Here is a 72,089-nt window from a genome sequence, read left to right as displayed (position 1 = left end):
TTTTAATGATCTGAAAGGCAGTAATGATAATAAGATGTTTACCACTAATATTTCTGTGGTAAGCAAAGTATGTTTAAAGCAGAAAAATATGTCATAAGGCTGAAAGACTTTGCACTCTGGTGTCCCAGAGAAAAATTGCACAAGCTCTTTAGAGCCCGTCTTGTGAATCCAGTAGAACTGCTGTGCCACGACCAATGCCAACACTCTGATGCCTAGGAGAGCGTGTGATAGACAGCAAATTCTGCTGACACAGAACTGGGAGGCATATGTGAAAAGATGGCAAGGGGTACATCAGTCTGACAACCTGAATTAACCAGCAGGATTACACTGACAGGAGCATCAATCACGTGTGTGAGACACAGCTATACTCATTGGAACCAAATGCTGCTCACACAGGAAGGCATCACAAGAACAGACTTTAAACATGTTGTTTTAATGTAAGGAAGACTTTTCCAATAGTGTGTTACGGCCAATGGGGTACCATAAATGAGTTAAAGGGGTGCTGAGATATTGATACTCCTGCCCTCTGAAGCAGCCAGGCAAGTCCCAAGGTGCTCCTGAGACATTACCTCGTGCCATAGCAGGCTTGTTCCTTTATCCTGAAGATCTATAAAATGCTATCATTTTATACATATGTTATGATATAAAATGAAAGATTGGGAAACACTGGATAAGTAGGGTATTGATGTCATTTGAAATGGAGACATTTTTGAGAATGAAAGGGGCTGTATTAACTTTTGCATCAGGACAATGGGCATATAGTGGGACTATTCCAGGAAAATTGGGATGTATGGTATAGTAGGCAGAGTAATGGCCCCCAGACAGGTCCATGCTCCTAATCTCCACAACCTGAAAATACATTACCTTAGATAGCAAGAAGGATTTTGCAGATGTGATTAAATTAAGGATCTTGAGGTAAGGAGATTGTCTTGGGTTGTCAGGATGGATCTAATGTAATCACAATTATTCTTACAGGAAGGTCAGAGAAGAGAGAGCTATTTCATTGGCTTTGGAGATGGAGGAAGGAGCTACATGTCAAAGGAATGTGGAAGGCCTCCAGAAACTGGGAAAACGTGGAAGCAGATTCTTCCTAGAGCCTCCAGAAAGAATACAGCCTTGCTGAGATCTTGATTTTAGGACTTCTGACCTCCAGAACTGTATGAGAACAAATTTGTGTTGTTTTAATCCACCGTGTTTGTGGTAATTTGTTCCAACAGCAAAAGGAAACCAATACAAATATCTATAATTTATAACAAATTTACCTTTATGCTTATATAACTTTAAGTTACACAGGTAAGAAAAACTGAAACGAATATAAATTTTTATCTAATATCATACTGATAAGTTGAAAAATATCATTGAAGTATACTATATAGAGAGATGGAAAACTAAAGAACTGGAATAAACCTGATTTTAAAAAGTTTAGCCCCAGAAAGAGGGACTCTGCATGGAGAGGGTTAGATAAAGAGACTCTAGGTTTCTTTTATTATATATCCTTTGGTTAAAAAATTAATAGTTTAACCCTGGGCATGTATAGTTTACTTTTAGTATTAATTTTTAAAGTAGGATTATGTTGGAGGAAGCCTTCAAGAGCTTATTGGGCTCAGGTTCTCCAAAGCTGTAACCCCCACCCTTACCTGAAACCTGCTTAGATCCCACTCACCCACAGGCCCTCCCCTAACCTTTTATTCAGCCAACAGCTTCCTTGGCACAAGACAGAGCCAACTGGTAGGCCTTCCTGAAACAAGGCAGGAGAAAGCACTGTTGGACGAGGAATACTCCCAGGATTGGACCCAGGAGCTTTAACAGATCTGGAGCAAACCCTCAAGCCCCATGTGTAGGGCTGGCAGACCTTGGGTTTACCTCACAATGCTAACAAAGGGCCTGGGAGAGCTTAGAAGAGAGAAGGGCCTCCTGTTGCCATTGAAAAAGCACGGACGTAGGAACCCAAAGGAAAAAGCTGAGGCCAGCTCTGCCATTGACTAGCAAGTCTCTCTCAGTCTGGGCTTCAGCTTCTGAATTCGTTCTGAAATGAATAGGGGAAGGAAGTTCATCTCCTAACTCTTCCAGCTCTGTGAATCCTTTACCCTGTTTCAGCTGTCTTCCTCCTTCCAAAGATAACTGGGTAGGTGCTAGGTCAGGCACAGAATCATCACATATCACATCTCAGAGTTTCTTTGAGATAGTCTGCTGCAACGCATTCATTTTACACATGGGAAAACAGCCCCAGAGAGACAAAGGTATTTCTTTAAGGTTACACTTGGTAGCAAGTGTGAGAACTTCTAGGTTCTCCAATGATCCCTCACTTAGACCCTGGGGTTCCATGGTTATCATTTGCCATATGAAGGCACAGAATGGTACCTGTTTAATATGCAAACAAATTGTATGAGTTTTTGAAAAATCCAATATAATATGCCATTATGGAAAACAATATTGCAACAACCATATATAAAAAATGAATGGTTATAGTAGTTTTCTATTGCTGTGTAATAAATTACCACAAGCTTAGTGGCTTAAAATAACACACATTTATTGTATCTCAGGGTTTCTGTGAGTCAGGTGTTCATGCAGGAGGCTTAACTGGGTCCTCCGGTTACAAGGATCATAAGGCTGCAGGCAGGTGTTAGCTGGGCTGCATTCTCATCTGGAGGCAGAAGTGGCAAAGAGTCTTCCTCCAAGCTCACTCAGGTTGTTGGCACATTTAATTTACTTGCTATTATAAGACTGAATGCCCCAGCCTCTCACTGGCCATCAGCTTCTTGTTGGCCCTCAGCAACTAGCCATGTGGGCCTTCTAGAATTGCCACTTTCCCAAATGCAGCTAGACTTTAGGCCTCTAGAGAGAGTCCTCTAAGAGAAAATTGGATATGACATAATGTAATCATGGAAGTGACATTCCAATCACCTTGGCCACATTCTGTTGTCAGAAGTAAGCACAGATCTCACCCACAATCAAGAGGAGAGGATATACAAGAGCCCAAAATAGCATATCAAGAGGGGTGGTACCTTAGCATTTATCCACCAGACAGATAAGTGTAAAGAGGACTGAAATTCCAACTTGAGTGAAATTTCTACTTAAATGAATGGTAAAGAGGGTTGAAATTTCTAGTCTTATAAAGACAAGAAGAGAAATAAGTTCAAGCCATTGGATTTTGGCACAGGAGGCATTGTTACCCTTGACAAGAATGGTTTCAGTGAAGTAATAAGGATCAAAGCCTGCCACAGTAGATTCAGGAGAATGGAAAAGGAGAATTGGAGAGAGCAGAGATAACTTTTTCAAGGAGTTTTGCTATGAAAGAGAACAGAGAGATGAGAGAAAAGTTACTTTATTATATGTATATGTTCATTGAAATAATGCAATAGGAAGGGGGATTTTAATGTTCCAAGAGAGAAGGAAGGATCATGGCAAGAGAAAACCTCTTGAGTAAGTAAAGGACAAGGGATGAGATCAGTGTTTGAGGTAAAGTAACTTAAGACAGATGAGGACGGCTCTCCTGGTTTCATGGAAGAAAAAAAAGCCTGGTATATGGATTCAGGCACAGATCAATGGATAGATTTAATGGCCAGAGGATAAAGAAGTTCTCTTCTGATTGAACAAAGAACAATGTCAACAGCTGAGAGTGATGGTGGTTTGAATCAAGAGAAAAGATAGGAAAGAGTCCTCCTGAAGAATGGGAGAGCAACATGAATAAGACAAGTTAGAGATCTGCCCAGCAGTGCTATGACCCACCTGAGGTTTGTGTTCATAAAGTTAAGATGTGACCAGCTGGCAAATCCGTGTATTTTTCTCTCACCACATTCAACTGCTTGAGTGTGGTCTCAAAGTAGAGGCAAAGGTGCTTCTAACTGGTGTTAGATGTATTGTGTTTTTGAAAGTTAGATGCAATACAAGGAGAGGGGACAAGATGGATGTGACTGTGTAGCAGGAGTAACAGCAATGACTGTCCAATCACTGGGTAAAAATGGGAGTGAGGATATGAGGGGACGAGTGCAGATAGGTAGCAGAGTAGCACCGGTAGACTGGAGACCGATGTTAAAGATCTGGTACAGTCTGCAAACTAGTGGATATAAGATGGACCGATAGGAGTTTGTAAGCCATCCAGAGAACAGGACACTTGCAGTAGAGATTTTGAAGGTGGTGCAATCTTTGGTGATGACAAAGTCTAGGGAACGATAGGGGTGTGGGTGTCTACGACAGGATGGAAGGCAAACTATTTGGAAGCAGTGCCCTGCAGAGGAAGTGGTAACTCAGTAGAGCCATATTTTGGTTAGAACAAAGAGGTGAAAAGAACATTGCTGTGCAGGGACTTCCCTCTTGCTTAGGAAAACCTTTGTTGACCCCTTTCAAGAATATCTGCTTTTATTACACTTAAGTCTTCAGAGCACTGACTACAGTTGAAATTTTTTGCTTATTTATGAGAAACACTGATAAATATTCATGATGTCCAATTAAGCTCATGGAAAGCAGGCACCACACTGCCTGGAACCAGGGGTTCTCAGCATCCAGCAAAGTGCCTGACACATGAGTAATCAACCAGTATTGGTGGCAGGAAGGAAGAAGAAAAGGAACAGACTCACAGAGCAATTATGAGGAGTCTCTGCATGAGTGGAGGAGAAGTGCATTTATCCACCCGTTCATGCTTTTGATCTTTTGTTCTTCTTAAGGAGCAAAACCTGCATCATTCCAGGCCAGGGAGATGGAGCTGTATTTAAGTTCCTGAAGTGCTAAGTCTCAAGCAACCAAGAGCAGGGCATTGTGGCTCCTACAAGGCAAAGCTATTTTGCTTCTGCCAAAGTCATGGAGGCTCCTAACCCCACACCCACCCAGTGTTTGGAGCTGAAGAGTGAAGGATTCATCTCCCTAAAGCTGGGGGCACTTCCACTAGCAGCCAGTCCCTGAATGGTGCAGTCCAAGGAATACTCCAGGGGCTTCCAGGCAAGGCTCAGCAACTCTCCCATCAGGGCTCTTGTTATCTGGAGGAAGCGAATGGGATCTTGTAAGTGTCCTTTCCTCCCCAATGGGAGCTCCTGGGTCTAGGATCTTGTACCTTAAGACTTTTGTGGGAATTCTTTCCTTCTTTTCAGTATATCAAAGAGCAAAATCTGGGCTCTTCTCCATTTCTGACAGGCAAAGAGAGATGTAGGGAAGTTATATTGGGGCAAAGATAATGTGCCTTGAAGATAATACTTCTAATTATAAGCATAACTTTCTAGGGATCCTTTCATTCAACATTATTGAGGAGCCAGGCATCATGGGGTTACAACAATGAACACAAGACACCATTATGTCCCTGCCTCCAAGGCTCTCAGAGTTCATGGAGGAAGATATGTACACACATAGCTGAAATCCTAGAGAGAATGACATGAATGAAGTCAGTGTTCTATAAGGGTTCAGAAGAGAATTGTATTCTTTCCAGATAGTGAAAACAGGGAAGGCTTGTATTAGAGGTAGCATCTAAACTATTTCTTGGAGAAATGGTATTGCCAGTGAGGACACTGAAGAAGACAGACCAGACTTTGCCAACAGAATCAAAGAATCCTAGGTTTGACATCAACCTGGGTCATTAGATCATTGTGGAAATAAGCACTGGTTTTGGAGTTAGAGGGAACAGACTCCAAATCGCAGCTCTGCCACTTACTAGCTGTGTAACCTGGTACAAGTTTCTAAACCTATCTTAGCCTCAATTTTCTGATCTGTCAAATGAGGGTAATAATAGTTTCTACTTCAGATGATTATTGTAAAGAACCAATTAAGTTGAGCCATGCAAAGCACTTAACACAATGCCTGACAGGTAGTAATTGCTGAAAATGTTAGCTGATTCTAGCATGAGTCTGACTAGCTGCCCAGACCGTAAACACCCTGAGGACCATGACCAGGCCTCATTTACCTCTGAATCCTCCCAAGCCTATTACTGGGCACACAGAGCCATCGTCTTTATCAATCTCTTAAATTGGAAGCGAGGGAAGATTTTTAGGGGAATAAATGTGGTTGAATCTTAAAAAGAGCTTTAAAGAAGGTTGTGTTAGTGCCAAAGGTTTTTTAAGAAGATAAACTATCATCTGTCCTTTAAGGCACTGGTCTGCCTGAGGTTTGTTTCTAGAAGTATATTGAGCACTGTCCATAGTAGGAACAATTCAATAATTTTATGTGAGGAAGGAGATCGTTGAGCTAGACGACCTCTGAGGTTACCTGTGGTAAGACCACAGAAAAATGCACTCACTCATTCCCATCCTGGCTCTGCCATTCCCAAGATAGCTGTGTGACCTTGGGCAAGCTCTCCCATCTCTGACTCATAGGTGCAATGGCGAGAATAAATCCTATTTCTTTTTGAGGTGTTGAGCAGGTTACATGAGGTATTGGATATTAAGCATCATGTAAGTAGCCCTTGCACCTGGGATTTCTCCCTCAGATCCTGTGTAGGGCAGGTCTGAGTCTGGTGCTGTCATCCCGTGGGTTTTCTGTCACAACTTGACCCATTTTATGAGATCATGAGGAAGGCAGAGGAAATGTTCTTTATCACTTGTCCCCAGAACACCCCAAGTTAAGGTCAGGTCTCCTGTCCTGGAACCCTGAATACAATTAGATCCAGAGTTAGCATCTGTGCCAAGGAAACAAGAATGAACAATGGATCCAGGAGACTCACTGCACATCAAACTCACTTCTGCTTATGCCTGGAGAGTGATGTAGGAGCTAGGTCACCCCATGCTCCCACCAGCATCTCCTCATCTGCCTTAGGAAACCAGAAGCAGTGCAAAGTTGAAGACCAGGCACTGAGTTCCCAACAGGGGGCCTATTCCATTGGCCCACAAGCTACACAAGGTGGGGTGGGTTACAAATCCCAGTCACACCTCCCTGCTTTTTTAAAAAAATAATGGTTAGCATAATTCTATTTGAAGTTATCAGAAGCACAAATATATATATAGCTATCTAGTATCCTATGAGTCTCCAGTGTTCTGATGGAGCCCATGACAGAAGGAGTTAGGGTCCCTTTTTTATCCTATTCGTCCTTTCCTCATGACCATTTAACTGCTCCAGCTCTGGTCTACTCTCTGTAGTGTCTTACTGCATGTCCACATGAGACTGGCTACTTATATACTTGTATCAATAATATCAAACTTCAGAATTCATAATCCCTCTGTATACATTTCTTAAATATTCAGGATTTTTGTTTTGTTTTATTTTGTTTTATTGGCTTTATTTTTTTTAGAGTGGTTTTAAGTTCAGAGCAGTGTTGAGCAGAAAGTACAGAGTTCCCATAGACCCCCTGCCATACCACATTCTCAGTCTCTCCACTATCAGCGTCCCCCACCAGAGTTACCATGGGTTACAATTGATGAATCCACACTGATACATCATTTTCACCCCAAATCCATAGTTTACATTAGGGTTCACTCTTGGTATTGTATATTCTATGGGTTTGAATAGATGTATGACAGGCGTCCACTATTGTGTTATCCTACAGAATAATATCACTGTCTTAGAAATCCTCAGTGCTCTACTTAACCCTCCCTCCCCTCACCTCTGGCAAACACTGATCTTTTTATTGTTTCCATAATTTTGCCTTTTCCAGAATGTCATATAGTTGGAATCATACATTCAGTAACCTTCTCATGTTGGCTTATTTCAATTAGTAATATGCATTTAAGTTTCTCACATGTCTTTTATGGTTTAATAGCTCATTGCTTTTAAAGATTTATTTTTTAATTTTTTAGAGGACGAGTGCATGAGCAGGGGGAGGGGCAGAGGGAGAGAATTCCAAGCAGACTCCCCACAAAGTGGGGAGCCCGACTCAGTCTCAATCGATTCCAGGATCCTGAGATCATGACCTAAGCCGAAACTAGCCAGATGTTCAACCGACTAAGCCATCCAGGTGCCCTGATAGCTTATTTCTTAACAGTGCAGAATAATGTTCCACTGTCTGGCTGTACCACAGTTTATCTATTCACCTACTAGAGGACATCATCATTGCTTCCAAATTTTGGCAATTATGAATAAAAGCTGCTATAAGGATGCATGTTTAGATCTTTGTGTCGACATAAGTTTACATGCAACTCATTTGAATAAATACCAAGAAACAATTGTTGAATCATATTTCTTTTTTGCTGAATCATATATTAAGAATATGGTTAGTTTTGTGAGGAACTGCCAAATTTTATTCCAAGGTAGTTGCATTCCCACCACCAATGAGTGAGAGTTCCTATTGCTCCACATCCTTGCTGACACTTGATGTCAGTGTTCTGGCTTTTGACGATTCTAACAGGTGTGTAGTGGTATCTCCATGTTGTTTTAATTTGCAATTCCCTAATGATATAGGATGTGGAGCATCTTTCATATGCTTATTTGGCCGCTGTATATCTTCCTTGTTGAGATGTCTATTCTGGTCTTTTGCCCACTTTTTAGTTGGGTTGTTCTTTTTTTCATTGTTGAGGTGTTTTTTTTTTTAAGATTTTATTTATTCATGAGAGACTCAGAGAGAGGCAGAGACATAGGCAGAGGGAGAAGCAGGCCTCATGCAGGGAGCCTGATGCAGGACTCAATGCCGGAACTCCAGGATCACGCCCTGAGCCGAAGGTAGATGCTCAACTGCTGAGCCACCCAGGCATCCCTATTGTTGAGTTTTAATGAAGGCAACAGTCCTTTTCCTGTTATGTCTTTTGCAAATATTTTCTCCAAATGGCTTGTATTCCCATTCTGTTGACAAATCCATTTTTGGCTCAGTCAAGGGTTCACCTCTTGACTTTGACTCAGGTTATGATCTCAGGATCATGAGATCAAGCCCCACAGCAGGCTCCAAGCCCTGCTTAGGGATTGTTTCTTTCCTTCTCCCTCTGCTTCTCCCCACTCACTCATACTAAATAAATATAAATAAATAAATAATCCATTTTTGTCCTGTGTTTTCATCCTATCATACCTACTCAACTTTCTTCCTTCTGTCCACATCCTCATTTCCAGCTAGGTCCTCTCAGTCAGCTAGTGATAGGCCTTGTGGCCATGCACTGCATGGGTGTCTTGGTAACTGAGCCCACCACTTCTGTCACAGGTGAGAGCCTTCAAACCTCCTCATAAACAAGACTTCTTTTGCTTTAGTTCCACTGCCATGTTTTGCTCAGTGTCCTGCCACCTTTCTTTATATGCATCCCAGAACAAGGCCACTCAGTCATGCCCCACTAGCCAAGAACTTACTCAGTTTCTCCTCTCTGCAGTTTCCATCACAAAAGTAGTTCCACTTTTCACTTTCCACTCACAATTTTAAAAATAATATTAAGTATGCTTTTCTAAACTCACTTTAAAATACCTATTTATACATATATTTATAAATTATTATATATAATATTTACAAATACATAGAAAAGGTATGGATTTGAGAACACCACACACTTTTAAAAGTGGCTATTTTTGAGGAAAGGTGTAAGGAGGAAAATTAAATTGGGATGAGGCAGGGAAGGCTATGAATAGGGATGTTCCTTTTTTCTTTATATACTTCAGTGCCATTTAACCTTTTTATAATTGGCACTCATCACTGCTGTATTTTTTAATTAAATGGAAAAGAAGTCACATTCCTTGTTATATTTCCTTGAAATTCTGATGAGCCCACAGGAGTATGAGCCTCTGTACTCCTGGTAAAAATCGTTGTACCAAGAGGTAGCATGCATGATGATATTCACCACTAGCACAAAGACCAGCAATTTGTGTGCTCTCAAGGAAGCAGGTATAAAAGGAAAATCACTGTGGTGAGAGCCAGGACACCTGAAGTCAGGTCTAGATGTTGTCCCAGCTCGCTGTGTGACTTTGGACAAGTGCCCTGCCCCCTCTGGGCCTGAATGTCCCCATGCGTTCAGTGAGTACATGTGACCATTAATTCACTTGGCCAACAGCTCCAGGAGGATGGGCCCTGTGTCTCTTATTCAGTAACATGTACCCTACTGCCTTGCACAGCTGCAAACACTCAGGTAGCCACTCATTAAATGTTTAGTGAGTTGTAAATGATTTTTGGAACCCTTCAGGGAAAATGAGAGGGCAGAGTGAGCATGAGTGGGTGTTGGTGCCCATCATTTCTGCCATACATCTACCATTTATCTTTCCATTCAGCCTTGTGCTAAAGAAAGGCCCGCCTTGCTTTCTTCCTATTATATACTTCTGAACCCAGCAGAGACCCATTTCCTGCACTCTCTCCCTTAGACTTAATGAGCACTTTATGAACTATCAGCATATGTTGATGCAGCACTAGCAGCCAGCCCCTGTACCTGGCTCTGGGACCATGCCCTCTAGGGGAGGTACCTTGTTCTTTTCTTGCCTGTAATGGGGCAGGATGGTGAATTCCAGTAAGGTTTCAGAGAGCTTCTGGCCCAATGTTGATATCTGTCCTTCTGGAATCAGATCTAATTAATATCAACAATTTTGGTTGTCCTAAAGCAGTTCTCAATGTTGGTCCCCAATCCAGCTGCTGCATCAGTGTCACTTGGGAACTTGTTAGAAATGCACATTTTTTGGTCCCACCCCAGACCTACTGAATCAGAAACTCTGGGGATAGGACCCAGCAATCTATTTTTAACAAGACCTCCAGATAGTTCTGATGCACATGAAAGTTTGAGAAACACTGCCCTAAAGAAATGACTGTGCAATGTTGACTATCAAAGAAGCTTCTAGGAGCAAATTAATATATAAAAAAATGGACATTTCCTGTGCTTAACTGGAGAATTTTCTTTAATCCTAAAAGGAAGACAGCAATGGAAAAATAACCAAAACTCAAGACTTGCACATGAGTCCAGATGGATTCTTACAGGGTCAGAGCCAGGAGCTTCTAGAACCCACCCCTCTAAAAGTACAAATGGAGAAAATGAACTTTCAATACAGGGAACAACTTGCCCAAAGGTACACAGTGAATCATAACAGGCTGAAGACGACGACTCTGGGCAAACATGTTATATAAATGCAGTCAGTTTCTAGTTCCCCCAGGAAAAAGAATAACTGCTAGTTACTCTGAGTGTAGATTAACTGATTTTTGGTGGTTAGAGTTTGGAGTCATTTCTCCTGGTAGTCAGAGGATAGCAGAGCTATATTGTTTTTGCCAGCTCTTCTTCCTCCCCTCACCCCATCGCCCACTATTCTGTAGTCATTGGAATTCAAAAGATTAAATGATGAAGCTACTGAATACTGCTTTCACAGTGTGAAATAAATCACTCTCAATTCATGGATGTTATGCTGTGGTAAAATCTTTACTGGCAATCATTTATTTATTTTTAAAAATTTTTTAAATTTTATTTATTAATGAGATATATCTATATATCTATATCTCTATATATTATCTCTCTCTTATATATATATATATATATAGAGAGAGAGAGAGAGGCAGAGTCACAAGCAGAGGGAGAAGCAGGCTCCATGCAGGGAGCCCGACATGGGACTCAATCCCAGGTCTCCAGGATCAGGCTCTGGGCTGAAGGTGGTGCTAAACCGCTGAGCCACCAGGGCTGCCCCTGGCAATCATATATAAGAAACACATTTTGATATCACACTTTGATGTGATTGTGATTTGGGGTACTCTGTGAACATCTTTATTCAACACTATTGGTTCTGTTAATCATGGACTTGGATAAACAGAAAAAGCATAGTTGCAAGGCAAGCTGGGACCAGGGTGTAGGACATGGGTGGTAGAGACCCTCCAGCTTCAGTGGCTGTGGTATCCAGGACCCAGAAACTAGAAGGTACATGTAAGCAGAAAGGGGTCAGACTAAGGAAGCCCTAGGCGAGTCTGAGATGGTTCATGACCCTGAACACCAGGGGATGCTAGGCAGCATGCAGTGACTCAAAGTCTGCTTTCTAGAAGATGAGTCCATTTACCGAGAAACCAGGGTCTCAATCACTCATTCATTTGTTCACTCACTCACTGAACAAGTGTCAGCTCAGTACCTACTCTGGACCAGGCACCAATGCTAGGTGCTAAGGAGACAAGTCGAATAACACAGGCATGGCTTCCCAGGGGAATTCTATCAAACGTTTAAAGAAGAAATCATACCTATTCTACTAAAGCTGTTTGGAAAGATAGAAAGAGATGGAGTACTTCCAAATTCGTTCTATGAGGCCAGCATCACCTTAATTCCAAAACCAGACAAACACCCCACCAAAAAGGAGAATTACAGACCAATATCCCTGATGAACATGGATGCAAAAATTCTCAACAAGATACTAGCCAATAGGATCCAACAGCACATTAAGAAAATTATTCACCATGACCAAGTAGGATTTATCCCCGGGACACAAGGCTGGTTCAACACTCGTAAAACAATCAGTGTGATTCATCATATCAGCAAGAGAAAAACCAAGAACCATAGGATCCTCTCATTAGATGCAGAGAAAGCATTTGACAAAATACAGCATCCATTCCTGATCAAAACTCTTCAGAGTGTAGGGATAGAAGGAACATTCCTCAGCATCTTAAAAGCCATCTACGAAAAGCCCACAGCAAATATCATTCTCAATGGGGAAGCACTGGAGCCTTTCCCCTAAGATCAGGAACAAGACAGGGATGTCCACTCTCACCACTGCTATTCAACACAGTATTGGAAGTCCTAGCCTCAGCAATCAGACAACAAAAAGACATTAAAGGCATTCAAATTGGCAAAGAAGAAGTCAAACTCTCCCTCTTCGCAAATGACATGATACTCTACATAGAAAACCCAAAAGCCTCCACCCTAAGATTGCTAGAACTCATACAGCAATTTGGTAGCGTGGCAGGATACAAAATCAATGCCCAGAAGTCAGTGGCATTTCTATACACTAACAATGAGACTGAAGAAAGAGAAATTAAGGAGTCAATCCCATTTACAATTGCACCCAAGGGCATAAGATACCTAGGAATAAACCTAACCAAAGAGGTAAAGGATCTATACCCTAAAAACTACAGAATACTTCTGAAAGAAATTGAGGAAGACACAAAGAGATGGAAAAATATTCCATGCTCATGGATTGGCAGAATTAATATTGTGAAAATGTCAATGTTACCCAGGGCAAATTACACGTTTAATGCAATCCCTATCAAAATACCATGGACTTTCTTCAGAGAGTTGGAACAAATTATTTTAAGATTTGTGTGGAATCAGAAAAGACCCCGAATAGCCAGGGGAATTTTAAAAAAGAAAACCATATCTGGGGGCATCACAATGCCGCATTTCAGGTTGTACTACAAAGCTGTGGTCATCAAGACAGTGTGGTACTGGCACAAAAACAGACACATTCCATCAATGGAACAGAATAGACGTATCAGATAAAGGGCTAGTTTCTAAGATCTATAAAGAACTTCTTAAACTCAACACCAAAGAAACAAACAATCCAATCATGAAATGGGCAAAAGACATGAAGAGAAATCTCACAAAGGAAGACATAGACATGGCCAACATGCACATGAGAAAATGCTCTGCATCACTGGCCATCAGGGAAATACAAATCAAAACCACAATGAGATACCACCTCACACCAGTGAGAATGGGGGAAATTAACAAGATAGCAAACAACAAATGTTGGAGAGGATGCAGAGAAAAGGGAACCCTCTTACACTGTTGGTGGGAATGTGAACTGGTGCAGCCACTCTGGAAAACTGTGTGGAGGTTCCTCAAAGAGTTAAAAATAGACCTGCCCTATGACCCAGCAATTGCACTGCTGAGGATTTACTTCACAACCATGTGTGATACCATTCCCTAAGGAAGTTCTTCCCACGCCTCTTCAAGAGGTTGCTTTTACTTCAGAGGATTTACCCCAAAGATACAGATGCAATGAAACGCCGGGACACCTGTACCCCGATGTTTATAGCAGCAATGTCCACAATAGCCAAACTGTGGAAGGAGCCTCGGTGTCCATCGAAAGATGAATGGATAAAGAAGATGTGGTTTATGTATACAATGGAATATTACTCAGCCATTAGAAACGACAAATACCCACCATTTGCTTCGACATGGATGGAACTGGAGGGTATTATGCTGAGTGAAGTAAGTCAATCGGAGAAGGACAAACAGTGTATGTTCTCATTCATTTGGGGAATATAAATAATAATGAAAGGGAATATAAGGGAAGGGAGAAGAAATGTGTGGGAAATATCAGAAAGGGAGACAGAACATAAAGACTCCTAACTCTGGGAAACGAACTAGGGGTGGTGGAAGGGGAGGAGGGCGGGGGGTGTGGGTGAGTGGGTGACGGGCACTGAAGGGGACACTTGACAGGATGAGCACTGGGTGTTATTCCGTATGTTGGTAAATTGAACACCAATAAAAAATTAATTTATTAAAAAAATGAATAACACAGGCATGATCCCTACCTTGATAGAGTTTTATGACCTAGCAGTAGCTATGGAAAATAAATAAGAAAAAAAGTATCATTATGAATTAGGAAAAGAGCAATAGGGGGTTGTGGAAAACTTGATCAGAGGTAAAGTTTAAGCCAAGATCTGAAGTAAAAGCAACCTCTTGAAGAGGCGTGGGAAGAACTTCCTTAGGGAATGGTATCACACATGGTTGTGAAGTGGGAAGAGCTCAGAGTCCTCCAGAGGCTGGCAAAGCATTCTGAGGAGGAAGAGATATAGAAGGAAAGAATGGAAAGGCAGGCAGGAGCCAATCATGTGTTAGAATGTTATTTCAAGAGCAGAGAGAAGCTCTTTCTTTAAGTAGAGAAGAAATGGGTAGGAAATATCAGAAAGGGAGACAGAACATAAAGACTCCTAACTCTGGGAAACGAACTAGGGGTGGTGGAAGGGGAGTAGGGCGAGGGGGGGGTGGGGGTGAATGGGTGACAGGCACTGAGGGGGGCACTTGACAGGATGAGCACTGGGTGTTATTCTGTATGTTGGCAAATTGAACACCAATAAAAAATAAATTTATTATTAAAAAATAAATACATAAATTTTAAAAAGACCTTGAGCTGCTGTGTGGGGCATAGATTGGAGGGACAAGAGTGGAAGCAGATTCATTCTATGGGGGATGGGATGGCCCATACTGAGTAAGGGTTCAGGATCCAAGTCAAGTCAGCTGGAATTTGCAGGAGGACAAAACCTTCCTTCTCCAAGTCCTTGAGACTGGAGGGCAGGTAGTGGGATAAGGAGACCAAGGCAGGTCCTCTTGGCTCCATAGTTCCATAGACACAAAGATTCTGCCTCAAAACGTACCTGAACACAGGTGTAATGAGCCTGCCAGGGTCATTCCTGTCCCTTCTGGAGCTGGAGGAGGTTTGAGGCTGCTGCAAGGCTTCCTCGCCATGGCTGTAGGTAGCAAGGACACCCACGTAGGGGAGGTGAGGCAGGGGTTGATAAGACAGCACATTAGGTGGCCCCATATTCTCTCTGCCTTCCTTCTTTTTATAACAAATAATCTCCTCCCAACACCAGGGTACATTGTGTTCTTCTTCCTGGTTGTAGATCACCTGGGCTTCTATGCGTTCCTTATGTTTCTGGCAGATAACTGTAAGCAAGCAGAGCCCTGGAGCAGAAACACAGATGGCAAGAGATATCCCAGCTTAAGCTTTGAGCAGCTTTCTCTAAATCAACCAAGTTAGTGAAAGCTTAAACAATTCAGCCTTTGCTTTGGAACTTCCAGGTCCCTACCTCAGAGCAGCGACAGATAAAACCAAGCACACCTTGAAAATATTCAAGGTCTTCCTGTTGGAGAGGATATTACTCTGAACACCTTAATCTGGCTCATGAGACTCTGGGTGACCTGGCACTCAACTACCCTCCAGCCTGATCTTCCACTTCTCTTCTGTATGTGTCTTATGCTCCAACACAACTGTGCTATCTACTGTTCCCAAATATATCCTGTCTTTTTCCACCCCTGAGCCTTTACTTATGCTATTCTTTCTACATGCGATGTCCTTCCTCCTCCACTCATCTCCAAGTATCTAAATCACACCTGTCCTCCTCATCCACACAGCAGAATTGCTACCTTATTTTTTCTCTATACATATATATATGTATAGTTGAAACGAGTGTATGCATATATATACAAATACTATATATGTATATATGCATTAGATATGTGTATATGTCTATATATACATGTATATGTCTCTATATACATATATAGCTTCTCTTAAATATAGTTATGGGTCCACATCTCTTCCTTACAACTAGCTTGTGAGCTCACTGAGATAAGAATAGTTCCTCTGGAACTATTAAAACAAAGTATCTGCTCATAAATACTTGTTGGGTATGTATTTTCAGCACACAGTTCTTTAAGCCCTAATGCTGAAACAAACTCAAGTGGTGTGGCCTGCCATAAAAAGGCAGGCTACAAGGTACTGTGTGCATTTAGGTCTCACTTTTTGTAAATACCTATGTCTGCATGTGTATATATACAAATATCTAATTATATATAGTATCTACTCTAAAATAATAATAGCATTTATCTCTTTGAGATGAACCTACAGATGTATCTTTTATCTTCATTTTTAAATCATTATGGTTGATTTTATCCCTTCAGAACACAAAGCCAACACAGCTCTTTCTTAAACAAAATCAAACAATATAAACATTATAGAATTAAAGCTCTCTACAAATCTCTCTTTTGCAAAAACATGCCACTTAAAGTTATGTGAATCGTTTTTCAAGTTTTTTCATGAATATTCAAATATCCTATGTAGTAATCATTCTTTTCAAACTATGATATTGATCTGCTATTCCCTTTTTTTTCTTGCTTAATAATATATCCTAAATTCATCATAGGTGATTTATTTACCAAGTCCTTATTGACAGACATTTGGGTTACGTCTATTTTAGCTTATGCTATTGCTATTATAAATAAGACAAAATCTCTAGAGATAATTTTGCTTTGTTTCTTTGTTTTCTAAATTTTTAACCACAAATATTTTCTATCATCCTAAAACACTACCTTTATTTTTAAAAAATGGAGAATCCAGGCCACCTCTCTGTTCAGAATTTCATTAAATGCTCTCAATTCATTCATCCATTCAACAAATGGGTATTGACTATCGACCATGAGCAAACTGGATACCTATATTCTGGTGGAGAAGATCAACATTTAGCCATAATAAGCCAGTTAAAATCACAGCCTCTGATAAACCCTATTGAGGAAATGGGCGAGGTGCTCTGATCTAGTTGAGAGGCCTGATTTAGTTTGGGGAGCATTGTGTCTGAAGGCTGGGCAGTCACTACGAAGAGAAGGTTGAGAGAGAAGGGAAATGTTCCACAAAGGATACCTCCAGTGGCTTGGAGCTTCCTAGGGCCAAAGATTGGCCGGAAAGGCCGGGGTGGAGAAGGGGCATGGGGAAAGGGACTAGTAGGTCTAGCTGAAATTCTCATCATCCTTTCTTATCTGTAGGTTATTAAATAGTCAATGGGACCACAGGCGACTGCTGGGCCCAGCGCTCGCTCGTGTCTCCCACGTCCACGGCCCAGGCCCACTGGGGACGTCCACATAAGCGCAGTGTGGGCACTCCCTTCTTCTGGCGCTGCTGGTGTTCATGCAGAGCCTCCCTGGCCTACAGACCTTCTCCATGCTGGCCAACGTTCTCATGCTTGGAATCCTTGTCCTTATCTTCCAGCACCTCTTCCAGGCAGGTTCCCCACCTCAGGCCATCCCCTTGGTAGATGTGCATGTGGGTGTGTGGGCACGTGCACATGCATTTACACACATAGGTGTGTGTGGAACCAAAATCTGGAAACACACCTTCCAGACTGTTAATGATGTTCTCTGCAGAAGAAATTTAAGGTTGAGATGTGCTTTTTTGTTTGCACTATTTGACGTGTACAGGATCATCTCTCAATATTTTTTCCACTGTTTTCTTAAGGGAATGTCTATTTTTTTAATGCCCAAACTGCATAGAATGAATGCATCTCTGCCACTCCAACTTTTCTGTACTTTGTTTATATAGATAACATTTACATATATGTCCCCAAAGTCAATATAACAGATTTAACCAAACAATCAGTGACAAAAGCCTCGAGGCATTTCTTAAATTGTTTTATATTACAGATACAATCAAGCGTGGGAATCCCACACAGCTTGAAAGGCAGAACAAAGGTCCACAAAAAGGATGTGGAAGATGTTACTGTAGATAAAGCAACTTTTTGCCACATCAATTTGTCCTGAGTATCACATTGTAAACATTTATAGCCAAACATAGTTTATTGCTTACCTATAGACATTTAACTGAATTTTACTTATGTTTCCAAAATTGGTTATGTGTTTGGCATTGATGTGTCATGTGACATAATTTTTTCCATTCAAAATAATAGGAACTTGTTATCACATCTTTGTACAGATTGTGAAATTTTAGGAGATTACTGATATCAAGAAGAGTTTCCCCGGGCCACCCAACAAGTAGGTATTTTGTTATCAGAGACAAACTGTAATAAGGTCTCTTACTCAACTCAATTAAACATGACTGGGGAAAGGAGAATGTAGGACAAAGATCCTTCAGGGAACTTTCTTGGAACAGCCAAGCCCCAAGAAGGATCCTAAGTTAGTCAGGCTTCAGGGGTAGCAAAAACCCAGGAGTCAGGCCACATTAGGGCTTCTGATGCCTCTGCTCAGGTTGGTTCTGTGTATTGGCTTTCTTTCTCTTGATGTGAACCAACCCTGCCCTTAGATCGTAAGTTTTAGATTTTACCAGTTTTTGGCACTAGAAGAACACAAATCTGAGTTCTAGCTGGTCCCAAAAATCCAGGGAAGGAATTCACTGGTTCAGCTTGGGTCAGGTGCCATCCCTGAACCAATTAACTGTAGTGGGGGAAGCACTCATAGAAACTATAACTGATAGAAGGGGGTCAGGCCACTTTAGAATGTTGAAGGAGGGCAGGCCCGGTGGCTCAGTGGTTTAGCGCCACCTTCAGCCCAGGACGTGATCCTGGGGACCCAGGATTGAGTCCTGTGTCAGGCTCCCTGCGTGGAGCGCTTCTGCCTCTGCCTGTGTCTCTGCCTCTCTCTCTGTCTCTCATGAACAAATAAATAAAATCTTAAAAAGAAAAAAGAAAAAAAAAAGAAAAAAGAATGTTGAAGGAGAGTCGCTGAGTAGATAATCCCATAGATATCCTTAATAAGCCTTGACGAAAGAAAAAAGAAATGAATAAAGATTGGGCATAGTCCATCCCTAGCCTTCAACTTTGCTCATCCACAAGGCACAAAACCTTCCCCCCCAGACATCAGGTGTAAGGTCAATCAAAAAAGGCCTGAAATGTGGATTTGAGTCCTAACTTTGCAACTCACAAACCACGTGATCTTGAATAAGTCATGCTTTAAAATCAAGCTAACAATTTTTATCTTGTTAGGCTGTTGTGGTTTAAACTACTTTGTGAAAACTCAGTGGTTCTCAGACAGGCAGCAGAGCAAGTTTAGCGGGTTCAGGTATCCACTCTAGAGCAGTGGTTCTTAAGCAGGGGCAATTTGCCGCCCAGGGGACATTTGGCAATTCATGGAGACATTTTTGGATGTCACAACTAAGAGGGTTCTCTCCACTGGCAGTTAGTAGGTAGAAGCCAGAGATGCTGTGTAACATTCAGCAGTTCTCAGGACAGCCTGGATGTCAGTAGCACTGAGATTGAACATGTCTGCTCTAGAGCCAGGTGACCTGAATTCTATTTATAGCTCTCCCATTTCAACTTTGACAAGTTATCTCACTTTTTTAGGCCTCAGTTTTCTCATCTGGGAAATGGGACTGATACTAGTACCCATCTCCTAAGGCTGTTCTGAGGTTCAAACAGACTAATAGACATGAAGAGCTTAGGCCCCTATCTGGAACTTAGTAAGTACCACTAAACATAAGCCATTACCTCCCCCAAACCTGGCTAAGCAGCAGAATCACCTTGAGATCTTGTTTAATAACAGATCCCCAAGCCCTGCTTTAGTTGTACTGGATCTGAATCTTTGGGATTAGAATCTTTTTCTGTTTTGAGGGGGTGTTGCTTTTTTTACTTCCCCAGCTGGTTTTGATGATGGGCCAAGCATTGGAGTGACTGTTCTAAAGCATTACTATGCCCAAGCATCGTCTTGGGACCGGAAGCATCAGCAGCATCTCAGAGCAGGGCAGCGCAAACTCCAGGGTGCCTACAAACCACCTGGGGACCTTGTTACACTGCAGGTTCTGATTCAGGAGATCTGAGTAGGGCCTGAGAGTTCGCATTCCTAACAAGCTCCCGGGCGAGGCCAATGCTGCCCGTCCTCTGGCCACATTCTGCATCACAAAGCTCTAAAGCACTTTATATACATATATGTTATGGTGTCCAAGCCTGGACTCAGTTATGGACTCAAAGCCTGTCGAATTCCAATCAGGACTGAGCTCAGATAGCTGCCACTGGTTCTGCTTTTCAGCAGCCAAAGCAGGATAAGGAAAGGATACTGCACATGAACTCCAGATGGTCTCTACCTCCTGTGGACCATCTCCCCCTCCCTAAGCCTGAGCAACAGTGGAAGCCCCTACTCACCCTTTCAGGTCACCCTGGCTGGAAGATCTCTCTGTTCCCAGAAAGAATAAAGTACCCTCAGAGGCTTCTGGAGACAAGTTTGCTGTAAACAACCTTGTGATCATCTTGTTTACAAGTGGATTTTTAAGGTGTTCCTTTTCATGGCTGGTGTCTCTTGAAGAGCATTGTTCTTAAGCTGTCAGGCCTCACCAGACTCCAGGATTCTGTGTTCTTACAGAGTCAGAGATTTGGACTGGACCTGGAAATCATTTAATTCATTGGTTTATCAAAGTATGTTTCCATACCTTCTGGTGGTGTATGTAATGAGTTTAGGGGGGAGATAGTTAGGTAATACTTGTTCATTTTCTTAATTACGTATTTGTATTAATACATTCTCTTCTACCTATGGCAATTTAGACTTGCATTATAATCTTTTAAAAACAAATATTGTTTTGAAATATTGACTTGTTGAAAAAAATATATAAGTAGAGGACATGCATAATAAATGACTGAAGTTCAGATATGCTGTTTTAGTTCAACTTCCCTATTTTGGGGAAGGAGAAACCAAAGCTAAAAAAGTCCTGAGCCTGGATTTTCTAATCCTTAAAATGAAGATAATCTTACTCTGTAGGGCCATGGTGATAATTAAACAGTCCATTTAAAGAATTCAGTACATGCCTGACCCCTCATAAAGACCTAAGAAATATTAGCTGCTCACATCTGTATTAGAGAGGAACCTTCTTAATAGGATCACTTCTTGGAGCCTCAGGCTTACCATCTGTAAAATTAAGACATCAGATCAGAGGGCTTGGCATCTGTGGCCTTCAAACTCCCTTATTTTCTCATGAGTTCAGGTTTTTAGTTCTAGAGAGTGGCTGAGACCAAAAAGACCAACTTCTATCCCTACTCCATCCAAGTCCCCAGCACACCTACATGTGGAGAAATGGAAGTCCAAACACTTGCCTGGTGATTTCTGCCCTAGAACTCAGCCCCTCTTGCTCTCAGTTCTGTCCTGACTTTCCTATGGCTTTTCTCTCCTTAAATAAGCAAAGCCCGTCCACCACGGGCAGTGGTCAGCAGAAGGTTGAACACTGTAAAACTCTGCTGGCTGGCTGGCTCTCCATATGCTGGATTTCCAATGTGTTTTCTCAAGGCCAATTTGATCATAACCATGATCATTCTCCTCTGCCCTCCCAGGTTTCTCTGTTAGGAAATCCTAGACCCCTGGTGGCAAACCTGAAGACCTGCCCTTTGTTCTTCAGGACAGCCACCCCTGCTTTCAAAGTTATTGGGGTGGTAAAGTTTGCGATGGAGTGAGGATCCCATTCCCTCCCCAGATGAGGGTGAGGAAGCAGAGTAGTCTAGGTGAAGGGCACTGGCTATGGAGCCGACAGATAATGGGTTTGAGACTGGCTTTGTCTTTTCAAGCTGTATGATCCTGGACAAGCTATCTAATACCTCTAGGAGCCTCAGTTTCCTCATCTGTAAAGTGGTTTTATCATACTAACAAAACAAGGATGTTGTAAGGCCTCAGTTAGATAATGTAGGTAAAATAGCACGTAGTTGGCACAAAATAAGTCACTATCATTATTATTTTGTTTTGACAGTCCTTCACCAAGTGTGGGTGAGAGAATACTAACACGCTAGAGAAAAATATCTGACAGAAAGCCTTGGGATGTTGGACAAATCTTCTCTTTTCATGAGCCTTGTTTTACCTAGCTGTAAAATAGAACTGTAAACCTCTTTATGACAACCCCTGACAAGTTAACCTACTTAAACACATGGTCTTCATATTAAAAATTTACTATTTACTTTGCTATGTTCTTCATCCGCACTTTTGGATGCTAGAGAGATTTTAATGCAGCATGAGAAAAATTACTAAAAAAGCCAGCACTGCAAGCAAATTTAGCAATGGTTTTCAAATAAATTTTTATCCTGAGAGCCCTTTGAATGAAATCACAAGAGGAACACAATATTTAATACAAATCAGTACCCAAATACCTCAGAAAAAAATTATACACACACACGTATGTATACATATATCTATGTGTGGGAATATATATATATATCCCACACTCAAATGTACAGAAAATATGGCGATAAAGTAAATGTGCTAAATTTTGGGGAACCCGGTGAAGAATATATGGGTAAGGCATAAGGGTATATTCTTGCAACTTTTCTGTAAGCCTGAAATACTTCCAAATAAATAGATCAGAATTTTATCCCCAACCTGAAGTGGTGCTCACATCCATACAAAGATAATAAAACCAGGGACTAGAAGCAACAAGCCTTGCCTAAGCACATAAGGCTCTGAAATTCCAAAGCCAAGGCTTAAGCCCTCACCTTCCAGCTTCTAGATCAATGCTTTTCTCTGCTCAGATTCTTCTTCTAATCGTTCTCTTCTTTTTAAACAGTTTATCTGTTAGTTCTGCTTTGACAGAAGTGTTACTGGGTCTCCCTGCCGCCAACTCCTCCACAGTTCCCTCCCTCCCTAGACACACACACACACACACACACACACGTACACACACATGCATACATGAGTAAGGCTTCTTGAACTGTTATCCGGAGCTTATGCCCCCATCTTACTACTCTGAGACACAGAATCACAGATCATAGACGGAGCTGGAATAAAGCATTCTACAGATTTTTCTAGACAGTAACACTATAAATTAGGACACATTTCTTCAGTACAATCTATATTCTTTTTCCATCCTTCGGTAAGGAGCTGTTGCATATTATGGTGTGTAAGGTAGTCTCCCCTGTACTTTGTACTCTCCAGGCAAAAGGAATCCAAAATTATCCTGCAGGCCATACACGGGTTGTTGCTGGAAGGTCACCTTCCAGATCTGAAATGAGGGATGGTGCTCCCCCTGGTGGGATGCATTCCAAAGCACAACTCCTGCAAAGTTGTGCAGCTGTGCAGACAACCAGCTGGTACATTCTAAGGTTTTCTGTAACAGCAATCATCATCATCCATGGTCCACAAAGCTGCTCAGAGGTAGAGCCTTTCCTGAGCATGGAAGAGGACATTCACATAGGGATAGATGAACTAGAAGACGTTTAAGGTTTTTTTCAATAACTAATACTGTCATAATTCAGTAGTTCCTTATACTTAGTGGTGCCATGTCTTGGAGTTTCTTTTTCTCTCTCGAGCTTTATGATGGTAGAGATGAAGGAATTTAGAATAATAAATAGTGGTTAAATGAGGTCTCTACATAGATGGGGACCACTGTGTGATTATGGCCTCCTGTCCAGAGGTTTTGCCTCTGAAAAACAAGATGCAGAACCATGCTCAGTTTCCACCCACCCTATGTGGAGGGATGTTCGAGATCACCATCCTCGCCTAGGGACCTTGGGCTATCTCAGGTTTAGGGCCATCACTCAGGCAAGCATCACCTTCAACCTCTCTAACTGTGGTGAGTGAGTTCAAGCTTCAGAGACAAAAGGATGATGTGCAGGGTGGGGCTGGCCTAGCTTCCCCTTATCAGTGGGGAGTAGCAAGAGCATGAACGTGGATCAGGTCTTCAGTGTGGAGAAGAGATGCCAGGAAACTGCACCATAGAGAGAGGTGGACTGGGTGAATCAAGAGATCTGGACTCTTGTCTAGCATGGCCATTAGTTTGCCTATGTTCTGGGCAGGATATTTTTTTCTTCTATGACTTCAGTTTCCCTATCTACCCAACACAGGGATTAGACAAATGCTTTTTAAGTGCCCTCCCAGCTTTGTCTGAGGTATTAACCAGATCTCTTTCATTTACAAGTGAGTGAAAGCCAATCCAGTCTGGCCTAATTTTTTAAAAAAGAAAAGAGTAGTCCACTCATATGTATAACTTCAGGCACAGCTGGATCCAGCTGTTTAAGTGGTATCAGCAGGACTCTGTCTTTATCTCTGCTTGTTTTCCTCTGCATGGACTTTATCAAGTAGACTCTTCACAAATACAGTATACAGTAGCAGATCACTGCTGGCAGCCTCTTGGTGACAGGCCATTCTCCCATCAGCCTCTCGTAAAGAGAACTTCTCTTTTCTGAAAGGTCCATAAAATCCTTAGAATGAATTCTGATCCCTGAAGCAGGGGCCACATGTCCATTCTGAGCCAATCCTATGGCCAGTAGATGAAATGTGCCTATTGGTTGGCCTGGATTCTGAGCCTTGCTGGAGCAGATCTGCTCCCTGAACCTAGCCGACTCAGAGTGGGGACCAAGTGCTGATCCCCATCAGCAGCTGGCTGCTCAGTTAATCCATCCGAGGCCCATGAACACGGACCATAATTGCAGTCAAATCTGAGGACCACAGGTTATGTGATAGACATCCTTCCAACTTCTTAGTAAGCCAGAGAAGGTAATCATTGCAAAGGTGGTAAATGGGATATCACTAGAAGGTGGTTAACAGCTTCTTTTCTCTTTTGCTCACCACCTTGACTTCCCGGAAGTGCTCGGATTCTCAGGTATGTAGACCCCTTTTGGATTCTGCTCCCTGCTTTATGCCCTTACATTAACATCCTCAGGAATATTCTATGTGAATTAGATAAAGAGCTTTGCATAGTGATAATCACAAAGAAGTGACTCAATAAATTTTCATTATTATTATCTTCCCCTGAAAATATAGTTCCATACATGTGATTCCCTTTAAAAAAAAAATCTAAACCAAGATATGTTTTCCTTGTGCATGGCCTCTAACTGATTTTTGACTACTGTAAGTTATGGCAGAAAAAAAACTGAAATTAAGGGGTGCCTGGGTGGCTCAGTAGGTTAAGGGTCGGACTATTGATTTCAGCTCAGGTCATGATCTCAGGGTCATGAGATAGAGCTCCCCCTTTCCCTCCTATTCTGTTGGGCTCCTTGCTGAGCAGGGAGTCTGCTTAAAATTCTCTCTCTCTCCCTCTGCCCCCTACCCTGCTCATACTCTCTCTCAAAACAAAACAAAACAAAACAGAAATTCATATGCTTAATCTCATGTATAAATAATAAAAATTTAGAAACATGTACTGTGATCAGTTGGATTTCATTTTGAATGAGTAATTCACACTCATCATTAATATAATGGAAAAGAAAGAATACAAGTACTTACTGAGCATTTCCCAAGTGGTTTACAGGCATGATCTCATTTGTCCTTAACATAGCCCCATCTGCCAAGGGAGATAACAGTACCAGGTCAAGGAGTCCTGACACAATTTGGCCACATTCTCTAGCCTTATGGAAAGGCTGATACATGCATAACCAATGTATATTCCATGTGAGAGGCTCTGGAACCCGAATGAGGACCAAGTGTTATAAGCACTGAGAAGGACAGTTAATCTTGACCAGGGAACAGAAAGGCTTCACAGCAGCCTCTGAGACTTGAATGATGAACAGGAATGTGACAGGTGATGAATGGAGGAAAGGGCATTCTTGGTGGAAGGAACAGCGTGTGTGCAGAGGCAGTGATGCTGAGGGTATGTCTCACTCTCAGGGGATGGCTCTCATTGTCTGGTATAGTTGCAGTGTTGAGCATGTGGGGTGGGGGCCGAGGCAGGGACTGTTTGAGATGAGTCAGTGGGAAATTGCACTAGAAATATGATGGGCATTTAATCTCAAGCTCAGGTTTAACACTCTTTCTTATCAGCAATGAGATACCATTAAGGTCTTTTTGAGCATTATAGTAACATAATCACTCATCTTTTTTCTGTCTTATGTCCACTAAAAGTACTGTGTTTTCTTTTCTATTCTTGTTTTCTTTTCTATTCTTGAGTCCTGTGTGTTTAACATTTTATGATCAGAGACCATCAGATCCAGCCCCTGCCTTTTAGCAAATACAAAGTACATCCCCATTTTACAGATAGGGCCAGTGAAGTTCAGGGAATTAAAGTGACCTAGATAGTTAATGATAGAAGATGAGTTAGGATTTAGAGCTCCTACAACTCAACCTACTTTTTGGAACATACATATCATACACTGTGACCTCATTCAAATTTGATCATGAAAGAGGGAGAGTGTGCTATTTTTAAAGTGCTGGCAGTTTCACTCATCATCCCCACTCATCAGATAGATGTTCCTGAAGGAGGTGAGAAATGTGAATCCACCACCTTCTCTGTAGGTCTTGATCCCTTCATGCTCTTCAGAGACTAAAGTTCTTCACACTCTTTCTTGAGTAGGACTTTTGTGCCTAGATATATGTGTATGACTTTTTGTACTATATGGCCTCTTAACACATTGCTATATTTTAGGGTGTTTAAGGGATTATTCAGGGCAGTTTTGACAATTCCCCATTTCTGCCCCCTTACTCTGGCTAACTGGTTTCCCTGCCTCAGCAGGTTCTCCAAAGGTACGCTGCTGGTATCTACAGATAGATCTTTGGTGATCTCCTTTGCCTTCCACACATTGTATGAGTCTGTCAAGCTCCTCTCCTTGGGTAGTATCTGCCTCAGACCCCTGCAGCTCTGTGTCCCTGTGGAGATCATCATGCCCTCCACTGAAGCACCAGGCCTTCATGTAGACCTGGGCACCCTTCCTGCTGTCTGTCTACAGAGCATGTGAGTAAAAAAGCAGGGAGCCTTGCTTCTCCTGTCCCTCCATGATACCCCAGCAGTGTCCAGAAGTCAGGCTACCAGAGCCACCTCAGGGCAGTACAAAATTTCAGGCAGAGTTTATCTTTGTGGAAGTAAGCCAAACCTAAGGGAAGTTTTTGTGGTAAGAAACAGAATACAACGCAAGACTACTGAAGCTAACACAAAGAGATTTGGAGGTAGCTCACAGAGACAAAGGAAAAGCAAAATCCACAAACCTTAAAAACGAGAAACCAGGGAGAGCCTGAGATTAAAGTCAGAAGAATCAAGAGAATGCATCTGGGATGAATTTCCTCCAATTCATTTCCATCCTCATGCTCTCTGCTCAAGATGCAAATTCTATGTCTTGCATCAAGATGCAAGACAGAGTTCAATCACACATGCCATGCATTGGACAAAGGAGGTTGGGGGCATTCAGACTGAAGTGCCATCCAGACCCCTATGCAGTGAGAGAGGGATGGCAGGTCAACACAAAAATAAGGTTCTAGTTATCTTTACAACTTTTTCTTTGATGCGTGGGTTTTTTAGCAGCGTGTTGTTCAATTTCCAAATATCTGGGATTTTTTTGATAACTTTCCATTATTGATTTCTAATTTAATTCCATTTTTGTCAGAGAACATTCTGTGTGATTCCAACATGTGGATTTGTTTTATGGCCGAGAATATAGTTCATCTTGGTCTGTGCTCCATGTGCACTTGAAAAGAATGTATATTCTGCTGGTATTAAGTGGAACATTCTATAAATATTAAGTAGGTCAACTTGATTGATGGTGTTGTTCAGGTCTTAGATATCCTTACTGATTTTCCACCTGCTTATTCTGTTAATGACTGGGAGAGGAGTATTGAAGACTCCAAGTACTTTTATGGATTTGTCTGTTCTTTCAAATCCATCAGTTTTGGCTTCATATTGTAGAAGCTACATTGTTAGATAAGTGCACATTTACATCATTTAGATTTGTCTTGATGCATTGACCCTTTCATCACTATATAATGTCTCTTTCAATCTCTGACAATATTCCTTGTCCAAAATCTATTTTGTCTAATATTAACACAGCCACTCCAGGTTTCTTTAAATTAGTGTTTGCATAGAACACATTTTTCCCCTTAATTATAACAAATTTATGTCTTTATAGTTTAAGTAGGTTTCTTATAGGCAGCAATTAGTTGGTTCTTTCTTGTACATTCAATTTGGCTATCTCTTGCAATTGGTGTGTATAGACCATTTATATTTAATTATTGATATGGTTGGGTTAAAATCCATCCTGCCATCTTGCTAATCATTTTCTATTCCATCTACTCATTGTTTGCTTTCTTTCAGCTTGCTTTTGGATTGTATATTTTTTAAGAATTCCATCTTATGTTTACCTCTTTCAACTTTTTTAGGAGTTGCCCTAGGTTTTATATTACACATCTTTAACTAATCACAGGGTATTTTCAAATAATATTATACCATTTGTGTGTAGTGAAAGAATGTTATAACAGTGTACCATCAAGTCTTTCCTCCCATTTTTGTCCTGTTTTTGTCGTATATTTGTTTTTATATATACTATAAACCCATAATATATTGCTACTATTTTTGCACTAAACCTGGGATAGCCATAGCCAGACTTTTTCTTAAAAGGCCTGGTGGTAAATATTTTAGGTTTCAGCCCACATAGCCTATACTACAACTATTTAACTCTGCCATTGTAGCTCAGAGCCACCATAGACATTACATAAACTAATGGGCACGACTGTGTTCCAATGAAACTTTTCTCATGAAAATAGCCCACAGACCAGTTTGCTGATTCCTGCTTTAGATAATCCAGTCCCTTTAAAAATAAGGGAAAAATGGGATGCCTGGGTGGCTCAGCAGTTAAGCTTCTGCCTTTAGCTCAGGGTGTGATCTTGGGATCCAGGATTGAGTCCCACATCGGGCTCCCAGTCAGGAGCCTGCTTCTCCCTCTGCCTGTTTCTGTGTCTCTCATGAATAAATAAAGAAAACTTTTTTTAAAAAGGGAAAAATATCTTTTATATTTACCTTTCATTAACTATTTCCAAATATCCTTATTTCTTTTTGTAGATCCATAACTGCCTGTCACCATATTCCTTCTTCTTGAAGAATTTCCATTTACACTTATAGCACCAATCCACTGGTAATGAATTACCTCAGTTTTTGCTTGTCTAAAATAAGTCTTTATTTCTCCTTCATTTTTGAAAAATATTTTCTCTGGGTTGAGAGTGTTTATGTATTAGCACTTTCAAGATGTCATTCATTGTCTTTTGGTTTATATGATTTCTGATGGAGAATGCTACATTTCTTATATTTCTTCCTTGGTATATACATGTCTTTTTTCCCTGGCTGTTTACAGATTTTCTCTTTATTTTTGGTTTTTATTAGTTTGAATATGATGTGTCTAGGTGAGTGAGAGTGTTTATATGTGGGGGGGAGGGGAGTGGTGTTTATCCTATTCTGTTTTGATGATTTTCTCTGAACTTCTTGATCTGTAGTTTTATGTATTTAATTATTTTATGAAAAGTCTTGGCCAGGGCAGCCCTGGTAGCGCAGCGGTTTAGCGCCGCCTGCAGCCCGGGGTGTGATCCTGGAGACCCCGGGGTTGAGTCCAACGTCGGGCTCCCTGCATGGAGCCTGCTTCTCTCTCTGCCTGTGTCTCTGCCTCTCTTGCGCTCTCTGAATAAATAAATAAATTTTAAAAAAAGAAAAGAAAAGTCTTGGCCATTATTTCTTCAAATATTTCTTGTGCCACATTTTCTTTTACCTCTGGGATTCCAATTACTGTTATGTTAGACTGTTTTATATTGTCTTATAGCTCTTCTGATGTTCCAAGTTTTTTCACTCTTTTTAAAATTTTTATATTTCAATGTGGGTAATTTTCATTGAGCTATCTTCAAGTTCACAGATTCTTTCCTTGGATCTCTTGAGTCTTCTGCTATTCCTATCAAAAGAGTTCTTCATATCCTATCAAACATTCTTTATAGTATTTTTTTTTTACTATTTTTATAGTCTCCATCTCTCCACCGAATTCTCTATTTGTTCACACACTGTCCAAATCAATTTCAGAAATGCCATGAAGTACAAATAGTCACATTCTGAATTCTTTTTGCCTTCTGGGATGGTGGAGAGCAGTCTTGGAGCTGAATCAGTTTGTGAGAGTAGCCTTTTGTAGAAGACAACCAGGATAACAACCTAGAGAATCTCTACTAGAGTCACCGAATCTCAGAATTCTAAAAGCTTGTCATCTTGGAATCTTGGAAGCTAGGGTTCAAAAAAATTTCATAGGATTTTAGAATTGAACTTCAGAGCTTGAATACCTCCAGGGAAGGGAGTTCACCAGCTCCCAAGGCAGTGGCATTCAAAGGGATGCTGTCCTCCCTCAGGCAGGATGATGATGTTAATGCACCACTAGAGGGAGGCCACTCCCTCCTCAGTGTCACAGTCACAACAAAAGTAGGATCTCCCCTCTCGCTGACCTTCACCTCCACCATATACCAGGAATGATATAGCCACTGATTGGTGACCTTCACCTCCACCATATACCAGGAATGACGTAGCCACTGATTGGAAGAAAAAAAAAAAAACTAAGGAAGATCAGTACACACACTTGTCTTTTCTAAAGTGTAACAGAATGTTATTGGATATAGAGTTTTAGTTCCTTCTCAAAGGAAGGGATAAAAAAACAAGATTATGCCCTAACCTTCTCGAATATCTTTTTTCTTAAATTTGCTTTTCCAAATTTTTGTTGATAGTTGGAGCCAATAATAAGACAGATTATTATTATCAACTAGAGGTTATTTTAACCTCACTAAGCCTCAATGATCTCATCTCAAGTGGAATCCATTTCTGTTCCGTTTCCTTTTTAGGCTTTAAAATGCCATAATGTAACATTTTAAAATGCTAATGATATATTAACTGAGAAAGACATATAGTAAGACAAGGTATATTATGCAGTGCCATTTGTAAACAATGAATGTGAGTGTGTGTGTGGGGATTGGTGAGTGTGTGTGTTTTGTATGTGTCCAGAGGGGGTGGATAACAATTGCTCTCTAGGTGATAGAATTGTGTATATACTTTCTATGTATATTTTCCAGTTATTCTATGTTGAATATATTTTTTAGGAAACCAGGTTATATAAAAACTCAAAAGTTCAATGCAAATATAAAGAATGATTGTCATTGGTCTATGCAAAGTCCCTCCCTGAATTGAATTTATTTTCCCTCTTTACTGACACTAGTGATTTTCAACCAGAGGTAATCCCTGCTCCCTTTTGCAACAAAAATAACATATACATGTATATGTAGGTTGTGTGTGCATGTATATTTGGTATATGTGGGGTATATATATAGAGAGAGAATAGAATATATTCAGCCATAAAAATGGAGGAAGTCCAACTGCCATTTGTGAAAATGCAGATGGACTTTGAGGGTCTTATGCTAAGTGAAATAAGTCAGACAGAAAATAAAATACTCTGCAATCCCACCTATATGGAATCCAAACAACAAAAAATAAACTTATTGAATAAGAGGTCAGATTTGTGGTTACTTGAAGCAGGGGGTGGGGAAATGAATGAAGTTAGTCAAAGGGTACCAGTTTTAGATATGTGAGTATGGGGAAGTGATATACAGCATGATGACCATAGTTAACACCACTGTGTGGTAGATGTGAGAGCTATTAAGAGAATAAATCCTAAGGTTCCCATTACAAGGGGAAAAAATACTTTTTCCTTTTTTTTGTATTTATATGAGATAATGAATGTTAACTTATTATGGTAATAATTTTATAATATATGTAAGTCAAATCATTATGCTCTTTACCTTAAACTTATATAGTGATTCATGTCAATCATATTTCAATAAAACAAAAACCACACATATTCTTGTAGTCATTTTGATTCAGAGGACATTTTGTTATCAACACATCAAAATCCACAAACACCAGTTTTTCTTTCCATGTGATGGTTTTAGAGACTTGTTTCTTCCCTTATTCCTGAGTATGTCTTAATCCCAGGTATACCACAGGGAGTATAGGAGAAAAGTATGAGAAGAGGAGTTAAAGCCAAAGAACAGGATAAGAAGTATTTTCCACATTACTTGGTAATTTTACAAAAGACCAAAATTCTATTGATTTGTGTTTCAGGCTTTATCAAATCACAGCCCCAATACAGTCACATTGAAGTTGCCCCACGAGAATAACCTGTCCTCATAAAGCATTATTAGCAGGATGAAGAGATCCCCTCTGTGGTCCAAAGACAGCTTTCCAAAGTTCTGCTATGCTAGGATACTGTTACTATAGATGTGTTCCCTCTAGAGCATTTGGAAATCAGGTGTTTTCTTCACCTGCAGGTTCCATGGTCATCCTGATCCCCAAGCTGGACCTGATCAGGTCTGTAAGCCTCAGTACCCTGGTCGTCTTCATTCTATCCCTCCTAGAGATCACCACCTAGCCCTCAGAGAGGGTGAGCACTCTCATCATCACCTGGGACACCCTGATCAGCATCCTGGGCTTTGTGAGCTTCATGGTAAGGACCTGCCAAGCCCCTGACAATCCCATCCAGCTGGGAGACGCACTTCCTTTCCCAGCAACACTGGCACTGTGGAAGAATGTTTTCTACTTGACATTTCTCCCTTCACTCCTTAAATATTCTAGCCTTGTCTGAACAAAGATCCGCCTTTCATTGCTAATGTCTATATTTTTATGAGACCTCCATAGTGCTGGGCATTTTGTACATTGCCTGACCCACAGCAAGCCTGGATCAATGGTGCCTGCTCCTGGGGTATTGCTATACCAGATCTCCTGTATCACAGATGTGTCCTCTCAGCTTCCAAGCTGAGATACGTTAGCCTGGCTTGAAGAAAAGTAGGTTCCTTTCCTGCCTCTCTGGCCCTCAGAGTAGGAAACAGCAAAATAATAAGAATCACTGACATTTGTAGAGCACTTTATCTTTTCAAAGTAGCTTGTCCACATACCTTCACTCGTTTTCCACAACACTCAGAGGTGGATGATGCTGGACTCTTTAACCATATTTGTAAAAGTGAGGCATCTGAGCGTATGTGGGCTGGCCCAGATCAGGTAGGAGTAAATGACAGAGCTCAGGATTAAAACTCAGATCTTCTGACCCCATTTCTGCCCAGCTGCACGACTTAAGTGACTCTTCTCTGGGATTCCCCATTTATAAAATGGAAGGGTTGGCTAGATCTCTGAGGACCCATTCTAAGCCATCTTTGCTCTGTGCACTTCAAAGTCTTCTTAACAAGAGGCAGGCCTCACCCTCCCCACCCCCACTTGTTGGAGCCAGCTATTGCCTTGCCTTCAGCCTTCTGTAGCTCCCTGAACTGGTTGCTTTCCCTGAGCCGATCAAGTAGAAACAGGAGTGATAATGGGTTTGCAAACACTGGTTACCTCAACCAGATGAAGATGCAGCTGAGCACTAGCATAGCATCTGTATAACATGAGCAGCATCTTGATTCAAGGGGTACTGCACTGAACAGAGATTCATATAGAACTAGATTTTAGTTCCAAGATTACTTTCAGCTAGCTAGGGGAGTGGACATGTGGAAGGTCTACCTTCCCATCATTCTTTCCCTCATTCTAGAAACAATGCCGTGATTTTGCCTTAAGGAACCACCCTTTCTCTCCACTCCCAGCCCATATGATTTCAGAAAAGGAGACTCCACCTTGACTCCAGGAGTGGGCACATGACCCAGACTTCATTCATAGTCAGTACAGTCACCCCCTCTGCCCATAATTTTTTGTTCTGAGGTAGTCATGTGATCCAAGGGCTTTGATCAGTGATACCAGGATAGGGGAATCTTTGTGCTGTAATTAGTAAACCCAGATGCTCAGCAGAAGCACGTCTCAAGTATGAGAAAATTAAGTCAAGAGATGGAGGAGAAGCCTGTTAATATCACTGGAGTTCCTTCTTCCATGGACATGTGATGCAGAAGCCACCTTGTACTTCCCAGTTCCCTGGGCTACTTTTCTTTTGTTTAAGTCACATTAGGCTAGGTTTCTGACATTTACAACTAGAGAACCCTAAGTCTCTCAGTGACCTTGAGCAAATGTGTTCACTTCTTTCAGGGTTGCGTTATCCAAAATAAAAGAAATGAAACTCTAAGATCCTTAGCATCAACAGTCTAATTCTATATTATACTTAAAATGGAATCTCACTATACATCCATCAGAGTGGCTATACTTTAAAAAGATGAACAATACCGGGGATCCCTGGGTGGCACAGCGGTTTGGCACCTGCCTTTGGCCCAGGGCGCGATCCTGGAGACCCGGGATCGAATCCCATGTCGGGCTTCCGGTGCATGGAGCCTGCTTCTCCCTCTGCCTGTGTCTCTGCCTCTCTCTCTCTCTCTCTCTCTCTCTGTGACTATCATAAAAAAAAAAAAAAAAAAAAAGATGAACAATACCAAGTGTTGACAAGGATGTGGAGAAACTGGAACTCTTGCAAACTTCTGAAAGGGATGTAAAATAGTTGGAATCACTTTGGAAAACAGTTTGGCAGTTTTCAAAAAGTGTACGCTTATCATACAACCTAGAAATTCTACATCTGAGTATTTATCCAGGAAAAATAAAAACACACGTGTCCACACAATGATGTATATGCAAATATTCATAGCAACATTACCCATAATAGACTCAAGCTGGATGCAGTCCAAATGTCCATCAACTGGTAAATGGATAAATAAAATGTGGCATATCCATAGAATGGGATAACATTCAACAATTAAAAGGAACAGACTATTGATGCATGCTACATCCTGGATAAACCTTGAAAATATGCTAAGTGAAAGAAGCCAAATGCAAAAGACTACATATTGTGTGAATCCACTTATGTGAGATGTCTAGAAAAATCAAATTTACAGAGACAAAGAGCAGATAAATTGTTGGTTAGGATTGCGAGGGTAGAATTGGGGATTAATTGTAAATGGGCAGGAGGAGACTTTTTGGTGTGATGGAAATGTTCCAGACTGGCTTGTGGTGGTGATTGTACATTTATAGATTTACTAAAATCATTTAATGGTACACTTGTAATGGATGAACTTTATGACATGTAAATTATGTAAATTATAACAATAAAACTATTTGAAAATGGAATCTTTTTGGTTAGCATCTCATTTATTAGCAGAGAGTCTTTTAGAAACATTAGAACAGAAGAAAAAGATGCCTCCTCCAGTAATTACCTCTTAAAAATTTTCTTTTAAGTTTACTCTTTCCTTTCAACTCTTTTTTGCATCAGGAAAAAATGCATTAGGGATGTAGTTTGAGTGGGATGGCCAGGAGAGATCTAAAACATTCACGGATGTTGTATCCAAGTTAGTCAACTCAGGAAAGTGTGAAAATGTTTGAAGCTGAAGACATGGTGGTTTAAACAGTGTTGTTGCCCTGGCGAAAAGAAATAGTCAGTTTGATATGTGTTTTATAGCTCTAGGACTGAGTATTGTCTCTTACACGGTCTCTCACATGACCTCATTCAAATCACTGAGGCACTTGAAAAAATGTAGATTCCTAAATCAACATTAAGGGGTGGGCCCCAGGAATCACAACCTTAATCAGCTTCTCAGGTGGTTGCCTGCCCACTGAAGTTTGAGGACCATTACTCCAGTCAGTAATGGCTACTAATTGAGTGGGAGGGAGAAATTTCTCAGGGAACATGTATTCATTTCACATGTCACAAAATTCAAGTTCTAATCCTGTAAAATAGCAGTGGATTTCTGGAAGTGGAAGAGTAAGAAGACACAGAGAACACACAAGAACTTTTTCACGTTCAAAAAAGATAGACTTAGGTAAGAGGTTGACAGAAATTTTCTGTGAAGGGCCAGATAGTAAATATTTTAATCTTCGTTGGCCATATAATCTCTGCCATGACTAAGCAAGTCTGCTGTTGCAGTGTGAAAGCAACTGTGGACAATATGTAAATGGTAGGACATGGCTGTGTCCCAATAAAACTTTATTTACAAAGATAGGCATCAGGATAGATTTGGCCAAAAAGTCATAATTTACCAATCCTTGCCTTAGATTGACACAAAAGAGAGAAATAAAACAAGATCAGTAGCAATTCTTGGCATCCATTCATCTTGTAAGAAAGTATAAGTCAATGAAATCTCCTATGCTACAAAATCAGCAATGGAAGTTCAATCTTTCCTATGTCAAGATACATACCGCCCCCCCCCCCAAGCTGGTGCTAGAATGGCTCCTTCTAGTGTAAAGAGGAGTGATGATTTGTCACTAATACTGGCTACCAGCAATATTTCTCTTGCTGCTGACTATCACACAGCAATAAACTCCTTAGCTATGTGAGCCCGTGACTAAAGCTGAGAGAGTGGTTGAGGCTGACCTTCTGTGGCATTATGAATGGAAAACAAATGAGGATTTTCTGGTTTTCCACCAACACCTGTTTGTGGCATTAAACCTCTCTGGCCTCAAGTGACTCATCTGCAACAAGAGGACAATAATCCTTCTTCTTCTTCCTCTCTGGTTGTTAATGTCAATGGGATCCTGGATGGGTTATGTCCTTGGGAACTGCATAGTCCTGTCCCCATGGGAACACTCTGCCTGGGTAAATATTAGCTGCTGGATCTCTCTCCATTGCCCCAATTACCTGCCTCTTTTTTTCTTCCTTAATGATCCTCACCTTTGAATAAGGAATCACTAGCAGGTAGAAGGGAAAAGATACCTCTGAAGTTAAATTTGAGGAAGAAAATTGTCCCCAGTTCTGTAGCACATTTTTTTTAAGCTAAATTTATAGCAGAGAACTATGGCCAAGAAGATGGATTAACCACAACCTAAAACCCAGCAGTTAACCTCAGTATGGGAAGATTTTGTTGAACTGCTTCCTTCTTTGTCTTAGTATGAGTGGGTGAGAGAGTGGCTTGAAGCTAGACTTCAGTGTGTGCATTTCTCCTTGCAAAAGTTTAGGAGGTGAGCCAGTCCTGAGAAGGGAATTGCAGCAAAGAGACAGTGTAACTGAGGCACGTACTACTTGTGGGACTCTACACTTAAAACAAAAAGGAATGCAGTGATCACCAGCACACAGCCCCTCTCCTCCTAGAGCTGATGGTCTCATGCTCAAAGGGACAAGAGTACTCAATAGACCTCTCAGTGTTTTCCCTCTAGCACATGATCAGAGTCCCCCTATACTCTTAACATACCCTTTTTAAAAATTTGACTTTTGTTGCAAAAATAACATATATGTCTTTAAAAATTAAAACCCTGAAATTAAAATGTCAAGTTCCCACCCCTGCTTCTACCCCTGTGTCTTCTCTTATGCTGCTACAATGCAGGAGAAACTATTATAAATTCTTTTTTTAAAATAAATTTATTTTTTATTGGTGTTCAATTTGCCAACATAGAGAATAACACCCAGTGCTCATCCTTCCAGACCTTTGCAAGCACATATAAACATGGATGTGATATATGTGCGTCTTAGTCCATGCACGCTGCTGTAGCAAAAATACCACAGACTAGGTGACTTATAAATGACAGAACTTTGTTTTTCACACTTTTGGAGACTGGAAGTCCAAAATCAGGGTAGCAGCATGGTCAGGCAAAGGCCTACTTCCAGGCTGTAGACTTCTCATTGTATCCTCATGGTGGAAGGGACAAGGGAGCTCTCTGGAGTCTCTTTTATAAGATGACCTAAATCACCTCGCAAAGGCCCTACCTCCTAACACCATCACATTGGACATTAGGATTTCAACATTATGAATTTTAGGGGGACACAAAAAGTCAGACCACAGCAGTGTAAGTGTAAGTGTATGTGTGTTTTCTATGTGTGGGTGGGTATTTGTGGTTGTATGTGTATGTGGCTTTTTATTTTTTAGAAAAAATGGATTATATTATACTTAGGTGAGCATTTCATTTTTCACGATAATATACCCTGAACATCCCTCCACATCAGGATGTACAGATATACTTGGATCTTTTCCACAGCTGCAGCCACATTTTACTCAATAGAATTCTGATAGTTCATTTAATCATGATCCCCTTGAGGTATATGCAGGTTGTCTCCAATCTTTTGCTAGTACAGATAATGTTATGGTGAATATGGTAGTGTACACCTGTGCAACCATCTCTGTAGGATGGATTCCTAGGAACTGAATTGCTGAGTTAAAGGGAATGTGCTTTTTAAAATTTTGATAAATATCAAAAACAAAAATAAAATAAAATTTTGATAAATATCACCAAGTTAACTTCCGGTGCTATGCCACATATTTTAGTGGGCCTGTCTTTGATCAACAGAGGTCTTACAATGCTGTGCCTTGCATTATAGCTCCTAATGTTGAAGTTTTATTTCTCCTACATGATGAGCATCTTTCTGCCATGCAGCATCCATTCTCCCTTCTTCTGATAATTGTTCCCCGATTTTCCTTTGGAAAACCACTTCTGCCCCCCACCATGTACATAGTTCTGAAGATGACTCTGTCCCCCCACTCCAGGGGTAAACAGATAACTCAGTCCTGGGCCATCAGACATACAATAGCTGGTTCAGGCATGGGCATATGTGTGTCCCAATCTGGTCAATAGCAACTAGTGCCAGGACTATTTCTAGAGCTACTGAGAAAGAGGGGGAGTAGCCCTAAAATCATCCCTCTTTCCTGTCCTATCAAAGTAGACCTCAATCCAATGACCCCCAACCCCAGCTGAGAGGTGGGGCTCTAGGTCCAAGGCAGAGTCAGTCTCCCTGAGCTTGTTTCCCCATATATAAAATAAGGAGGCTGGACTCTGTGTTCTCCAAGGTCATTTTAGCTCATGTGATTATGCACAGAGAAGCACAGGGTTGTCTGAAGTGCAGATATTTATTTAGGTATGAGATCATTTCCTCCAGAATAGCTGTTCTGCAAACCAAACCTAATAAAATGAGGACATCAGTGTTTACCCAAATGAGTGGAAAACTTATGTCCACACAAATGTTTATAGCAGGTATATTCACAATTTCAAGAGGTTGGAAGCAATCAAAATGCCCTTCAGTAGGTGAATGGATAAACTATGGTTTATCCAGATAGTGCAATATTATTCAGTACTAAAAAGAAATGGGCTATCAAGCCATGAAAAGACATGAAGGAACCTTAAATGAATAATAATTGGGGAAAGAAGCCAATCTGAAAAGGCGACATACTGAATGAGTTCAATTACATGTATTCTGGGAAAGGCAAAACTATGGAGACAGTAAAAAGATCAATAGCTGTCAGGGATTGGGGAAGGGAGGGATGAATATGCAGAGGATTTTTAGGACAGAGAAACTCTCCTGTATGATAATATAATGGTGGATACATGTCATTATACATTTGTTCAAACCCACAGAATGTACACCAAGAGTAAACTCTAATGTGAACTACGGATTTGTGGTGATAATGATATGTCCCTGTAAGCTCATTGGTTGCAACAAATGTACCTCCCTGGTAGGGTTGATAGTGGGGAAGGCTGGAGGCTGTGGGTGTTTGGAGTCAGCGGGTATAATGAAAACTCTACCTTCTGCCTAATTTTACCATGAACCTAAAATGGCTCTAAAAAATAGTCTATTAATAATAAAAAAAAAATTGTAAGACAACATCAGGTTTTGGTAGACTGTCCTTAAACTGAGAACCCTATTTGAGGTTCTTTTCCTGGCTCTGTCTCAAACACAGTGTGTCTGTGTATGATCATTTTCTCTCTCTGAGCTTCAGTTTCATGATCTATAGAATGAAGAAACTAGTCTGTGGTGTGAGTTCTACAGGTCTGTGACACCTAACGATAAAAAGGGAGGGAAAACAAGAGAGAGAGAAACAGGCAGAAAATGAAGGAGGAGGTAGGTGGCAAGAGGAGGGAAAAGGGAAGAAAAATGGGACAAAGAAACCACAAAGTCATCAAGTGGTAGATAAGGAGCTAAGGAAGAAGGCAAATTGAGCCAGAGCCATCAGTAGTATCTGCTTCAGGTAGATAGACAAGGAAAATGGGTTGGCCCAGAAGCCACATCTGGGTCCTTAGTCATACCTGAATGAGAAAAGCTGTAATGCCCCAAGGGAAACAGTTACATTTATTTGATGAGCTCTGTGTGAGAGGTAATTGTGTGCACAACCATGTGCTAGGTACACTGACCCAGCCATGGAAACACTACCACTTACCAATTGACAGTTTGACTCTAAAAGACAGATCCGGGTTTGATGATTGGCTGTGTAAAGCAATCAGGTGGACTAATGGCCCCCAAAAAATCCACATCCAAGTCGGAGAATCTGTGAGTGCTACTGTTTTTGGCACTTTGCAGACATGGTTAAATTAAGATACTCAAGATGAGTAGATTATCCTGATTATCCAGGTGACTCTAAATGAATCACAAGTATCCTTCTAGGAAGGAGGCAGAGGGAGAGTTGATGACAGACAAAAGAGAAGAAAACCATGCGATAGAAGCTGAGTCAGAAGGAGAAGCCACCATACGGTGATGCAGGAAAGGCCCGGAGTCAAGGAAGGCAAGGAATGCAGCTCTAGAAGCCAGGAAACACACGGAAACAGATTCCTCTAGAGCCTCTAGGGCCCTACTGACACCTTGAAATTGATTTTAGGCTGGCATCCAGAACTCTAAGAGTGTATGTAAGTTTGTGATGTTTAAGGCCACTAAGTTTGTGGCAATGTCTTAAGGCAGCCAAAGGAAACTAATCTAGGCAGGGGTAAGGACCTTAACTCTTCAAGCCTTATTCCCATATGTTACATATTCATTCATCAGATGTTTTTTGAGAGCTACCCTGGGCCAGCCCTAAGCACTGGGGACATCAGGGGACCAAGCCCTTTTCACCTCTATGGAGCTTAAATTCTAGTGAGAGAAGCCACTATGTAAGTAAGACAATTACAAACTGTGCAAAGCAGCGTGAAGGTAAACAGTGGGTGTGGACCCACTGTAACTAGGTGCTTTAGACAGGGTGATCAGGGGAGGCCCTCAGAGGAGAAGAAACTCCGGCTAAGACCAGCAAGGCAAAATGCAGAGTAACAATGCAGACACAGGGAGGAGCAAATGGAGGAAAGGCCAGAATTTTGGAGAACCAACAGACACCTGGTATGGCTGGGTGTCCTGTTCTAGGGAGAGGGCTGAATAAGGGGAGGTTGAGGGGGCAGCAGGGGCCAGAGCAGCATGGTCTTGGGACCCCTGGTAAGGAGTCTAGATTGTTATTCTCAAGGCAATCTGGAGCAGGAGGAGGATTCAGGCAAGGGAGTGGTGTCATCACCTGCTGCTGTGAGGACGTAGGTATTTAGGCAGGGAAGAGAGAGGCAAGGAAACTCCTTGGGAAGCTCTTGCTGTCCTCCAAGTGAGAGGTGGTGCTGGCCTGGACAAGGGTGAAGGCCCTGAAGGTGTAACCATTAAGTAACATGATGAGTGTCACATACCTGGCACGTAGGAAATGGCCCATAAGTGGAAGTCTCGTTATGGTATCATTATTACCACCACCACCACCATCATCATCATTATCATTATAAGCTTTTACCAAAACCAAACTGGGCTGAACACCACTCACACTGGTTTGGGTCATGCAAGCAGTGCGACACCTGCAGCAGGTGAAAGAGGCCCCATCGTGTCCTCATTTCTCCTACCAGGAGAGATGGTAGAGACACCCTTGTCAGCATCTCATAGATGAGGAACACCCAGGCCTGGAGCTGTGAGCCACCAGAAAGGGACAAGTGCTTTAAGCATTAAAAACATCCTGAACCTGGGTGGTTCAGTTGGTTAAGTGTCTGCCTTCGGCTCATGTCATGATCCCAGAGTTCTGGAATGAAGTCCTGTGTTGGGCTCCCTGCTCAGTTGGGAAGCCTGCTTCTCCTTCTCTCGCTCCCCCTGCTTATGCTCTCTCTCTTTCTCTCAAATAAATAAATAAAATCTTTTTTAAATTAAAAAATAAAAATGATAACATAGTCCTTTATCCTAAGATTGTGTCCTCCCAGCTTTTGGGGACTGAGATATTCTTTCTTTTAAGAAATGATTCTTTTAAGATACTTACAGGAAAAAAATGAGAATTTGGCCATCTATACCAGTCCCTAAAATTCACTTGGAAATTTGATAGCTGCAGGAAATCCCAAAGTCTTGAACCTCGTAAATTATGACATGGATGAGTTTATTATTATTATTATTATTATTATTATTATTATTATTATTATTACTATGGAGTTTTTAGTATACATTAAGCGTTGTCAGGGCACACAGGGATAAACTGCAGCTTCAGAGGCACATTCCAAGAGGCCCGGATTCACATCAGAGCTTAGCCTCTAGTGCCTTAGACAAGTCAAGTAGCCCCCTTGAGCCTCAATTTCCTCATCTGTAAAGTGGGGGCATAACGCACTCTCACGCACATAGAAGAGATTCACTGCAGTGAGTTAGGATTATCGCCACTGTTGTGCACTGAGGGAGAGTCCTAGTCATTGGCTATAGGCTGTGAAGAGCTGCAGGGCGGGGGGGGGGGGGGTGTTGGTGAGCACAGGCGATGAATTCCTGTCTGGGTAGGGGTTTCGGTGTTGTTTCTGAAGTCTCCAACTTCCTGCCTGAAGGAGAGCTTTGTGTTGGGTCCTGCCAAGTCCTACAACTTTAGGCAAAGCACTTCCCAGCCTCTAATCTGTTAGGGGGGGCGGGGTGCGCGAGCAACGACTTTTACCCCATAGCACGGTGGAACTCGAACTCTGGTCAGCATCAGAACCGCCTGGGGAACTTGGTCAAAATGCAAAGGCCCAGAGTCTCCCTACTTCAATGAGTCGGAGTCTCTCTGTGCCTTATTACCTCCGCAGATGATCCTGATACACGCCAGCTTTCAAAACGGCCGTCAAAGAATGAAAGAGACAGGGCCCTCTGTTTGCTCTAAAGGGTCATAAAAGATTATTATCATTATTTAAAGCCCATTTGTTCCGCCCATTAGGGCGATGCCAGGTGAGTGGGCTGTCCTCACACGGCGGCACGTGCCCCAACCCAAGGGAGGTTGGGCCTGCGGCCCGGCAGCCTGCGGGGATGAGAAGCACGCACCCACCCCAGGGTCCTCCGTGCCTCAGAAGCCCCCAGAAACTAGCATCCATTTCCAGAGTTGGAGGAGAGAGGAGCAGCACCTTTCCCAGGGTCACAGAGCTACGGTGCCGGGCCAGTGTTACAGGGCTCGCTTTGGAGGCCCCACCTGGGAGAAGGCCTCTTGCCTGCGCACACGGGGTGCAACAAGTGGGGTGTCTGCCGGCGGCGCTCGGCCAGGTTCCTTGAAGCTGAGGATGGCTGGCGAGGGCCCCAGCACATTCCCGTATTCCAGCGGCTCCTTCCCCAAAAGTCCGAAGATTAACTCAGGCTTCTCACAAGCTGAAAAGGAAAAGAGGAACTAGCCCCATATCTCGACATCTCGAGCTCCTTGACAATCTCCTTCATCCATCTTGTTGCCTAAGCGGGAGCAAAGATCTGCTGGTGGGATGAAAGCTGAGATTAGAATCAAATTACTGAGGCTCAGGGCGGCGAAGGAGCAGACCCAAGGATGAAGCCTGCCGCCCCACAGACCAGGAATGCTGCCACGTAAGGCTGCCAGGCGAGTGAGCGGAGGCCGTTTCTCAAACCACAGCAAGTGTCTCAGTTAATTCAGGGCAAGAAACTTGAAGGGTGGGGCCGGGATTCAAACCAAGAGGTCAGTGTGGTGGCCAAAAAGCCACAGGTTTCAGAGACAGATAGTTCTGGCTTTGATAGACTTGGGGCTCTGGCGACGATTAGCTGTGACCTCGGGCAAGCTATTCTATACCTCCCTAAGCCTCAGTTTCCACATCTGTAAAAACAGAAGGACAATGCTACCCAGAGAAGTGACCAGGCTTTTTGGAACCTGAAACTTATACCACTTGGGTGGGCTTGGAGGGGTGGGTGCCGGTAAGGGGTGGAGAGGGCCTCTTTAAGAACAGGAATACAAAATTACACGTTCAAAATTGCATATGGGATCTTGGAAGGGGTCCCATGTAAGGGAGGGGCCGGACAAATCTGTCTCGGGTGCTACCAGTTAGCTGAGAGATCACTGGAGTAAAGCTCTTGGCATATGAGATGATGGTATGGGGAGCGGTATGACTTGAGAAAAATGCTATAATTTTGAGGAAGGAGGAAGTCTTGGCCCATTCATCTGTCACTGAAGCAGAGATAATGACAGAGGATGGAACACCAGAGAAACCCCCGCAAGGCCTTCTTTAGCTACAGTTTGTCCTGAATGTCATGTACAACCTTAGGCAAATCACGTGCTTTCCTGGTGTCAGTGTCCTACCCACTGAAATGTGGCTGGTGGGGGGGGGGGGGTTGCACGATCTCTGCCCTTTTTCCAAAAAAACCCTCACTGCTTTCTCCTGGAGCTTCACAAAAGCTAAGAAGCAGCTACAGGTGCGTGAGTGCTTGCTCCTTTTTACCCTCAACTTTTCCCAGGGAAGGGGATCTCCCAGAAGGATGCCTTACAGTAGGTGTTAGCCAATGAGAAGTGGAACCCCTGACTCGGGATGAACAAGGAGATGGGGTATGTAGGTATTCTCTTGCAGACAGAAACAGGGTATTAGTAGGGTGCCTGGGGGTTCAATTGGTTAAGCATCTGCCTTCAGCTCAGGTCATGATCCCAGGGTCTTGGGATCAAGTCCTGCATCTGGCTCCCTGCTTAGTGGGGAGCCTGCTTCTCCCTCTCCCTTTGCCCCTTCCCGCTGCTTTTTCTCCCTCTCTCTCAAATAAATAAATAAAATCTTAAAAAAAAAAAAAAGAAATAGGATATTAGTTTAAAAACCTGCCAAGGTGGGCCCTGGTCCCTACTCTATCACTTTCTGGCTATGTGATCTTGGGCAGGTCCTTTTAGTTCAGAGTCTGATTTCTTCATTATTTAATTTACAGAATTAAATGAAAAATACAGGTAAAGCACTCAGGAGAATATCTATCTCTTAGTGAAGTGCTTCATACATGTTAGTTATGAATATGATGGGTATTGGAGTCACTGCTATTAGGTGAGATGGATGACTTCTCTCCCAAATTCCTTCCCGCCTCTTCTCCAGCTTCTCTTGCACTGGGCTTCTTCGGGCAGGAGGAGTGTACTCCGGGGGAGGTAGGCGGGGCCTCATTCCAGCTCCACCAGAGCCTGCTGAGGCACAAGCTGCTGAGCTGGGGTTTGTACCTGTCGGACACCTTCCTGCGTGCCTCCTTCCAGAACAGACCTCCTCAGCATCCACAGTGCTCTCTCAGAAGCAGTCATGCCTGTGACAAAGAGTGGCAGGGGTCACCAGGGTGCTGTTGACCTCAAACTGGACCTCACATCCTCGCCCAAAAGTGCCAAGAAGCTGCAGAGCAAGGACTCCAGTTTCTGGGATGGACACCCTTCCGAGTCACCAGGCTTAGAGAAGACCAAGGGCATAACGTGAGTGCTTTTTTCTGCCACCCCTATTTCTGCCTCTGGGCCTACAAGCTTGCCCTGACAAAAAACCCTGGGGTGGCTCTGTCTGACCCCCAATCCATTATGCTGTTGGGAAAAACAAGGTAAAAAAAAGTGTAGTCAGAGACTGAGTCAAGGTGAGAGCTTATAAGGGCTGGAGCAGGGGCTCAGAAAGCCCCAGGATTTCATGGCCCCACACTCAACACATGCAGATGGGGACACTAAGGCACAGTCACTCAGGCCACGCACTGGGTCATTGGCAGGATGGGCACTAGAATCCAGTGCTGGCTCTAAGCCAGTTTTGTTCTGGTCAATCCTGATCATTGGCAGAGTCTCAACTTCTCCAAGGAGGTGGGATCTGAACTTAAGACCACAGTGGCTTCCTTGACAACCAGACAAGGACTCCTCTCTGCCTCCTTCTTACAGTGACCCTGGCCTCTACTTTGACCCATACTTCAATTGTGAGGATATCCAAAGCAAAGAATGTGGAAGACTTTCTTCCACCTCCCTGGGGTGTAATTAGGGGTAGGGAAGACTTGCAAACCATGACAAAAAAGGGGTTTAGATGGGGGAGGCAAGCTACAGGGCTCAGCAACCTCCACCTCCAGCACTCAAGCAGAGTGACCGGTTCACTTAGGAAATGTGGGTGGGGTGGCCTGCTGGAGAGTGCTGCTGCTTTAAGAGAATGTTGACAACACTGATAAAGTAGAGAGCACCTGCGTTCAACTAGTCATTCTGCACTTTCCTCCCCTAGCCCCAGAGTACCCCATGTGCAGTATAGGGGTAAATGGGTGGCAGTGTGAATTTAAAGAGGCTGCCTGTGGGAATGACATCTGAGGGGAGGGGGTGGACAGCAAGGAGGGAGAAGTTATGGGCAGGCAAAGCCCCTTTCCATTGTCAGCACAGTGATTGGCACTCGACGGGGTTTGGTTGCCCTCAGGTGCTAGTCCGGGGGCTGTGAATTCCTGACACTGCGAGTGAACTTTCCAGGCCTTGGGCCATCCACTGCTGCATTGTGCTGTTTCTCAATCTGAGGCTTTGAGGAAACCAACTAGCTCTGGTGTCCTAAACTGACACATGGCTTGGTGGCAATTTCAAGAATCAAAGAAACAAAGTGTGAGAGAACCCAGAGGGGTTTGGAGGGAAAGAGAATCAAGTCAGGCAATGGAACTCAGATCAGTTCACCTAGGTTCAAATGCCCACTTAGCTGCTAGCCAGCTTGAGCAAGTGACAGAACTTTTCTGTGCCCCACTTTCTCCTCTGCGATATAACATTTCATTCCACCCAGGATGGCTGCAAAGGTGATTTGCATATAAAGCCCCTCGCAAAACCAGCACCCTTAAAAGCTGGCCACTGTGAATACCATGAAGGTCCAAGGTCACCAAAGGAGTTAGGGTTCAAACATGAGTCTCCTGCCTCCCAGCTCACCACACTAAGTTTTTCAGTTGGCTACATGGCCCAAAGTTAAATTCTGATTTCTTAAGTCCTTTGGTTAGAAATTTCTAAAGTGACCTGTTGACCCTTCCCTTGTTGCAAAACAAGCCTATTATTGGAGGGCCGTAGGGCACAAGTGCTCAGTCAGCGATGTTGACACCCACTGGGAGAGAGAAGGGCACGCGATTCTCCGCCCACTTTCTCCCTCAATTGTTCTCTTTAACCCATAACAAATCAATGGGCAGATCCTCAGAAAGCTAGAGGAGCTAGGGATTAACATAAAGATAAGGGTGGTTGGGGCAATCCTTTCAAAATATCATTCCTCCCAACATTTACAGAGACTCAGCAAAGTAGATGTGTTGCCCAAGATGACACAGCTAGCTAAGTAGTGGCCTTGGGATTTAATCCCTAGTTCATCCAACCTCAGAGACCAGGTTCCTTCCAGAATACCTCTGGTGCCCTTCACAGTCAGTGTCCTCGCTAAAAGTCTCTCCCAAGTAATTTCCAATGTTTCTCAAGTTGTGATTATAGATCCAACACTCACACTGGTTGAATCTGATCCAGGTACCAAGAGGTATAGTAATAGGTGGTTCTGTAACTCATCAGCATGGAGAGTACCTCCCTGAAACTATTTATCCCTGAAGGTACCCATCTGTCTTAAGGGGTCTAAGTTTTTGTTTTTGCTTTTCTTGGGGCAGGGAGGAGACATGCCTTTCCCCAGCTTGAGGTCCTGACCTGATAGGCAAAAAAATTCCTCTGAAGCCCAATCCCCAAATGACCCTGTCTCCACAGATCCCATTTGAGGTCCTGAATCATGTGACATACTTAATTGAGAAGGTACTATGATTTCTCTTCGCTGATGGTCTCCATCCCTCTTCTCTGAGTTCAGTCCTGTCTCAGCTACTGGTTCAATGACCTTGGGCTGTCCCCTTTCTCCACTTCCATTTCCTTGGTTAGAAAATGGAACTTTTCCCTCTATGCATCTCTCTGGGCCTGTTTCCAGGAGGTGGTCCAGTAGAAGTGGGGTGAAGAACAGGGACTCTGAAGTGGTTCTGGGTTCACATCCTGATTCCACATTATATCTTTGGACAAGTCATAAAAAAATCTCTATGCCTCAGTTTGCTCATCAGCAAAATAAAGGCAATAACCTACTTCCTAGTCTTGACAAGAGAATTAAATAAGACAATACGGGTAAAATACTTAGTATGGTATCTATTATATACTAAATATTAGAATGGCTATGTTGAATGTTAGCTGCTAAAACCAGGACAGTTTTGGCAAATGGGATGGTTGACCCCCTACAGGAGATCCAGAGGTGCCAATCAAGGCCACAGGGACTGAGTGATGGCCAGGGGCCCAGCTATCCAGCTGTGCTCAGGTGTCAGCATGCTGTGAGCAAATGCCTGTTGGACCTCCTCACCTTCACACACCTACCCTCATGTCTCTTTTCTCTCCTTCAGAGCATTCCAGACCTTGGTTCACCTGGTGAAAGGCAACATGGGCACAGGGATCCTGGGATTACCCCTGGCAGTGAAGAATGCAGGCATCCTGGTAAGAGGGGCTGCTGCAGGTGAGGCCTGCATGACTGCGTTGTAGCAGAGAGTGGGAGGACAGTCTCTAAGAGTTTATAATGGCTTGCAATAAGCACTCTTTGTGGGAAGCACCTTGGTCCACACTTGGAGTCTAGACATCTAGGATCTGAGTTCTGGCTCTGCTGCAGACTTTGAGTGGCCCTGGTGAATCATTTGTCCCTTCGTTGGCGCTCTGTTTTCTCCCCTGTAGAATGCAGGGGTTGGACTATAATGAGTTTTCCAGTTGTGCCCTATGAAGCACTAGTTCTCAGGGACACCTCAGAGGCCACTAAGGGTCACAACTCCTATTGTAATTGCTTTATGTACTTTATTGAAGTACTACTTGAGACTGTATTTGAAAGAATAGTTGTTGCTGCTAAAAAAGGACTCACAAAGCAGTTTGTTAGAAAGTTCCTTGAGTGCCAAATGGTATCTGTACTAGCAAATCTCTCCTTGCATTGTTCTTCATAAATCCATTCTCTTTTCTCTTCCCATTTCCCCTGGCTCCTCCTTACCTCAGATGGGCCCACTCAGTTTGCTAGCAATGGGCTTCACCGCCTGCCACTGTATGCACATCCTGGTCAGGTGTGCCCAGCACTTCTGCCACAGGTGAGGAAAACTGTTCTCATGTCGGTTCCTTTGATACTCAGTTCTCAAGGATATCCCAGGAACATCCTACATATCACAAGAGTTTCCCTCTTTCTTCCAACAAGTATCCAAAAAGCATTTGGGACAGAGACCTAAGGTGAGGCTCTGGGACTTTAGGTAATCTGAATCAGGCCACTGTGATTATCTGCTTGGCTCATTTGTAAATTGGGCATAAACAATCCATGCCTAACCCTGCCTTGGAGAATTGTGATGAGACTCCATTGGGATCATGGATATGAAAACTACTGAACCCATGCAAGGTGTGTTTTATTAACCTTGTTATATAGTAGTCACCCCCACTTGACAGGTAAGGAAAACAAGCAACCCAGGAAATACTGCCAGGTGTCTAAGTCTAGAACTTGGGTCTCTGCCCTAGTGGTCTTTCTACTCCAGCTGGGTCCTGCCTGCTATGTGTCTCCTGACTTTTTAGTACATGATCTTAGGTTAAATCCTGTCTTGGTAACTATATATGCACCTTCTCCTACAGGCTTAACAAGCCCTTCATGGACTATGGCGATACGGTGAAGCATGGACTGGAAGCCAGTCCCAGCGCCTGGCTCCAGAACCATGCCCACTGGGGAAGGTAACTTGTTCTTGCTTTCCCTGAAGTAGACTAAGGTACAAGAGGAGGAGATGAGGCTGTCAGGGATGCCTTCTTCCCTGGAAAGCTGGCTCATATGGCACAAAATGTTGGACTTTATGCATGGAAAGGGGTTCATTGGCAACGTTCCTGATCCAGCCCCCCTCCTTGTATACCTCCAGTGACAGTGTGTTCATTCCTTTGTTTGGCAGCTTTAATAATCTTCACTTATTTATTAAACTATATTTATCCAGTTATCCTATATACCAGGCCCTGGAGATACTGTGGAGAGCAATGCGAATGAGCTTTCCTTTCACAGAACCCATAATCCAGTAAGAAAGACAAGCAGTACACAGTTTAAGAAAGTCACTTAATAACCACTAGGATAAATATGATGAAGAAATACTAGCTGCTACTGAGCAGGTAAGGAGATGTGTGTGGGCTCATGGGGGCTTCCTAGGATGGAACAGTTGAGATGAGCCCTGAAGAGAGGAATTCTTTTTTTTTTTTTTTTAACAATTTTTAAGATTTTATTTACCCATTCATGAGAGACACAGAGAGAGAGAGAGTCAGAGACACAGGCAGAGGGAGAAGCAGGCTCCATGTAGGGAGCCCGACGTGGGACTCGATCCCTGGTCTCCAGGATCATACCTTGGGCTGAAGGTGAAGCTAAACCGCTGAGCCACTTGGGCTGCCCTTCTTTTTTTTTTTTTTTTAAGATTTTATTTATTTATTCATGAGAGACACACAGAGAGAGGCAGAGACATAGACAGAGAGAGAAGCAGGCTCCATGCAGGGAGCCCTATCCCGGGACTCCAGGTTCATGCCCTGGGCTGAAGGCAGGTGCTCAACTGCTGAGCCACCCAGGCATCCCTGAAGGAATGGAATTCTTAAGGATGAGGAATTACCCAGGGGAAAGTGGGCAGGAGCCTGGAAAACTACATTTTAGACCCTCCTAAGGGTTTTTGTTCTTTACAACAACTAGAAAGCCACTGGAGGGTTTTAATCAGGCAAGTGATCCTATTTGCATCATTTAAAGATCTCTCTAGTTTCTGTGAGGAGAATACATTGTAAGTGAGCAATCATCAATTAAGTCAGACCCATGAAGAGGCCAGTGACAACTGCCAGGCAGGTGGCAGTGACAGCTGGGACCAAACTGGGTAACAGTGGGGATGGAGAAAAATGAATTTGGTTATCCCAAATCCCAGATCCTGGGACTGTGGGGAAAAAGGAAAGTCAAGGTTGACTGAGATTTCTGATGGCTACTGCTTTGGACAAGTTGGGTTTGAGGTTCAAGTGGAGATGCCAAGTGGCCAGTGATATGTATAGGTTTAAACCTATTGTCATCATACAGGAGATACAGAACTGAAGTCATCAACCACAAAGCCAGGGGGCAGAAGAGGTCCCTTAGGAAGAGAGTTGTTGTGGGTTGTTTTTGTGTGTGTGTGTGTGTGTGTGTGTGTGTGTGTGTGTTTTAAGATTTTATTTATTTATTCATGAGACAGAGAGGGGCAGAGACATAGGCAGAGGGAGAAGCAGGCTCCATGCCTGATATGGGACTCAATCCCAGGACCCCAGGATCATGACCTGAGCCAAAGGCAGATACTCAACCACTGAGCCACCCAGGTTCCCCAGGGAGAGAGTTTATAGTGAGAAAAAAAGAGTAAAAAAGACTGAGATATTAAGGACCTTTTGCTGAGCTGCAGCTCCTGCCTTTTGCTTTCAGGAAAGACACAGAACAAGTCAATCCCTTCCATCCTCTGGTACTTGAGATTATATCTGCTCTTTTTTCTTTGTTTTCAGGCCTGTGCCCACCCCCTCTCCTTACTCTTTTCTGAGTACCATCTAGATCAAAGTCTTTCTTGAACTGTGATACTCAACCATTACAGCCCTGCTGTGTGCCCTCTTACATAATATAGTCTGCAGAAAACCATTGGCTCTGGCACCTCCCTTGGCCCAAAGCTCATTCACATACTGAATCAATAGATTCAGCCTCTGAGTAGACAAGGAAGGCTTTGGGATGATAACCAGAATGTTCCTAATGTGTGACCCAAAAGGAGATTTTGCCTGTCACTTACCCCTCAAATCGTTGTAGTCATCGTTGAACATGTAAAGCAGCTTTTCCTGCTCTTTTTAGAGACCTTGCTCCTCTAATCATTTCCTCTTCTATAACTTCAACTTTTTTTTTTATCTGTGGGCTCTTCCTCTCAACATTTAAATGCATTCACGTATCTCCATCTTAAGAATAGTAAAATAAACTCATAAAGCTTCCTGGACCTTATACCATCCTCTAGCCACCGTCTTAGCTCCTATTCAGCAGCTGCTTATTCAGCAGATATTTACTGAATTTTGCAGTGTCAGGACATGTTGAGGCAATGGCTCTACAACGATGGACAGAATGGGCATCATCAAGACTGGTGCTCACCCTTAGCTCTGTGAGAGAACAGCACATCCTCTGCCTTGACTTCCATACATCTGATTCCATACACCTCTTCCATGGGTCACCTGCCTTTTCTGTCCTCATACTTTTGTTGAAGTTCTTTCCACCAATCTCCTAAAAGACCTCCTTATTACACCTTCTTTGCCCTAGAGAATCTCTCAACAGTGTGGGTACAATTGACTATTCTCTTTTTCAGACACTTTCTCTCCTTGGCTTCTATTAAACACCTCCCCACCCCTAGTTTCCCACCTACCTCTCTGGCCAGTCGTTTGTTTTCACTTCAGGCTCCTTTGTTCCTATCTTCCCTTTAAATATTGGTGTTCTCCAGGGTTTGGCACACCACCTTCTCTTCTTCTCCCTCTACAGGCTCCCTAACACTGACCTGTCTTCTCAAGACTTTATCCATTACTGACAAATCAGCAGTTCCAGACCCTCATATAGTTGCCACCTGAATGTCTCCTGTAAGAGCCCCTGGCTCAACGATTCACATACTGAATGTGTCACTTCTTCTCCTTCCCCTAAAATCTGTTCCTTCCAGTGCACTTCATTGTCCCAGCCAAAGCCTATCAGTAACCTTCGATCATTTCCTTTCCCTTTCCCCTAGATGTAAGTGATCACCAGATTCTGTAACTTCTAGCTCCCCAGTACCTCGTACAATGCTTTAATGCTCTCCTCCTAATGGCCAGGCTGCTGGACACCTCTGTGAATAAAGAAGCTCCTATGCAGTCTACCCCATGCTGAGGCTGGCCCCCTCCAGTGGATTCCCCGCAGCCAGAGAAATCTGCCCAATCCCTCGGCTGAGATGCTTTCCTCACTCCTCCCTCTCCATCTCCTCCTCCTTGTCTTTTAAAAAATTTCTGTCTCTCTTCCCCTTCCCAAGGGACTCCCCCTCAGATATTAGTTTTTCTATGAAGGCTATCTACTCTATAATTAGGGTAAAATATTCTTTTCACCATGGCCCTTACTGCCATATTCTTTTTTGATCACTAACCTATAAACCACTCAAGAAGGGACCATGTATTCTTTTTGTTTCCTCAGAACCTAATACGGTGTCTGGCACGTGGTAGAAAAAAATTGTCATGTTAATGATAGCTAATAAAAGCGGTGTGCCTACTTCCTTATATCAATTAGTATCAATTATGAGTAATGCTGTAGAGCCAGGTGTGGGGAGTTCCTAACCATGAAGAATTTTGCCACTTGCTGAGCTGGGAGTTGAGAAACATTTTTTTTTTAAAAGAACTATTGTCACTTGATTTATTGCCCTATTGCTGATTCCAATAGCAGAAGGGAAGGTGCTGGAACTAGGTCATGAGCCCCTGGGGACAGAAATAGAAATGACAAACCAACTCTTCTTTTATAACTCATTTTCTTTCTCTCTTCCAGGCGTATCGTGAGCTTCTTCCTTATAGTCACCCAGCTGGGCTTCTGCTGTGTGTACATTGTGTTTCTGGCTGATAATTTAAAACAGGTAGAGTCTTCTAGAGAAAGTGGAAGTGGAAAGGACATGGAAAAGGAGGGTTCTCTCTTAGTTGTTCAGCAAATGTGGCTTCTTCTTTTGGGCTCCTACTGTCCTCATCAATACAACAAAGGAAGTTAAACTAGATGTTACGAAAGAATCCAGACTTCCCCAATTCACTTACTGTTCTACAGTGGTTACTTTTCCAGTATCTTGGACCTCTTCTCAAAGCCATTCTCTAAAACCTAGCTGGAAGAAACCTTGGATTTTTGTTAGTTGTCCTGCCTTGGACCTTAATCATTATTAACTCTCCTAAGACTGATGCAGCTCTTTTTGGATGATACCTAATCTTCCTTAGACCATCCTTATCTACCTTTAGCTGCTTAACCTCTGGTTTAACAGTTGGTGTCTCCAGGAAATTGTTTTGATCTAGCCCAGAAGTTATCTTGTAGCAGTTTAAGTAAAATATTATGTGTAATAACAAAGGACATCCTTAGTCTTAAAAAAGAAATTATTCTTTAGGCTCTTTTTTTTTTGCTTATAATACCACAGAAATTTAGAGATATAAAGAAATTAGAAAGAAGGAATAAATAGCAAGCATTCAGAGTTAGCATCTATTCTGGGTCAGGAACAGGGAGTATTATGTATGCTTTCCCCCATTTAATTCCTTCCATGGCCTTATCAAAGTAGGTACTGTGGTTATTCCCATTTTGCAGATGAAAAAACTGAAGCTATAAACTCTATTATGTATAGATAGACAATTGCAGAGCCAACATTAAAAATCCCAGGCTTTTGACATCAGAGCTCAATTTTTTTTTTAAGATTTTATTTATTCATGAGAGAACACAGGGAGAGAGAGGCAGAGACATAGGCAGAGGATGAGGCAGGCTCCATGCAGGGAGCCCAATGTGGGACTCAGTCCCGGGTCTCCAGGATCACACCCTGAGCCAAAGGCAGATGCTTAACTGCTGAACCACCCAGGCGTCCCCAGAGCTCAAATTCTTGAGCACTATGCTATATTGCTTTTAAAAATGAAACAAAATTGGGGTGCCTGGGTAGCTCAGTTGGGTAAACATTGGACTCAATCTCAGCTCATGTCTTGAGCTCAGGGTTGTGAGTTCAAGCCCCATGTTGGGCTCCATGAAGCCTACTTAAAAAAATAAGGAAGAAAGAAAGGAAGAAAATTATTATTAATCCAACCATTCATAGTTATTGTTTTTTTTTTTTTTTTTGATTTTTGATAGTCACACAGAGAGAGAGAGAGAGAGGCAGAGACACAGGCAGAGGAAGAAGCAGGCTCCATGCACCGGGAGCCTGATGTGGGATTCGATCCCAGGTCTCCAGGATCGCGCCCTGGGCCAAAAGCAGGCGCCAAACTGCTGCACCACCCAGGGATCCCCATAGTTATTGTTTTAAGTTAGCATTACCTGATTAGCATTTTGTAATGTCCTTACCGTTTTTTGTCCTTACATTTTTTTTAAAAGATTTTATTTATTTATTCATAGAAACACAGAGAGAGAATGAGAGGCAGAGGCACAGGCTGAGGGAGATGCAGGCTCCATGCAGGGAACCCAACGTGGGACTCGATCCAGGGTCTCCAGGATCACACCCTGGGCTGCAGGCGGCTCTAAACCGCTGCGCCACCGGGGCTGCCCTGTCCTTACATTTTTTAATATGATTTTTACTAGTTTCATAATATTCCATCACACAGATTGGCTAGGATGTAGTCTTCTATCATTGGATGTTTTATTTGTTTCCCTTTGTTTTTCTACTGTAATCTGTGGAAGTCTTTGTATACCCCTTATTTCTTTGGCATCTATTCCTTAAAGTAAAATTATTGGGTCAAAGAGTTTGATTGCTTGAAGGCTCTTAAAACGTGTCACCAGATTGGAAATCAATCTGCTATCAGCAGAATATTATAATCTGTCTAGAGACAAGGCAAACATTCTCTCGAAGAGTTTGCAGGCTAAGTAGGATGTGTCCTAAAACAAAAAAGTTAGCTATCAGTATATTTTGGTGCTGGGTCAGGACACCACTAACAACACTCTGAAGGCGGGGCTGCCTCATAATGAACTTAAGGAACAAAAATGTGCGGGGGCAGAAAGGATCACTGGAGTAAGGGAAGGCTGCCTTGCAGAGGTGCATCTGAGCTAGATGTTGGAGGACAGGTTTGAGGAGAAGAGGGGTGGGCAGCCAACAAGGGAGGAGTGAACACCTGGAGGCAGGAATGTAGGGGACTGGCTCAGGAGAGGCAATAAAATTGGTTGGAGGAGAAGGTGTGGACTTTGGGAGAGGATAAGCCTTCAGGATTGAATGAGCCCAGGTTGAGGGCCATGAATGCCTGCTAATGTTTCAGGTATTTTTCCTGTTGAAAGGAATTAGAAGTCAAGGAGTCAGGAAAAAAATAAGACTTAATTGTTCGTTTAAGTAACTGTGGTGTGTTCTTAAGGGAAAAGGAGATTTCAAAACAAGAGCAATTTACATATGCTGTAAAATAAAAAGGATGAGCATAATATATGTAACTTGTGATACGGTATAGAAAATGTATAGATGAAAAATAGAAGAAAAAAATAAAATGCATAGATGAATATATTCTAGGACATGACCCTGGCTACTAATGGGTACTGAGATTATCATTGCTTTCACATCTTCTTGCCTAATTCTAGTTTCTAATTGTTCTGCAGTGGATTGTATTTCTTATGCAATAAGACTGTATCCATTAAGTCAGGCTTAGTCAGGGTAATACCATCCTTCTTCTCTCCCACCCTCCCTGACTTTGCCAGGGGTATTTGTACTGTGTGCGGGTGCGGGTGTTTCTTGTCTGTCACAATGATTGGGGGATGCAAATAGCTATTATTGGGTGGGATCCAGGAATGCCAATATGTCTTGCAGTGAATGGTCCAGTCTTCATAAGGAATAACTCACTCAAATACCAGAATTAGTCCAATTAAGAAATAGTAAGTGATGGGTTTTTGGTTATAAGCAAAAGAAACACCCTAACTCATTATGAGGCCCTACCATGTGAGTCATGCCTTTTGTGAGGAAGTTTGATTATGGGTCAGGCACTAAGTTAATCGTGTGGCTAGTAGATTTATTGAATCTTCCCCCTTGCTTTTCCTATTCCTTCCTCAGGTAGTGGAAGCAGTTAATGGCACAACGAACAACTGCCATTATAATGAGACAGTGATTCTGACGCCCACCATGGACTCGAGACTCTACATGCTCTCCTTCCTGCCCTTCCTGGTGCTGCTGGTCCTTATCAGGAACCTCAGGGTCTTGACCATCTTCTCCATGTTGGCCAACATCAGCATGCTGGTCAGCTTGATCATCATCACCCAGTATATTGCCCAGGTGAGTACACATACACACACCTGATTCCTCCACTGGGCAGAGCTTTTTATCAATAACAGACTGATTCCTACCTAGGGTCAGCTCTGAGGGTAGGTGTGTACCTCACTCTTCTACCTTGTACCATTGTACCATTATTTCCACAAAGATGTCTCTGTTATTCTTCTGGATAGCTCCTCTTTTATACTGCTTCTCCAATCCTTGTCAAATTCTAGCCTTTGAAAAAAATTATGCTTTGCAATTCCTGCAATGATTGGATAGCAGCAAAAGGCAAATGAAAAGCAGGAGCTCGTACTAAAGCTGAAACTTACCAAATTACCTATAGCCCTATATCCTCTAGGCTACAATTCCAGGTGTCCAAAATTACCCATAGGAACTCAAGAGAAGAAAAATAGTATTTAGTCACAGAGACAGCCTCAGAAGGCTACAGGCCTTCTATCACAATGCAGATTACAATACCTTTGAGGTTGAGTTGCGAATATTGATTTTCCCTCAATTTCCTACTTTTCTACTCTTTCTAATATTTATTTGCTGGACAAAACTACATAGAGATTTTTTTTAAATTTTTTATTTATTTACTCATAATAGACACAGAGAGAGAGAGGCAGAGACATAGGCAGAGGGAGAAGCAGGCTCCATGTGGGAAGCCCGATGCAGGACTCAATCCTGGGACTCCAGGATCACACCCTGAGCCAAAGGCAGACACTTAACCACTGAGCCACCCAGGCATCCCAAGGCTACATAGAAATTTAAACCTAGAAACCCCCTGGCATATGTCACACACCTTTCAGATGTTCTTCACTTTCAGAAATCACAAGAAAAAAATTATCTTGTCCATGGAATTTAGTAAAAATAACAAATCAGTCAAATTTTTTAAGGATAATTATAAATAGGTATTATATTCCTCAAGACAATATTGAGAAATTCTCCAAAATTGAATTTCCCAATAAGATAACTACCTTCAATTTACTTATAGACCATTCCTAAGGTTGCCTATTTGGAGAAATGTCTATAATTACTGTCTTATTCAGGTCACAGGGTACATAACATATTTATTCCACACTCTTTCTTTCCTTTCAGTTTATAGCTCATTGAAGAAGAAAAGGGGACTTTCATATCTAACTAATTACTTTGGATTCCTGAGACTATCACTAACTATAGTCACAACAGTTTCTGTCACCCATAACCACTGGTACATTCCAAGTGTCTGTGGGACTTGAAGCTAGTACAACCTGTGGTGCATAAGATTTTCTTTTGGAGGGTTCTAGTAAACCATACTCCTTCCCCATGAGGTACTGACCCTTCAGTTCTTTGACAGTACTTCAGTGTTTCTGTCCTCTGGCCCTATGGTATGGTGCATGTTAAAATCAACTTTGGTGGGACACCTGGGTGGCTCAGCAGCTGAGCATCTGTCTTCAGCTCAGGTCATGATCCCAGGGTCCAGGGTTAGAGTCCCGCATCGGGCTTTCCACAGGGAGCCTGCTTCTCCCTCTGCCTTTGTCCCTACCTCTCTCTGTGTGTCTCTCATGAAAAAGTAAATAAATATTTAAAAATAAAATAAAATTAAGATTGATGCCTACTTCCTTTTGAAGTTTTTGGAATTTCTGACATTCCTTTTTAATGTAGGTCTGCTCTCAGAATACTCCCCTCTTAAATGAACCAAAACATGCTTTGAGAATAAAGGTCTTACTACATTTCTCTCTCCTGTAGGGAATTCCAGACCCCAGCCGGTTGCCCCTGGTAGCAAGTTGGAAGACCTATCCTCTCTTCTTTGGAACAGCCATTTTTTCATTTGAAAGCATTGGTGTGGTAAGGTTTGAATTTGGGTAGACATTCTCCTGTGCTCTGGGTGGCCCTCTGAACTGGAGCAGGGAACTCTGGGTTTCTGAGTCTCTATGTGCACACAGGAGAAAGTAATATCTTGTCCCAATTCATCTATTAAACATTTATCTTCATACCAAGATGTGTTTCTTAATCTTTTAAAATCAAGGCAAATGGAGGAACACAATTTACAGGATTTAATGAAACAAAAAGAGTCTTAAGCTGGGAAGTACTATATATTTACAATGGATTATTACATAGTTTGTGTTTCCACACTTGAGGAAGGGTAGTGCTATGTATGTGATTTTTGTTTACTTTTAGTTTGCATACAATACAATTCACTTTGCGGGGTATGTGTACATTTCTGTAAGTTTTGGAAATGCAGAGAGTCACAGATGGACCACAATCAGGACACAGAACAACTCCCCCATCACAAAAAACTCCCTCATACTGTCCCATTGTAGTCAGCTCCTCACTTCCCACTAGCCCCTGGCAACCACCTTCTGTTCTCCATCTCCTGTTGTTCTATCTTTTCCACAATGTCTATATACCTGGGATCATGCAGTACGTAAGCTTTTGAGACTGCACGTTAAGGTCATCTGTGTTGTTGCATGCATCAGCAGCTCCTTGCTTTCTATTGTTGAGTATCCTCTGTAGGGACAACACCAGGATTTGTTGATTAGTTTCACCACTGAAGAACAGTTATTTCTAGTTTTTGACGATTATGAATAATACTGCTATAAGCAAGCATTTGTGTACAGGTTTTTATGTGAACAGAAGTTTTAATTTCTCTAGAAAAGTCTGTTAGTCATATATTAATGTATGTTTAACTTTATAACAGACTGCCAAACAGGTTTTCATAATGGCTGTACCACTTTGCATTCCCACCAGAATAGATGAACATTCCAGGTGCTAGTTCTTCTATGTACTGTCAGCATTTTTTAATTCTGTCATTCTAATAGGGACATAGTAGTATTTGATTGGTAATTTTGAGCATCATTTTGTAGGCTTGTCATCTGTATATATTCTTTGATGAAGTGTCTGTTCCAATCTTCTGCAAACTTCTAAAAAACTGAGCTGTTAAGTTTTAAGAATTCTTTATATTATTTTTTTAAGAATTCTTTATATTATTAAAATGCAAGTTCTTTATTGGATATATAATTGCAAATATTTTTTGTAGTCTGTAGCTTGTCTTTTCCTTCTCTTAACCATGCCTTTCAAAGAGCAAAAGGCTTAAATTTGATGAAGTCCAATATGTCAACATTTTTATTTTTATGGATTCTGCTTTTATTTATTTTATTTCTTTTTAAGATTTTATTTATTTATTCATGAGAGAAAGAGAGACAGAGACACAGGCAGAGGGAGAAGCAGGCTCCATGCAGGGAGCCCAATGTGGGACTCCATCCTGGGACCCCAGGATCACACCCTGGGCTTAAGGCAGATGCTAAACCGCTGAGTCACCCAGGCTGCCCTGGATTCTGCTTTTAGTTCTTTATCTAAAAACACTCTGCCTAACCAAAGTTCACAAAGATTTTCTCCTATATTTCTTCTAAATATTTTATAGTTTTCATTGTCCATTTAGATCTATGATCTGTTCTGAGTTAATTTTTGACAAAGGTATTTGTATGTTGGAGTTCATTTTTTTAAATAGGATGCCCAATTGTTCCAGCATCATGTGTTGAAAAGACTATCCATTCTCCATTGAATTGTTTTTGCATCTGTGCAAAAACCTTAACAGTGTTGTCTTTCAATCCATCAACATAGAATGTCTTTCCATTTATTTGGGTCTTCTTTAATTTCTTTGAACAATGCTTTGATGCTTCACATCACTCCCACACATGCACAACTTAGAACAAAGCCTAGGACTTCACCACAGATTTAGGGGATCACTTTCTCCAACCTCCTCTTAAGCATATTTTCCTGAACACTCACCAGATTCTAATGGCTTCTTTTTCTGGTTCTCTGGCTAGAAAGCCAAAGTTTTAGCCTCCTATGGTGCTGTGCATTTCCTGTGACTGAGTCTGACTGGGATTAAGCACTGAGAGAAAAGAGAGGGAAAAACTAAAATAAAAATAATGAATGAATGAACAGTGATTCTTTCTAGGCCCTGCTTCCTGGACATGCTACCTGTGCAGTCACATAGGGTAGGGACCTGTCTTTGGAAGAATCCCACACATGGTTTAATGCTCTGTGTTTATCATCGTGAAATTCTTAATTTTTGAACAAGAAACCCTGCATGCTCATTTTGCAATGGACCCTGCAAATTATGTACCAGAGCTGATTTGTCCTCACATTCTTTGAAGTCCCAAAGCCCCCTTTCCTAGTTCTTTTGCTCAAAGAGAAAAATTTGTATCAGATTTTTAGGTACCTGTGTGAACACCATAGTCACTGATACACTAGATTGCTGTTTTGTGACTGGGACTTGCCTTGGGAGTGTGATTGTGAGAGTAAAAAAGGAAACAAACAAACAAAAATAGGGATCTCCTCCATACTGTCTGTCCCACAGGGGTCTCTGTTCCACGTCCTCTAGCCAGAAAGAGGATTTCTCTTGGACGGTTTTCTTTCTCCATCCCCTGCATAGAATTCTAGGATTTGAGGTCCTCTTGAGTCTAAATTGGGAGATACAGTAAGAAAAAAAATCAAGAAACCCAGTACCATAAAGGTAATTTGTACTGGTTTTGATCAATCCACGTGCTATTATATACTTTGCAGGTCCATGGATAGTTGTTTTATGTATTCTTTCCAGAGATTTTAATTTTAATCAGTAAGAGAGCTATGGTGGAATGTGTCTACAACATCTTAATGGAAGTGGAAGCACAGTATATTTAGGATTTTGGACAGATACCAAAAAGAAAGCAGTGTGCAGTGGTTGAGCAAATGACTTTGGAAGCAGAATATGCTGGAATCTACTTTGGCCATGAACTCTAATTCCCCAACTAAATGATAGTAGTAATTGTTCAATAAGTATTAGTAATACACCTACTACGTGCTAATGATGATGACTTTCAGAGTTCACATCAGCTCTAGAAATCTTTTAGCCCAGTCTCTAACTTTACAGAAGAGCCTAAGCCTTGAAGAGGAAAGGGACTTGAGCCAGATCACCAGCTGGGAACAGCTACAGCTGTAGCTAAAGCCAAGTGCCCCTTACTCCCAGTCCAGGGACCTTTGCACTTTATGTAAATGGCTGTTTATCAATTTGATTATAGGAGGAGAGAAGGAGAGAGCCAGCTACTGAGAAAAAAGATAATTTTTTAGCCTGTAGAAATTATGCAGTGAAAATGTATTGCAGGGTGGGAAAGCTCAGGTTGGGTCATTCAGGCTCCACATAATCCCTCAGACATTTTTCTGAGCACTGGCTTCTACTAGGAACCTGCCCCTAATCTGAAAGAAAGTGGAAAGGCACTATGATGACCTTGACATGGCATTCCCCTCAAGCATTTTCCATTTGCATGGGGTTGAGATGCATATAGGACAAAAAAAGGAGTTAACAGTACAAGGGAGTAAACACTAAGGTCCTACTGAATAACAAATATATCCAATGCTGGAGGGATATAGTCAAGATTGGGTAGAAGTAAGTGAATTTTGGAGGACAGCCCCAGTCTGCAACTTCAGTCTGCCACTTTCATCTTTGTGTAACTTGGGGCAATTTACTCTGTCTTGAGTCTTGTTTTCCTCATCTATAAAATAAGAATTATACAAACACGATCTTCATAGAGATGTATGTAGTCTTCACAGTATTAAAAAATAAGAACAGTTAGCATTTACTAAACCCTTACTGTATGCCATTATGTTGCTCATATAAATCTCAAAAAAATTCCAGTGGATAAGTTTTCAGATAAAGAAACCGAGACACAGATTAGCCTAATGATGCATGTAAAGTATGCTTTAGCCTATGGCCTGATCAATGAGAAGGAGAAGGTGGAGGTGGGCTGTTAGCTGATAGAAGCCTAAGGAAGAATTTATGGGAGGAGAGCCCAGCAGATTGGTTCCAAAGACAGAAGTGAACTTGGGATGCCCAGCAGGCTCCAGATAGGCTGTTTCAACTTGGATTCTCTCAGAGCCAGGTATGCATCTGGAGAAGAAGGATCCCAAGAACATGGTGTATAGGGAATGTCCTGCTGAGGAACCAGGAACCTCCAGTCCCAGCTCTGCCACAGCCCACTGTGTGTAACCTGTGTCGCAGCCTTCCCATCTGAACAGACAGCAGCGAATGCACTAGAATTGGAAGTCTCAAACTCCAAAGCCTTTAGAAGGCAATGTGGTTGAAGAGGCCAGGTATACGTCCACATGAGGGGGAGAGGTGGGCCTGGTGAATGGGGCAATAATATTGTGCCCAAAGGCATTCACCTTCAATTGTCTAAAAGGCTGTGCTGGCCAAACAAAATGCATCTGCTAGCCAGATCAGGCTGCCCCAGAGGCTGAGCTCCTTGGTCTGCACAACCAAAAAAGGGCCCTTCCAGCTCCAAATGGTCCAGGGCTCATCTTGTGACTCCAGGCCTTCTTTCCTTTCTTTTCTCATTTATTGTGGTAAAACATATCTAACATAAAATTTACCATCTTAACCATTTTCAAAAGTGTACACACCAGTGACATTAAGAACATTTATTTTATCATGAAAGCATCATCACCACCCATCTCCAGAACTCTTTTTGTCTTGCAAAACTGAAACCCTATAACCATTGAACAAAATGGTCATTTCCCCCTCCGTTAGTCCCTGGAATCCACCATGCTACTTTTTGACTCTCTAAATTTGACTGCTTCAGGTACCAGTGTAAATGGAATTATGTACCATGTATCATTTTGTGACTGGCTTATTTCACTCAGCATAATGACCTCAAGGTTCATCCATGTTATGACATATGTCAGAATTTCCTTCTTTTTTAAGGCTGAATAATATCTATTGTATGTATATGCCATCCTTGTTTATCCATTTATCCATCAATGGACAGGGTTGCTTCCACCTTTTGGCTATTGTAAATGATGCTATATGCTATGAACATAGCTGTACAAATACCTATTCAAGTCTCTGCTTCCAGTTCTTTTGGGATATACTCAGAAGTCACATGCCTTTCTTCTTTTGTTCATGTTCCTCTTTCCCCTTCTCTCTTTTTACACTATGATCCTTCTGTAGGTTCTGCCCCTGGAAAACAAGATGAAGGACGCCCGCCGCTTCCCAGCTATCCTGTCTTTGGGAATGTCTATCATCACTGCCCTGTACATTGGCATCGGGTCTCTGGGCTACCTGCGGTTTGGAAATGACATCAAGGCCAGCATAACCCTTAACCTACCCAACTGCTGGTAAACTTCACGGCCCTCAGATGGTGGGCACTCAGGGTCAGGTGGAAATGTGTGGGTGACTGCTGCCTCCCTTCCACTGATGGCAAAATAGGGTCTAAAGGGCCCCCACAGTGAATGAGAAGCAGGGCTATCATAGGAACCCTGGGCTCTGGTATCTCTGTCCAAGGAGCTCCTTCTTCAATAGCCTCCCATGTTGAGTGAGGCTTTGATAGCTTAGTATAAAGGAGGACATGATTTAGGAAGAGAGAGAAGAAGTGACAGTCCTTGCTCACCTAAGGAGAGAAGGGAGGGGTCCTCAGGGAGAACAAACAGCAGAGAGAGGAGTTGGTGGGTGGCAACACTCATCTCCAACTACATTTCCTAAGGCCTGTGCTACCACCGAGCCTTGCTTGCTCTAACCAAGAATGCACATCCTCTAAGTTAGAATAGCTAGGATGAAAAAGTAGTAAAACAGGAACCAATTTGGGAAGACCACTGTAAAAATTTTATATTTAAATGAACCCAATTCATGAAACTCAGACTTCAACAGTACCATATTTATTTTTTTTAAAGATTTTATTTGAGAGAGAGATTGAGCACAAGCAGGGGGAGCAACAGAGGGAAAGGGAGAAGCAGAATCACTACTGAGCAGGGATCTTGACACAGGGCTCAATATCAGGACCCTGGGATCATGACCTGAGCCGAAGGCAGACACTCAACCCATTGAGCCACCCCAGTGCCCCAACAGTACCATATTCATTTATTTGTTTATTTTTTTAAAGATTTTATTTATTTATTCATGAGAGACAGAGAGAGAGAGAGAGAGAGGCAGAGACAGGCAGAGGGGGAAGCAGGCTCCATGCAGGGAGCCCCATGCGGGACTCGATCCCAGGTCTCCAGGATCATGGCCTGGGCCGAAGGCAGCGCTAAACTACACTGAGCCACCCGGGCTGCCCAGTACCATATTAAATAGACACATGAGCCTGTATTGCATTGTGCAGCACTGTCTCTCACATTGAGACATGTCATTAATTACAGGATGCTATCTTTTTAAGGGTCACTTGGAGCTTCATTTGCTTAAATGGGGCTCCTTTCCCAAGGTGACAAATATCATTTATCAAGCATTTACTGCATGGCAATTCTGTGCAGACACCAGTCTAGGCACATAGGGGCATGGAAGGTGCTGACCAAGTAAGCTATGATCTTGAATTTCACTACCTTCCCCAGCTCATGATCTAGTGAGAATGAGGGAGGGTTAGTTTATATACACAAATAGAACAGAACAAGGAGCCCTCCAGAGCAGCAGAGAGGCTTTGGGGACTTTGGTAAACTGCCTCTTCCCCCAAAGATTCGGGACTCTGCAGTTCTCTCAACCTATAAGAAGCATGTGTTGATGGCCTGTTATGTGCCAAGAGCTTTGGGGCAATCCAGAGAATCGCTAAGGACTGACATTAGATCACAAAGGACTACCGTGTTTATACCCAGGTTTTTTGGTCTTCACCTGGGCAAGGTAGCTGGCCTTGAGCCTCTAGTTCCTAAAATCTAAAATTGACCATCAAGTGATAATGGTTTATGAAGGTATTCCATAGAAGCATGCTCAAGGTTCTTTTTATTTAGAGATGACCCCCCTGTTGTCACTTGAACCTGTGATACTTCCCTCTGTTTTCACCACATGCTCTGCCATGACTCCCTCTTGACTCTGGCAAGTCCCCTGCCCATCATTTTCAGACAAGGAAACTGGAGCCCAAGGGACTATCCCAAGGTCAGGGGTTAATGTTCCGAGGAGGCCAGGTATCTGAGCATGGTGGCCTTAGGGAACATTTCTCTGGTTTGTCCTGCAGGCTGTACCAGTCGGTCAAGCTCTTGTATGTCGTTGGTATCCTGTGCACCTATGCTCTGCAGTTCTTCGTCCCTGCAGAAATCATCATCCCCTTTGCCACCTCCCAGGTGTCAAAGCGCTGGGCGCTGCCTCTGGACTTGTCTATACGCCTCGCCATGGTCTGCCTGACGTGTGAGTACAACAAGGCAGAGCAAAATGTTGCTCTTTTCCTGAGGGCTGTCAGGAATCCACCAGATGGTGAGGGATAGTCATGATAACCAGCACTGATTAAGTGCTAATTGTATTTCAAGGACCATATTAAAGCATTACAAGGAGTAACTCATGTAAGCCCAGGGACACCTAATTCTTCTCCATGTACCTAATTAGACAGAGTCACAGGTGTCCAGCCTGAGGGAGTGACACAGCTGGTTGAACAATAATCATAATGTTAAGAACTGATATTTATTAAATACCTGCTGTGTACCAGCCACTGTACTCTTTTTTGGCCATATTTCAAAGTATTTTATTCAGCCCTACAGGGACTCTCATGAGGTAGGACTATGATAAACTTTACAAGTGAGAAAACTGAAGCAGGGAGCGATAATTGGCTAGGAAGCGCCAGAGCTTGGATCTGAACCCACATCATCAGCACCCTTCAACTCCAAGACAGAGGTCAGTGGCCAGTGAGTCCAATCTGACAGAAGAGGTGTTTTTTTGAGCCTCAGAATGTTGTATAAATTTGTGCCAACATTTAAAATGTCCAAGATCTCACATACAAATCCAGATTTCTGATGTTTTGGGAGAGAGACAATTAAAATGGTTTGGCAAGCCTAGGATCACATTCCCCAGTGGCAGCAGTGAGCTGGACTTGCCCCTTGGGCTTCAGCTGGCCCCGATCACAGCCTCTCAGTACTCCTTATGCCTCAAGCCCACTGATCCAGGTACCCTGCAAGTGTTTTAGAAGGGTTGAAGGAGATGCTAGTGATTCCTGTACAGAGTGTTGTGTTCCCCAGCTATCCCTAAGGCTCCTTTTAATTGATTCTAAGACTTCTCCTTGGGGCGATTCTTGCTTCTTGCTGTACTAGACCAACCCATGCAATGCAATGGACACCAGTTTTCTTTCTTTGAAATGATTTGTTTGTCCCAATTTACCCCAGGAAGCAGTGACACTGCCATTCGGAACCTTAGAGACTCCAGCGAGATAAGAAATTTGTCCTAAGTATGAAGATAATTCCTGAAGCCTATGGCTTCTGCATGCTTTGCCCCAATCCACACAAATGAGGAATAAATTGAAGTAACAGTAAAGATACCTTTTCTGGGTGCTTTACATCAAGTAACTCAGTTATCCCAGGACATAAATGAGTTTAAAACTTGAACACCATTTGCAGTGTGAACCATAATACCGTTATGGACACATAGCATTTATCCCCATTTTGCAGAAGAGGAAACAAGCAGAGCAAGAGGTAGGGACAGAACCATTTATCCCCATTTTGCAGAGGAGGAAACAAGCTGAGCAAGAGGTAGGGACAGAACCACGGCCACACAGGGAAACCAGAATACTGCCTCCCAGCCCTGTTTTGGTTCTGATATACCACACACCTCCTCCACAGGAGGCCCGGGGGAGACTTTTGGGCTTTCTTGGTGAAAATCTTCCAAAAAGTCAAATAAAAAATGTAGAAGCCCAGGCCTGTAAAACATCCCACTGAAAAATACCTAATTTCAAAATCTTTAGCTTCTGGTGTTTGTTGTTTTCTGACATGTATGTAAAACCTGACAAAGACATTCTCTTAATGAGACCCTGTGATCTTGTTCCAACTGAACACCCCCTTTCTCCTATAAATAATTTCATATTCTAATTATTTGCAAGTAAGAGGTGTGTGTAGTCATGTTAGTTGTTAAAATGTTAGCTCTATAAAGGCATTTTTAAAAAATTGTTGTATCTTTTGTACATTGATATGTCCCAAGCAGATGGGACAGTTCCCAGCACTGTTATGTTATTTTTTTTTTTTTATTTATTTATGATAGTCACAGAGAGAGAGAGAGAGAGGCAGAGACATAGACAGAGGGAGAAGCAGGCTCCATGCACCGGGAGCCCGACGTGGGATTCGATCCCGGGTCTCCAGGATCGCGCCCTGGGCCAAAGGCAGGCGCTAAACCACTGCGCCATCCAGGGATCCCTGTTATGTTATTTATTAAGAGTTTGATCACTGTTTTATTTAAGATGATTTTATTTATTTGAAAGAAAGAGAGAGAGCAGTTGATGATTAGAGGGAGAGGGACAAGGAGACTCTGTGCTGAGCAGGGAGGCCAACACAGTGCTTGATCCCACAATCCTGAGACCACAATCTAAGCCAAAACCAACAGTTGGATGCTCAACTGACTGAGCCACCCAGGTGTCCCTTAATCATTGTTGAATAATATGGGGATTTGAAGTACACCTCAGTGGCATAAAAATTATGTTAAGCTAAAAGCATTTAAACAAACAGCAGCCACAGGGAGGGAAAAAATAAATGCTTATCTGAACTTCATTTGCTGAATCAAGCAGGAACTTCTGACAAGTTCAACCACCATAAATCCCCTCTGGAAGGTTTTCTGCCAGAAAGGAGACTAACCATCATCACAGACTGAGTAATTCCCTAAATAAATGATCTGAACCTTGCATAACTTCTACTTGTTCTTACATAGATGCTCTTTCTGCCCCCTTCTTTCCCCTTATGAAATGAGCAAGTGAACCTCTTATCTTTGGCTGTTCTGTGTTGCCTGAAGTAAACTCTGTCTTTTGTCCTGTTAATTTTGTCCATTGTCAGTAAATCCCCAGCTCCTACCAACGCCCCCCCCCCCCAATCATTGAACCTCAAAGGAAAGATTTCTCTTTCCAACATTATGAATGCATTTTTTGGAAAAATTATTAGGACACACACCAAATTTTTAATTCATAATGTCTAGTGAATGTGTTTGGAGTATTACAGGACTTTTGATGTTTTCCTTATGTAACTAAATGTGAGAAACAACTAGTTTGTTTTAAGAAACGGATTCTAAAGCCAAACTTGAAAACCTTGACTAAGTGCTGAAGATCCATGTATCCTGTATCATCTCCTGCAGGCACCTTGGCCATCCTCATCCCCCGCCTAGACCTGGTCCTCTCCCTGGTGGGCTCCGTGAGCAGCAGCGCCCTGGCCCTCATCATCCCACCCCTCCTGGAGATCACCACCTACTACTCAGAGGGCATGAGCCCCCTCACCATTGCCAAGGACCTCCTGATCAGCATCCTGGGCTTTGTGGGCTTTGTCGTGGGGACGTACCAGGCCCTGGACGAGCTGATCTTCTCAGGACACCCCCTCACTTCTTCCAACTCCACCATTTTTGTTCAATGATAATGGCACTACTCCTTACCCACCAGCACCTGACTTCTACTGATATGGGTATCTTTTGTATGTATTATCTTTATTTTGCTGCTTTACCTTTCCTCCGGGCCAAGTTATGGTGAAACAATCAAGGACTCACCAGCTACAGGGTCTAGATGGTAATTTAAAATTTTTTGCTTATTACTTTTCTTTCCATCTCTTGCTTTCCATTAAGTTTAGAGCCTCCCATGGAAGGCTCTTGATTCCATCCAACTTCTTGGCAATTCACAAGGTGGATTTTGTACCTTGAGTGATGCTCTGCAAGAAGCAGCCACCAGGGGGAAACCAAGTGACACCAACTGGCAAAAAGATGTGCAGCTGGCTAAGGCTGACCCTGATCTGGTAAACAAAGGGTTTCCCCTTTTCCAGAGCAAAGACTAGAGGGCCTAACCTATAATCCAATAAAGTATACACAACTCCTATGACAAAAATGGGTAGGACAAAGAGGTCCAATGTGAACTGCAACTCTCAGAAAGGAGCCATCATCGTATTTAAGTCCAGGGCAATAAACTTTCTAAACCACTGGATAAAGTTCTGGCTCAGTTTGAAGATCCCAACAGTAGATAGGAGGCATGGAAGTAGATCTGTCAGTGGCAGGGGGAGGGAGGTGGACAATACTATTATGGTATTTGATGTTATTTACCTCTTAATTCTTGGAACAAGCATCCTACCTACTGTGTGTCAAGCATAGGTCAAGGTTCTCCTAGTAGGTTGCAAGAATGCCAAAGATTCCTCTTGACAATGTGACTTTGCAGTTCCTCTTATCAAGAGGTGAAATATATGTCTCTACCCCTTGAATCTGGTCTTGGCCTCATGTCTTATTTGGGCCAACGGGACATTAGTAAATGTGATATAAGCAAAGGTTTGGTGATAGCTTGTGCATCAGGACTTTCATTGCTCACTGTGCTATGGAGCCACAACCACCCAGTGAAGAAGCCTGAGCTAGCCGACTGGAGGATGAGAGGCCGTGCGAGCAGAAGTGAATCATCTCAGTTGAAGCCATTCCTCAGATCAACCAGCCTGCCAACTTCAAGACACATGAGGGAAGACTCCTAGACTACACCCAGCCCCATTCAGGCTGATCCAGATCATAGAATTGCCCAGATGATCCACAAAATTGTGAGAAATGATAAATGTAATTTTAAGCCATAAAGTGTGGGAGTTTTTATGCAGCAAAAGTTAACTGAAACTCACTTTAAAGGAGATATGCCAAGGAGAAAAACACCCCTGCCCTCAAAAAACTAGTTCTCTGTCCACTGGGAAAGAATTACAGGTAACCCACTTAGTTGGTACCATTATAGGTCCTTATAAGGGCAGAGGGACACTAACTGCTCTGCAGTACTAAGCATGGCTTTCCACAGGTGGCGCCATTGAGCTGGATTTTGAGCAGAATTTGGATCTCCTGACACTGAATCTTGCCCTCCTTCCACTTCAATTTGCTTCCATCACAGTCCTGGGCCTTTTCTCATGTCTGAGCTTGGCTGGCTGCAGGAGCCAGCCAACCTGAATGAAACACTATCTCAACCTTCCACGTAGTGTTTGCTCCTTCCTCCCTAAAATCACTAAAATTGGAAAAGCACCCCGAAATAACCAAGTAGATATTATAGGCAGATCTATAATCTCAGGGGAGAGTTTTTCATCAAACTTACTGTAATTTATGGGAATGCCCTCATGCTTGTTTCTGCTTCCATTTTTTTTTTGATTTTTATTTATTCATGAGAAAGAGAGAGAGAGAGAGAGAGAGGCAGAGACACAGGCAGAGGGAGAAGCAGGCTCCATGCAGGGAACCTGATGTGGGACTCGATCCCAGGTCTCCAGGATCACGCCCTGGGCTGAAGGTGGCGCTAAACCACTGAGCCACCCGGGCTGCCCTCTGCTTCCATTTTAAGAGAATATTTGAAAAAGCCCTTTCCTACTTATTTTCAACCATGATCCTTCCTAAACGGCCTAGGAGAGATGTTGGAGGAGAGTGTCCACCCCAATTCCTAAATCCTGGTCTGCTCCTTTTGTATGTTGCTTTCTACCTGCTAGACTTCCAGAAGGTACTTCATGCGTACCAGCCCTGCTCAGGTGAGAGAAGGGCCAGCAGACCGCACCCAGATCCCATAGACTACAGAATACCTGCTGGGAGGGCACTCATAGGTTATGCAGTGGTCCACAGCCCACCTGGCCAGAGAGCTGGCTTATTTCCACCCTGCACTTCTCTGTTTCATCAACAAACCCAGAGCACTTCCACAGACTGGCTCAGTGCGTGGAAGAATGCTTTCCACGGCAAAGCATTCTTCCTCTCTATATGCTTGCCTCTCCCACCATCTTCCACCATCGCCCCAATCAGCCTTGCTAAGTTTAAGATTGTCCTCTCTGTTATTAAAAAATGGTCACTCGTTGTCCAGGGACAAGGCCCTACAGTGTAAGATGCTCAGGTCAATCTTACCATTTCAACTAATCTGGCTAAAATTCAATTTTGGAAAAAAAAATTTAGTAACATGGATGTAACCAAGAAAAGTAAGCGGGGGAGACTCATTAGTAATTGTCAGCAGCGCTAAAGAATACCAATTGCTAGAATTGTGCTTCAGTGGTGGGGATATTAAATCTTTTTTGTCTGGTACTGGTTTACACACACACACACACACACACACACACACACACACACCACAGAGGCCCTCCACCTTCTATCTCCCATCCCCACTGATTCTTTAACTTTTGGAGCTTGCTCTTGAATCAAGGAATCCTAGCAAAAATCCTTTCTTCCTTCCCTCACTGAGCACTTACTGTGTTTTGCTTGGGATTATCTCACCTAATCCTTAACCCTATGAGATATGTACTGTCGTTGTCCCTAGTTTTCAGATAAGGAAACAGGCTGAGAGATAGAAAGGAAGTTACTGATGATCAAACATGTAGTTGGGTTCAGGACTTACACAGCTGTATACCAACATCCCTCACTTTGTAGGGCCCAGGAGGGATCTCGAATGCTGATATGATCAAA

The 72,089-nt window shown here is 42.5% G+C and overlaps 1 protein-coding gene across 1 annotated transcript; it reads left to right on the top strand.

The window, feature by feature from the left end:
• The first annotated feature begins 45,057 nt into the window (after positions 1 to 45,057).
• Positions 45,058 to 70,240, top strand: SLC36A2 (solute carrier family 36 member 2). The gene is made up of 10 exons (XM_055325358.1): positions 45,058 to 45,290; positions 48,200 to 48,290; positions 48,831 to 48,919; positions 49,446 to 49,541; positions 53,362 to 53,446; positions 56,567 to 56,785; positions 58,493 to 58,591; positions 63,735 to 63,901; positions 65,722 to 65,891; positions 68,802 to 70,240. The coding sequence occupies exons 1-10, from the start codon at positions 45,127 to 45,129 to the stop codon at positions 69,071 to 69,073; spliced, it is 1,452 nt and encodes a 483-aa protein (XP_055181333.1). The 5' UTR covers positions 45,058 to 45,126; the 3' UTR covers positions 69,074 to 70,240.
• The last annotated feature ends 1,849 nt before the right edge of the window (positions 70,241 to 72,089 follow it).

Source organism: Nyctereutes procyonoides, unplaced genomic scaffold (genome assembly GCF_905146905.1).
Source record: "Nyctereutes procyonoides isolate TBG_1078 unplaced genomic scaffold, NYPRO_anot_genome, whole genome shotgun sequence".
Classification (NCBI taxonomy): domain Eukaryota; kingdom Metazoa; phylum Chordata; class Mammalia; order Carnivora; family Canidae; genus Nyctereutes; species Nyctereutes procyonoides.
The sequence above is the reverse complement of the archived record's forward strand: the minus strand, read 5'-3'. Positions and strand labels throughout refer to the sequence as shown.

Bases quoted from the DNA above. Each gene is read 5' to 3' on its own strand.
- SLC36A2 (XM_055325358.1), top strand. From the start codon at position 45,127: ATGCCTGTGACAAAGAGTGGCAGGGGTCACCAGGGTGCTGTTGACCTC. The intron at 58,592-63,734 runs GTAAGGTTTGAA...ATCCTTCTGTAG, and splicing joins CATTTGAAAGCATTGGTGTG to GTTCTGCCCCTGGAAAACAA. The intron at 63,902-65,721 runs GTAAACTTCACG...TTTGTCCTGCAG, and splicing joins CTTAACCTACCCAACTGCTG to GCTGTACCAGTCGGTCAAGC.